The sequence below is a fragment of the Lissotriton helveticus genome, chromosome 7 (assembly GCF_964261635.1).
Source record: "Lissotriton helveticus chromosome 7, aLisHel1.1, whole genome shotgun sequence".
In the NCBI taxonomy this organism is placed as follows: Eukaryota; Metazoa; Chordata; class Amphibia; order Caudata; family Salamandridae; genus Lissotriton; species Lissotriton helveticus.
In genome coordinates this window covers 675,691,915-675,764,003 of record NC_136068.1, presented here as the reverse complement: position 1 = coordinate 675,764,003, position 72,089 = coordinate 675,691,915, and the positions used below count along the sequence as shown (strand labels likewise).

The following is a 72,089-nucleotide window of genomic DNA, read 5'->3' as shown; positions in this document are numbered from 1 at the left end:
CGATCTCTGTTGCAGTTTGGGCAGTTTTTTACAAACATGGTGTAGTGCAGGCTCATGCCTGGCCACCAGTACCGTGATTGTAATTCTTCCAGAGAATCTTTTAATTTAAGGTGTCTGTGACCCTCGCCCATGTGTGCGTCTGCGATTAACAAGTTTCTCCTGTCCATGTTTGGAATCACTCTATCCCCCACTCCAGGGATTCGAGCAAAAGGGACGGAGTTTGCATCGATTATGTATGTATAATTGAGTGGATAGTTGATCTGTAACGCTGAGCAGTCGCCTTTTGATGACGTTTTCACCGCCAGCAATGTTTCACCGTCAATGTATTTTAATGTACGCTATTTCCGATCTACGGGAGCCGATTTAGTGGCTGCCGCTGCGGCTGTCTCAGCCAATGAATTCCCTACAACGTGAACGCCATCACGTTGATGACTCAGTGAGTGAGTCACGTGAGTCTTTGGTAGTTCTTTCTTCAAAAGAGCTACTTGTTCCCAGAGAAGTCTCTGCTTTATTGGTGCATCTGTGTCATCTTTGTAACCGTTCTGAATCCATGTCTGCAAATCCTTGTTATATGCTTTGACGCAGTAATATGAATCTGACACTATAAGTGTCGGGAATTCGCGATCCGCATTATCTAGCGCCATTTTCAAAGCTATTATTTCAGTTTGTAGTTCTGTATTAGTTTCTACTGAGTGTGATTTTGTTAATAGAGGTCTTAGTTTACCTCCGCGCCACACTTCTTTTGTAATCTCACATGTGGGGTTGTATGCTTGTTCTCCCCAAACGGAGGGTTGAGCATGTCCGTCTGTATAGATTACACAGGCGTAATGTCGTAGAGGCAGAATGTCGATTGGCAGAGGATACGTCTTTTCATATTTTAGATTTTTTAATTCTTCTAGTTCTGGATCAAAGTAGTAGTATACTTTGTCCGTTGTGATTGAATTCACCCATTGTATCCATTCCGGATCCAATGTTGTTGTTGGTAAATTACACGGTGTTGTTAATGCCTCAAAGGCTGATTCAGCTGTTCTGACTGTGATATGTCTACCGTCAGCTATGTCTTTTTCTCTAGCTATTGCGGTTTGAACTGCTTGAACAATTTTTCCTTTGTTGCTGAATCTCTGTTCAGCTTTTGTGTACAAGTGTGATTTGAATGCAATTTGTACCTTTTCTCCCTCATTAGAGGTCAGGTATGTGAATCCGCATCTCCCTGGGATGACTCGGATCACAAGGTTGCGTGTATTATCACGGGTTTCTAATTTTGTCTTAATTAGCATGTCTGTTTGTAAGGATCTCAAAATGTCTGTGTGTGTTTGAGTCCAACTGGATCTTTTAAAATCTGGTTTAATTAGATCGTAAAGGGGTTTGACCCTTTCTGCGTAATTTGCAATGTAAGTTCTTCCGAAATTTAGGAAGCCTAGAATTGACTGTAGGTTTTTTAGTGTTTTAGGAGCTTGGATTACGGCACATTTCTCTAGGAAATTGTCTGCCAGGCTTTTGCCTTCACTTGATAACTCATATCCTAAGAATAGGACCGTCAGATGGGCAATTCTGGACTTTTTGAAGTTGAATTTGTAACCCTCTGCAGCGAAACCAAGTATTATGGTGTTCACTCTTTTCAAGTGAGTCTCCAAGTCATCATCTGTTAAGTAAATGTCATCGACATAAGATAATGCTTCATCATCATATAGTTGTAGTAATTCTGTTACTCTTGCTGAGAATACCCCCGGGCTGTTCTTGTACCCCTGGGCTAACCGACAGAATTGTTTTTGAGTGCCATTTACTGAGAAAGCTGTTAAATATCTGCTCTCTGGTGCTATGTTTTGACAAAAGAATCCGTTGGAGATGTCCAAGGTAGTTTTGTATTTTTTGCGCACTATGTTATTCATTAGTGCAGCACTGTGTGAGTTTTGCACTGCAAAAGTTTTGCAACATGTGTTAAGGTGTCGGTAATCCAAAACTAGACGATATGAATTGTCTGGTTTGGAGACCGGAAACAAAGGATTGTTCATTTGTGAGGTGCAAGTTTCAATCACCCCCTGGTATTCTAGCTGATCTAGTATTTCATTTACTTGTTTTTTAGCTTCTTGCTTAATTGGGTACTGCCTTTGTGCAGTTGGTTGTGATTTTAACTGGACTTTGTGAGGAGGAGAATCCTCATCCCATCCTACATGATTTTTATATAAAGCAGGTGCTAAGGCCACTGCCCACTTTCTAGCAAGTGTGTATTTTTTATGAATCGGGATTTGATTCGAGAAGGCAGGCATAATTACTTCTTCGCCATGAGGGCACTCCCTGACAAACTCTGGTGGCCAGTCTTTTTCAGCTAGAAGGATGTCATAGCCTTTTGAGAGGTTATCCCAAAATAGTCCCCTAATTTTCCTAGTCTTATCTCCCTCTATACGTAATGTTATCTCGTATATTTTGTGGGGCTTGCTAACTCTGGTATCTGCAGTTTCCACTTGAAGGTATTCATTCGTGTCCACTGTCTCCAGATGATTCATAAGGACTTTGCGAGCTATGCTCACCTCTGCTGCGCTGTCTAGCATTGTCTGAGCCCACTCTCCGTTTTTCAGTTGTGTTCTCAGTATTCTCGGCATTGTTAACTACCTTGATACTGGCTACCTTCTTTTTTGGAAATTGTGATTTCTTTTTCAGTTGAGCAGGTTCCTTGTCTTTGGACTTGGCGTGCTCTTCTGATCGTCCTCTTCTTTCCGATTTCTGCGAGGAATTCTGAAAAGATTGAGAGGGACGTGTATCAATGTCTTGATATCTATCAGGTTTTTTAATATTATCCCTATTTCTAAGGTTATATCTATTCCCAGAGGGTTCACTCTGGGGTGACCTTTGTCTCGGGTTTGGAGATTTCTCTCTTCGCCTAGGAGACCTTCCTCTGGACTGGAATTTCTTTTCTTTAGGATTGGATTGTTTGTTCCCATCCCAGTTCTTTTTTGGTGAATTATTATTATTATTAAAAAACACTTTTTCTGGACTTGTAGTCAGTTGCGGTTTTACTGGTATTCCACCTAGACTATCTCTGCCTAGTTCTTCATAGGATTTTTCTATGATTCTTGCAATTTCAGCTGGTTGGTCTGCTATATCTGTCTCTTTTAACCTCTGGCGGATCGCCACGTTTGCTGCTTCACCCTTTATGTTGGCTAGTAATATAGCCGAGACCTGCTTGAAGTCTTTTAGTAATTTCATACCAAGAGTTAAAGCAGGTTCTGGACCGTATTCATCTTGAATTTGTTTTAGCACATCTGGTATTACCGAAATGGATGGAACACCGTGCGTTTTTGTGTAGATGGAAGCAAAGACTGTACCCCAAGTGTCACAGTCCTCAATGTGTGGTGCGATTCCCATTGGGAGACATATAGTCAGAATCCTGTGTTTTTCTAATGGGGTGGTGTCAGGAAACACCGCCTCTATTTGGGTAATTTTCTGTGCCATTGGATGTTCTGTGGTGTAATTTTATTTGTGTTCCCCTGGTGAGGGGTCAGCTGTGGAAGTTTAATCGCTGGCTGAATTGTTGAAGTCCGCATTACATACTGAACTAATTGTCTGTGAATTTTTAGTAGTTGTTTTAGCTGTATTAACAGCTCTGCTGCAGACATTCTTTCGATGTCTGGATGTGGTGTTCAGCATCTGCTATTTCAGTAGCTAATCTAGTAACCTCTCGTTCTTCATCGCTGTCCATTTTGCTGACAGGATGGTATTATGTTTATTTGCAGATCAGGTTTCTTTATTGGAAACAGAGATTAGATGCACAATATTTTGGAACACTGTTTATCCTTCAACGTTGACTAGACCAAGAACCATACATAGGAGTTCCCTCCTGCGAGGTTTTGGAGGATATTATAACCTTTCACCCACTCCAGACGTCTTTGGAGTATTTGGAAAAAGGGGTCTGAGTGAGAAAGCACGACTGAGTTACTCTAAATGTCTTACGTTAGTTTTATCGCCCTTTCCAAACGCGTTGGGCGCCATGTAGTGTAGCTTCTATTTTCCCAATAGGCTCTGCGCATTGGAATAGTACCTACAGCAGTAAAGGCCTAGGCCAGACGTTAACTAGGTCTACTACTGTCGATGCTAGACTTAATTTTTGGGTTTGCCAGCTAAGCTCAGAGTTCGCTAGAAACTTTCTCGAATGTTCAAGGAAGGATTAACTCCCCTGATTAGACAAGAAGGGATTTAGTTTCTGACAACCATAGAACATGACAACTTTGCTCTCCCCTAATCAAGAGTCAATCTCGAGAGTCGTGTGAGCACAAGGCAATTATTTTACTCAGTCAGTACGTGCATTCTTAGTCTCATCAGAATGTAGAGAAAAGGAAGAGACGGGCGTGTTCAATAAAAGGTGTTATTTATTGATCAGTCTCTTTTCTCGTACAAGAGAAATGGATCGATATTATTGCAATACTTATAGTTAAGTAAAGTGCATACATTAAAAGCAATAGTATAAAATAATACTGTAAAAACATTGATATGGTTTCTGAGCCATATGATGTTTTGAATGATTAAAATATATTTACATACACATATACATTTGACTAAACGTACTCAACTGGTGTTTCTAAATACGCCTACCCCGTGTACCTGACCTAAGTCTAATGCGTGGGCGGGAATAGAAAGTTACAGTTTAAGTTAAGTTTGTTTTTGCCAAGTGAATAACTAAAGAATTCTCTAGGAGGGGTTATTCAGTTCTGTACCTGGAATTTAGGATGGATGAGGAATGGTATCTCTTTCTCTGCTCTCGATATTCCAGGCTGCCTGCGAGGGCTGCCCAGAAACGCCGGTGCTGGGTCTCTCGGCTTGAGATAGCAGCGCGTCTCTCAGCGCGTCAGGAAGGCGGGGCTGCTGCCTGCGGGGTCTGCTTCTGCTCTCGGCTTCGGCAAGTATGGCTGCTCCGTCTTGTCACCACGCGTGTGTTTTGCATAGGGCAAGGTCGGCAATATTTATACCTTAAAGGTGCCGGGATTGACGTAAGGATGGACATAGGTACGTCAATAAAGATGTCATACGACTTGCTCGTTAGCACATTCTTTACTAAAGTTCTCTGTGAAATCAAAACAATGGCCGCACGGATTATCCAGGTTGTCATAGGTTTGATTTGTTATGAGAACGTCGTATGCCTTATCAGGGGCTGGAGGAATGTCGCTTGTCTAATTAGATCTCAAGCGTTATGACCTAATCAGATAACACGTTCCTGTGCCGTAGTGTGACTGCGTCAGATAACGGTATCTGCATCATGGGGGATTTCTTGCCTCATGGGCTGACTGTTAGTTAACTAGCTAGGTAGTTTAACCAGAATAGGGTCAGGAATAGGGGGATCGATTTAGAACCTATAGAAATACACGACAGGTTAAAAAAAAAATTGACCAGGTACTGCTCTTCCCGGATCTGCGCTTGCTAGCGCGGAAAAAAGAACTGATGTCAGCGCGCGAGGGCGGCGTCTAAGTACTCCGACTACGTCATTCCGGCGATCACAACACAGACGACGGACGCAGAGTCGCAGACACCTACCGACGCGCAAGGGTACTGCTACGCAAAACTTTCCGGATCCAGTCTGACGCCTCAGGATATTCTAAGGTAAGGAATCCAACACTAACCTGTTTCTTTCAGATTCTGTTATATTCTTGCCTTCCTCCACCAGGTGTGACGCTCTTTGTTGGTATTGCTCAGGGAGGTGTTTGAGCAGCTGTCCACCATGACAGCAGCAGAGCATTAGGTATTATCTAACTCTGCTACTGTGCTGTTGAATCCTTTGCGATGCCTAGTTTGTTCAGTCAATGTAAATAAACACACAAGAACTTACATTTCGGTAATTGGGTGGTCTTCAACTGTCATTTCAAAGATTTTTCTTGCTAATCAGCAAACTAAGTTGCTCATGTTTGAAGTGACCAAGTACTGTGTTGACCTTTGGCACCATCCCCAAGCCATCACCAATATTAGTGATGTACAGGTCATCCAAATCACCAGTCTTGTGCATTTTAAAACTATTGCAATTGCATTGATATAGCACTTACTATCCTTCATGAGCCGTTCACACTTTACACAGGGCAGCAAGCAGTTCTGAAACCCAAGGTTACTAGTTAATCCAGTGGTTCCCAGTATATATCTTCCTTAAATTCACTCTGAATTCTTTGTGGTAGATTAAATGTATAGGAATTAGGTACAATCATTAGTGTGGTGGGGGCATGTTCGTTCATGCGGATGACTGATAGGATTAAAGGATGGTAGAGCAGATTTGTTATGGTTAGGTTGCAAGGATATTTTTCGAAGAAAAGATTTTCAAAATTCTTGAACAAAAAAAGGTAATTTGTAGAAATACAATGATAAAGGAACATTTGTGAATTAAAGTAGGTTGTGCTGAGAGATAGAAGGTATGCAGGAGGAGGAAAGTAAGTCGTTTTTGGAAATACAGAGGATCTCTGCGACTGCATTCAATCTAAAGGTGCAAACTAAAAACAAATATTTGCATTTGTGAAAGGCCCATGAACAGGCTAGTGCTGGACCACCACTTCCACAAGGCTAATCAGCTCAGAGGTTGGAAGCTTCAAGTAATAGCTGGACATGCATAAAGGGTAAAATTAATAACATTAGGCTGCGCTAGAGGGAAGCAGTAGCATTCATGATCATAGCAACATGAAAGAATATAACGACTAAATGTATGCAACAAAAAGTGTCTGCAAATGCTGGCACAATCTACTGTTGTTCACCCATACAGTTTGTTTCACAGAATCGAGAGCAGAGTGGGATCCCTTTGAAAGTCCCTGGTTTACCATAAAGTAAGAGTGCATTCCCCACTGGTATTTTGACCTTTTTATTAAAGATGTTTGCATTAAATTTTACAGATGAAATTGAACAAACTGCAGAATATTTTGGTCTTTTGAGCCATGTCTGATCCTAACTATTGCACTCGGGGGCTCAGTTCATACTGTTTTATGCATTTGAACCACTAACTTCTACAGACTTCAAAAACATTAACCACTCTTAAAAACCTACAACAATGGGTTATCATTGCTTTAAGAAATCACCTTCTAAAATTTCAGAAGTAGGGCTCCCTCATTAACCAGGGTACAGGTATGCTCCACCTCTCCCTATTAAAAAAGCTGGCGTGCTGTGGACTGTGCACAACAGTCTATAGAATGGAACGGCTAGTTGCTTTGGGAATTAGACAGCCACACTCCTGTCCAACCGAAAGCTCTGATAGGATAACAGCATCCCTCTTTAGTTCTCCTGTGGAATCCTGGACTCAGCTATATATCTTCTGAGACAATATGAAGTGCATCAGGGGCAGGAAATTCGAAAACTGCAGGACACAAGCAACAGTATTCCTGAATGCCCAAAAACTAATTATGTAGGGCTCTGAGACATCTATTCAGCTATACTTTGAAGACATATCAAGAGCCATTACCCTGCAGCACTCTTCCTTCCCACCCACCCCTCAACACATCCCAGCCTTTGTAGTAATAGGGCATCCCATAGATTCTCTTGCCTCCACGCATATTTGCACAATAATCCTATACACTTCTGAATTCAACTGCATGCAAAAATGTGATCTGCAGGTACTAAATGCTCAGCTAGCAACTCAGCTGAGAAGCTATTAAAATTAGTGAATACCACACTGATGCCTGCAGGGCAGACTCCTTTGCCCAAGTCGCTCCTCTTTCCTGATATTTTTATAATGTGTTGTAAAATTAGGCTCACGGAAATCTAATGGTCATTTTCAACATTAAAAAAGCGTGGAAATCTTAAAACTGTCCAAACCTGCATGGGAAGCAAAATTCAGTTTGAGTTTAGACAATGGGACACATAAGGGCACAACATGAGACTACTTGAAGAGCCATAGTTGTCCCAAACCTCAGCAATGGCAGTTTACTACTACTTGTCCGAGGATGAAAGAACAGTATTTATTCTCATAAAATCTTCAAGGAACGAAGATATTGAGCAGGTTCCCCAAGCATCACATTGTCATCCGAGCACAATCAGGGGCACAGGAGGGGGTTTAGGTTGAATTAAAAACCACACTGGTTAAAACAAAACGTTTGCAAATCTGGAATTTGCTGCCAGCCGTTTGACTATGCCAATACACGTTTTGTCAGTGATTTTCTACAATGTTGTCAGGTGGGCTGATGAGGGCCCCAGCTTATCAGTGACGCAAAGCAAACTGCAACCCATCCTGCAGAATGGGTTGAGGGGTGCCTGAATAGTCCGTATAACACAGATCTGCTCACTGCATCACAGGAGCCTGCATTACACCCCTGCAGCCTTTACAAAAATATTTTATGTGTGGATATGCTCCTTGTGAAAGAGGAGTACAATTAAGTTAATTCAATGGCTGATGTGGGTTTACCAAATTCTGTAGCAGTGGCAAGAAAAATGAAAATGATAGACCAATAAATGAAGAGAAATGGCTGAATACAGTGGAAGCATATTAAAAATACAAATTTTAGAAGAGAAAAAAACTAAATTCCACCTCCTATCGGGAAATGAATTAAATAGCCAGTAAACAGTAAAACAAACTTCCATGAAACATTCAGCATCAAAAGAATATTTCCTATAGTTCAGTGGCTGCTTAAAGGGACATGGTGGGTTTTATTCTCTGTGATGCAGGATACCTGAAAAAATCTACAAATTCGTGTGTGGCAAATTATTTTTCTGTGTATTTGTCCTTCATGAAAATGAATAGGGGACAGAGCAAGTTCTAAATAGTATGAGCTTGAAAACCATTTTAAATACCAGAGTATAATAAATGTTGTATATGCTCTATTCCTTAAGCTAATTCAGGGGTGGAGACGCACCGTTAAAGACAAACGAAAATAGTGTGATTGAGCAATCAAGGATACAACGGAGCTAAACATGTTTCCATCTTACAGTTTTCCTTAACTCACCACCCACCTATCTGTTAGCTTACCATTGTAGTGCAATTGTTTTTTTTGTAAACAGCAGATTGCGTAGTCTGGCTAAGTAGAACTGTGTAAGGCAGTCCCTATGGTGAAATTGTGGAAACTACTATTTTGGAGCAGGGGGAAAAAAAAGTAATTTTGCTATAAAACAGTTACCCACACCATAACATGACACTTTACCTTTGTTTTTCGAAACAAAAAAAACAAAAACAAAACATAAGAGCACCCAGTTACAAAAGATACAAGCATTGGATTATTGGCAGCACATAGCAGGTCATCTTCCCTGCCTATTTTACATGAGCAAATACAGCTTTGTGCAAACCGGCTTGCTGCGTTCAGTATAAACAAAACCTTGCAAGAGATGTACAACAAATGTTTCTAAAATTGCTGTCTATTTACAAACTCCAATCCCACAAACATACAAACACCCTAGTGAACCCAAGAAAGGACAATATTCAGGTAGGCTTATACATTATAGGTAGAGCAATTAAGTCAATAGTTTGTGCGGAACATGCGGAAAGTGCTCAAAGGAATCCTAGTTTCATATGTGAAAAGTGCACAATACTACAAAGCACAAAATGAAGAAATCCATTGAAGACCTCACGTTGATGAATCTCAATTAGTGAATTAAAAACATTTTTGGACCATCACAACTTAAGAAAAACACTGGTGGGGATCAGGAAAAGGTTCTAAATGAAAGTATGGCAGACACTGATCATTAAAATGGAGAGCAAGAAGGGTTTTGTGTAATGCGAAAAACTATCAAGTTTTCCATTTCTGCAGCAAGTTGGATGGGAGAAGCAACAAAAAAAAATAGTGGCAGATTAAGACAACTTAAGGAGGAACGTTGAAAGGGACTAAGCAAGACTACTCATTGGGAAGGGGAGCTAGTAGAAAAATGCAGAAAAGACAGGGTGTAAGAAGGGAGGAGCTCAGGCAACTAGAGTTTCCTCCTGTGAGAGGATGGTTGGTGAAGCAGGGAGCAATAGGAAAACTGGTATAACCTTGGAACAACATATGCAAAAGAGCAGGTTTTGAGTCGGTTGTCTCCAAGACTAGACAGTTGAAGGAAAATATTACTTACCCTTAGTTCGCAACACGTAGTGCTGTAAATTTACATCTGCCATTTAGAAGTGGGGATCATTACAGCTTGTTTTTCCATCGAAGAGGTTTCAAGTCAAGGGAAGTGTGACCTCTCCCTTAATCCACAACACACATGGGAACAGCCTCCATCGTAGACTGTTTTTCACAGCTCGGATGAGTGTAGCACTAAGAGCAATATGACGTGCCTTGTAAGCTGAAAATCTTATGTAATTAAGAAGACACGCAACACTCATTTTCTGTGTATGAGGGCAGGTGCATGTGAATCTACATCACTACAAGCTACAAACATGCTTAGCGAGTAATGTCATTTTGTAGCACGTGTGCCTCTAGATACAAATCCTATGCATAGGCTGTAAAGCAGTTTCCTCCAAGCGATGGCTAGCAGCCAGATGACATTTGAAACTAGGTCTTGAACAGTCTGGCCAACCATAGCTTGGTGATGAGCTAGTATGCCAATAGAGTAATGCTTCATGAATGTGTTGTCTGGACCAGTTAGCAAATCTGTATGCATTTGGCAATTTTCCATGCAATGCCAGTCTTAGGAATAGGCCGACTCTTGCATGGTTTAGCAAAAGCAACACGTTGGTTAGTCTTGTGTGGAACGACTTGTTAATTTAATACATGGGGCCCTTTTAATATCCAAGGTGTGTAACCCTCTTTTGGCTAGGGAAAGAGGTTATGAAAAGAATACAGGCAACTCAATATAGTATGGTTAATGGGGAAAAGGAGAGACTGCATTAAGAACTTATGATTGCTTCAAAGACTACTTGGCCCTTATGTACCTCAATGAAAGGTTCTTGAATAGTAAGACCTTGAAGTCACTGATGTGCCTGAGCAAAGTTATAGGTACAAGAAATGCCCCCTTCCAGAAAAGGATCTGCAAGTAACAGGATTAGAAGGGTTCAAAAAGCATACCAATGAGCCTCGTGAGAACCACATCGGCATCCTAAAGAGGAATGGATGCTCCCAGGTTTGCACACATGCGGCTACAGAGGCTAAAGGGGCATGCCTTCTGAAGGTGTAACAGTAGCAAATTATATCCTGAACCTTGAATGAGACTCGTTGGTTGAAAACACAGTAGAGGACACCATTTTTTTTACACCTGGCTGCACAACATGCATGTTTAGAGGGCCTATTTGCAAGACCATAGGCTCCTTCAATAGGTTTAGTTAGCTAAAGCGACATTAGGCACCAGATGGACAGGTTGAGTTGTTTGGGGTCTGGGTGCCCAAATTGGCAAGACTGCTGCATGAGAAGGTCCAGCCTGATTGGAAGGATCTCGTAGGGCCTGACGACATCCCCTGGTGCACAGAGTACCAGTGCCGTCAAGACCAAGTTTGGAAGTGAGAAAGAAAAAGCGAAAGAAAGGAGAAGGAACGATAGATATCTCCGACCAGTTAATCAAGCATTGCCCATGGACTGTGAAACCTGGAGGCAAAGCTTGGGCATTTTGTATTTTCTGGGGTGGCAAATGGGCCCTTGGCTGGGGTACTCGTCCACTGGAAAGGACTGTGTAGAAGTTGAAGTTCTCACGCATGGACTGGAGGACTCTCACTGCAGTCTGTAGCTTGCTCAGGTACTGACCAGAGGTGAAGGGCACCCATGTCGGCACGCTCAGGGTGAGACTCCCACAAGGGCCTTCTTTTATGGCCCGCTGAGCACACCCTCCCGACCTTCCCCAAGCTGAGCTAGAGGAAAAGTCTAGAGGGCTGCTAGATGGGCCTTCGTGCCTCTTCCTTGATACCAAGCAGTACACTGAAAAGTCTTTTTGCAGTGAAAAATAGGAGAAAGACAGGATTTATTATGCTTGCGGGAGAGGCAGGGGTTGCAAACACCAGGCTGGTCTGCCCAAGAATTCTTAGCGCTACACTGTAGGAACAATTGGGAGCATGCATGTTCCATCACCCACTTCCTGTCAGCATTTTCCAAGGTGAGCTTCCTGGAGACTGAAGACTCAATCTAGGAATCTGACATCATCTGAGCGGCAAGACAATTGGATGCAGTCAGTCAAAAAAACGGTGTACGTGTTCGGAGACCCCAAAACACTGATATTCTCCTGTCTGTCTTGAGGAGTAGAACAGTTAGGCCCCAGAAAGTTAGAAATAATGAGTCAATCTCAGAGCCATTGCCAAGCAGGTCTGAACCCAGTGCCGCAAAATAAAAACAATCCAATATAGACTATGCCTATTTTACATTAAGGGAGTCAGAAGATCCCGCCACTTAAAGAAAAAAAAAGTAACATCATAGCCCAACACTAAAAGGCTGGAGTATGCAAAGCATGTGTATCTATATTCACACGTCACAATCAAAACATTACTGTGGAAAGCAGGGTACTAAGCACCTACAGAACTGTGTCCAATAAAAAGGACGTGTAAAAAGATCCATCTGATTGCTATTTAGAGAGGTAAGACATTTGGTATGGGGTAGGAGACTGGGAAGTTTTTTTTGTTTTGTTTTTTAAACACACTTTACAACAAATGTCCTGATCGAAAATATGCAAAAACCAGTTCCAGAGAGGCCAGAGTATACACTTTCTAAAGTTAGCTATTTTTGTCTGGATCCCAGACAGAATGAAAGGAGCAGTTAACATATGTACTGGTTTTTGATTATAGAGGTGAAAGCTGTACAACACAAAGTGCTCTATGTACTCAGAATCCTCTAAGAAGCAAACAAATCAACACTGGAGGCACTCCTAATGTGGGAGGTGAAGTGTCAGGGAACTTACAGGATAAGAGAAAGAAATTAACTAATAGCATACAATAACAGGTGAACCAGAATTCGGGTGGCGTTTGACAAATTTTATTCTGACATGCTAAAAAGGAATAAATTACATTGTTAAAGAATGACCGGCAATAAAACGGTTTTGCTTTCAGCTGTGCCAAAGTAGCAAATGTACACAGCCTTAGACAATTTTGGTGCAAACATTGTCAAGTAAGACTACCCACGTAGCAAATATTCTGCACATCAGAACTGGGTAGGCTAGCCTCTTTGAAAACCTTTCAACAAATCCATTAATATGAAAACTGGCAAATCTATTCAACCAGTACCCTCAGACAATGTTGTCATCCGTATGAACTACCCACAAGGCGAGAGAGTGGGGAAATACCTGCTGAAAGATTTACTGCACCTGAAAGAAAAACTTGATGGGGAAGAAATTAAGCCAAATAAGCCATTCCCCAAGAAAACATACAAACATTTATTCAAATAAAAAAAATGAAGGTAAAATGGGCATTAAATGAAAATAGTTTGCAAAGTAAAAAGACTTCAAGTGGCCTTGAGAAAGTTTAAGAGGGTGGAGATTTGTCAAAGTGAAATTAACAAGACATACATTTCCTTACAGAAACAGGTGTCTAGCTTTTAATGAACTTGTAAACAAATGAAAGTTTTAAAAAAAATCCCAGATCATAGATGTGTACAGTGCCTACATATCCAAGCAACTTACATATAAGGTTCAGTTGTAAGGTATTAACTAGAATTTGAGACAAGAGTGCTATATTTTTCTTCCATATAAAGAACATTACAGCGTTAATGCAGTCCTAAATAGTCCAGTAGTCTGTTTCTCTCAAGTCTTTACTGTCAAGGCTGACATTTCTGAACACAGAAGAGTAGCCAGTGTTTCTTCGTACGCCTTAAAAACTGGAATCTTTGGTTGCTAACCATACCAGCTGGCTAAAGTATGTGACAAAGAAGCCAACCTCGTTAAGAATGTTTTAAGTGTACTCTGCAAAAAGAAAAAAACCCCATTGGGGGTAACCAGAAAACGAGTATAACTGAGCGTTACCAACTGTTGCTGAAGACTGTTCATGCCATTCCTCCAAAATAATGACGTTTCTTAAGCAGTGTATAGTTCAAAAGGTTAACAAAAAAAATTGGCAAATGCACAATTTTCTCCACCACTGTGTCAACCATTTAGTAACTTTTTTCACTTGAAAAAAGAAAAATGTAATAGAAAACTGGACACCATGTTTCACTATCTCAGTAATATTCACAATTATTAACAGCGGCTACAAGTTGGGGCATGGCATCACCGGACACCACTTCCAGCCAGTTTATATCGAAATTAAGTTCTTTACACCAAGTAATGGTTGCCCATATCAACTGGCAAGTGTACATATGAACTAAAATTTCTAGGTTTGGGGAGTGAACGAGTCCTTCTCCAATATTCTCTGCTTTATTGGTTCCTTAAGTGATCAGAACCCTACAAGAAAAAAAAGGAAGGCATTATTGACAGATTAAGGAAAATTTTATCAGAAAATTTAAAAGGCATTTAATCTTAGAATTTAGAACACCCATGCAAACACTTGAGCAGAAACCAATGGCCCAACTGAAATCATAGATTTTAGAAAGCGCTGAATTACAACTACAATAGTGGAGTGCTCTGAAATAAATGCATGTATTGACGAAGAGTGAGCTCGACCAGGAATTAGAATCTGCATCAGCGCATACCGAGATAGAAAGCTGAAATTATCGATTGATGGAAGGAGCCTGAATTAAAGTCAATAGTCTCAAAACGGAGCAAAATATACTCGGGGTATGTATCAGCTAAGCTCCAATGTTAATGGCACATCAATCGCTAGCCAGTATTTTGATGGGACATCCCATAAGGCCATGTGGACATATAGCACAAAGGGCTGTATTTGTACCCTGTACACTAAAATGGTCACATGACCTTGCTCATTCACACTATGCAAAAGATGTATTGCATAACCTCTAGATGTGAAGCACTGGGGTTGTCAAAAAAAAGACTTTTAAACATTCAAATAACCTGAAGATTTTTTCCACAAAAATGTGCTTTAGTTTTTGGCTTGTAGGGTTTTGCTTAAAACTGCATGGGAAAAATGTAGGTCTTATAAAAAATAAAAAAACCAAAAAAAACAGGAGGGCAGCGGGTAAGCAGTCAGCACTGCCTCAAATCCACGTTGTTTCCCCATTGTGGATTTATCCTTTTCTGATCTTTCTGAAAATGTTCACAATTAGTAAGCAGTGACCAGAATCCTGGTATTTTTTATAACATCGATTCCATTAGTTCAGCATCAGAACACTTAACTCTCGATCACTTTACATGCTGTTGAAGGCTTTTGATAGTTCAGCTGTCTATGGGTAGGAAACAGGTTACGTTTCGAAATTGGTAAATGCTGAAACAGCTTTTTTGGAAACTGGCTGTTTAAGAGCTTAAAATATTAAATTCGAACGTTCGATCTGTATACATGCGTAGTAGCTGCAGCCTAAAGAAGCTTGCGGATGTTGGGCAAGGTATTTATTAATTCAGTTAAGGTTTCCATGAAGGACAGCTAGGATAAAAAAAAAAAAAAAAAAAAAAAAATAACTGGTCCGCTAGATTAGCACCTTTACAAATTTTTAGGGGCCCTGACGAGACACTAGCCCAAAAACAGACTATGGTAAAAAAAAAAAAAAAAAAAAAAGTCAATGATTGATTGGCTTGTAGAACCATTCATTGGCTTATTCGCTGGTGGAAAAGACTGAGCCTCGCCATTTTGGTTGACATGATGTACGAAGGCAGTCTTCCATGTAACAGTTTATTATGCCTATTTTGTTGCTGAAAATTACAAGTAGAGAGCATGGACAATCCATGTCCTTTGTGATGCACCTGCCAACATCATGCTGTACAGCATGGTTAAAACTACTGGCAAATCTAATAGGCCTCAACAGTGAGACCTATTACATTCACCAATGCTTGGTAAAATCTGAATAAAAATAGGAGGATTCATTTAGAAATCACAGTACTAAAAAGATTTAGCACATGTTAATGGTCATTTCTTTTTGGGATGGCCTTCAAACCAAGAGTCAGAAGTCACTGGTCCACCAGGAGTAAACAACTGGGGGGAAAACAATGGTACATGCTGACACTCCAGATGTTGGTTTTCCTTACAATTTGTCTAAACTGGGACACTAGCATCCTACTGCATAAGAACCATGCAAGTCCTGTATACATTTTGGTACTTTTTTTTCACACCGGCACTTGGCAAAAGTTGTCCTACAGCTACAAAGAAACTGAAAGCACAAAAGATGCCTTGCAGTATTGCTACACCAATCGGATTGTAGTTAGTAATGTTATCAAATTCAGGGTTTTTCTATGCCAGTCATTGGATCTGGAAAAGTTGGCCAATACTATTGAGGATGTTCCTCTGGGGAAAAGAGTGGTGCGATTTCATGGCAAGACTAGTACGAACTGAAGAAAGCACAACTCAGCTAGAATTCAGTCTTTTATTCTCGTAGTCCTTATTGTGCTTCTGCCTCAGTAAGAAGACACTATTCATTTGAGGACTAAAACCTGGCAGCAGAGTTTTTGAACTTCCAAAGGGAACCACTATTGTTTGATAGGGAGGGTGTGCATAAAAATGTAGTACACTGAGTCCGTATGGCCATGTTGGGCATGTTGAAGACCATCAAAGAATGTGGCAACTTGAGATGCCCGAATTGACTCGTAAAGCAAATCTCATTGAGCTTCATAACTGAAGAGCAAAAGGATGCAACAAATCACCAATTTAAGAAAAATAGCGCACAGCATATTTTATCAATTCCATTAGCAGCAGCATTTACAAAGCACCCAAATCACCAGAATCAGAATCCAAGAGGAAAAAAAAAAACAGATTAAAATTGAAAGCCTGAAAAAGAAAACCAGTTCCATTAGAGTGAAAGCAGTTCCCACGTTTTCAGACCAAAACAAAGGCTTGATGAAATTAGATGGTTAATGCAAGCAAGCAATGAAGTTGTTATGCCAGTCCCAGAAGAAATAAATATGAAAATGATAACATGGTTCGAAAGTTAGTAGTCATTTTCCAAGGACGTTTCTGCTTTTAACCCTCTGAAGCCAAATTGGGTCTAAAAACCACCCTTCATTTAGGGCCATGGTCAAAATTTGGTTGTTCGTTGTGCTTTGCTTTTTTTGCCACGTCTCTTGGTTCTTGGCTACTAACCTTTCACGTTACTCTTGGATTTGTCAATTTGCTTGCCTGTGGGGGTTTGGGCTGGCTGGCCCTGCCCACTGGAAGATGCGGCCTGCTGTGCTGCCTTCTGCTTCAACATTGTCCAGTCAAAAGTGTAGTCGTACTGGTGATTCAGAGTTCTTGAATGAAAAATATATATATTAAGACATTTTCTGCACAGATAAAACGTTTTACTGTAAACTAATTTAACTAGGGACTAAACTTTGTGAGCTATAAAGGGCACTTTCATAAATGCAAGCATCACAATGAGCTCCCACAAACATGCTTTACTTGTTGGATTACACAACAAACTACCGATTGTGAAGCATGAGATAGGACAGGATTTGACCAATATCCATAACCTACATTTATAACGAAGATTTAGAATATATCAGTGAATGGCTAGACTGAAATGCCTTGACCAAAATGACCTTCACGTGTAAATCCTTTGACTTCATCTGTGCATTCATAACTCCATGTTACTCAACCTACTAAATTTTGCATTTAAAAAAGTGAATCACCACTGCATACGTACCTGAATAAAATACGGAATAGTTGCCGGAGGTACATGTAGTCTGGAGCCTCCTCAAATCTTAACCCCCGACAGTAATTCAGGTACATAGCAAACTCTGCAGGAAATCCCTGTGAAGTAAAAAAGGTGAAACCACCATTATAGAAAACATAGAAGAAATATACTACGAACCTAATGAAGCATTTGGAAATGCATTCAGTGAGGTCACTGGACTTGTATAGTCTGTCAAGTTGCACAACCTTTAATGAAGACACAAGCAAGACAATTTCTTATCCTGAATATGGTGCATACATTTCTGAAACTGTTTGACGAGTCCCTTACATTTCAGACAAACTGGAGCCAACTACCCATTACCAACTTTGCCATGGAATTTCCTAACATCTTACTTTGGAGCAGAAGAGAAAGCTCATCACTAAGGCAATGTATTATTGCTGAACTGCTTTCACGAGCCTAGCTTAAGAAAATCTGAACAAATTAAATATTGAGAATTAAAGACCCACAAGTTTGAACTCTGTGGGCCTTCCACTTTTTTGCTCATAAGTGTGCTTTAATTGCGATTATCCTGAGTTTTGCAAAATAATAAGAAACTCCTTTCCAGAAATGTTATCATGCATACACAGTTTCGACAAGCGACACCAAACTTCATATAAGTGTGTCCTCAATTTGCCTAAGACACCATGACTTTATTTAGAGCAAGACGTTTTCCAGGAGTAATAAGACGTATGAACAGATATGTAACAATAGTTTAGCAGCCTTTACATACTTTGCAGATACATATGGTATGCACTCCTTCAGTCCTGCTTCAATCTTTTTAAAATTAAAAACAGGACAGAAGCTTGGACCTACAGAATAGGAATCAAATGGGACACCAAAATTAGAATGCAACTTGCTCGAGTAGTTTTATTCGCAAAGGACATCAAAACTTGTAAACCACTAACAGATTAGTGCTAAACGGGTATCCTATGACACAAAAACAGAGGCGAATCTAAGCACACTACATGCTTTTACACGTGGGGCATTTGAGTAAGTAGTGGACAGCTTTGCTTATACCTTAAGACAATTAAAAAGTGATTAGTGAATGCCTGCTTTGTAGCGCGTGTCAAACATTCTAAACGAATTGAAAAAACAAATCGGATATCAGTTAATATAAAAGTAGTACAGCTTTTATGTTCAGGTACTGAGCCCCCATCCAACCCCGGTTCTTGCCGCAGTTGGCTAGAATTTCACCTTCTTTCCTCAACACAGCTCAACTTAGGCAGAGGAACTGTCGAGGGAAGATTATAGTTAAGAAAGGAAATGATCTTACCTTGCATAAAACCTCAACAGGAGTAGACATCTTCTTTTCACTAATCTTTTCATATTTTTGTTTCTTTGTTGCAGCCTGTGGAACATGTGGAACACAATATAAAAATGTTGTGCAATACCGGATATATAAGGAGGACAAACAAACAAGTTTGTGATGTGACTGGGCTTTATTGCTGATAAAAATATATCACCATTTACCTTTTACAGATGCCATGATAAAGCACAAATTTAAAAGTACCATCTGAATACCGGTGAAACATGGCACCTGAGAGACAGGCACCAAACTAAAATCTGTGGTGCATAGAGTGTGGCACACACAAATGCTTGGACAACGTTCCTTAGGGGAGTCCAACATTAAATGGTAACAAACCTGTTCATGGATATTGGCCGCAAAGTAGTGTGTGAAAAGAAAATCTCACCGTCACTTCCCAAGACACTGAATTTTCCTAGACAGCATGGTACAAGCAAGTCTTATTTTCTCCTGGCGAGCATGTTAATAGCTTTAATTTCAATTTATTTTATTGGTTTAAGGCGCTAATTAGAACTTGCCGCGTTGCCACCTTGAAGGTTAGGCAGATCTCTTGTGAAACTTTAAAACTAAGGTCTGCATTTGACAGGGAGGGAGGAAAAAGGCTCAGCCCTGCAAGGCACAGTGGACCGTTCAGAACTGGAAAAGCCTTTTGTGGAAGAAAAACCCAGTAAAATACCAAGTTAGAGCATATTACATTAGAGAAGAGGTATCGAGGCATCTAGGCAGTTAGGCAATCTGAACAACAACGGTTTAAGGCAATAGGAAGGTACCAAGAACAACAGCAATCAAAACTATACACTGGATGTACAATAAGTATAGTACTTATGAACAAGTTATCTGGGGCGGAAGTAAATGCTGTGGTACCGCGGTATACGAGGCATTACTGTGTGGCCTGTGCTGTATGTAGCATATGCAATGAAAACTCAATTCTGAAAAAGGTGACGCTCTTACATAAAAGGACAGCTTAAAAAATAAAATAAAAAAAAAACATACTTGCAGACTCCAATTCTGATAGGTCACACAAAACCAATACGTATCACTAGTGCATGCAAACAGAGCAAAACACCACTACACAGTTTGCTTTTGCAGCTGTGACTTCTTGGTCCACAAAGCGGTCTGCTACAAAGGCAAATGCAACTAGTCTGAAAATGGAATATGGGTGTTCACAAAATGTAATATCTAACTATTTCGAAACCATGGCAACTCTACGCTGCATGCACTATTAACCAATTAGCCCAGTCACATTCAACATTTTTTGTTTAACAGTACGAATGCATGACCTACCTTCAATCCTTGCCAAGGTAAGCTGGTTCTGTTGAAGTACATTAGCACGTATCCCAGTGACTCCATGTCGTCTCGCCGGCTGCACAAATCAATATTGGAAGAAAGTAATCATTGGGGGTCTATGGGCCATTCCTTGGTGTGTTAGAAATATGCAGTTTAATTATAACATACTATTTTTACACAGGCTACATTTAAAAATCTTGAGTAGGAAGTTGAGTCAAGTGTGGAATTGCTAGAAGACCTGGTCATCTGGCCAGCTTTGTTTAAGGTTAAATACAAACTGCCTCATTCCCAGAAAGGTAGCTACTAAATTCCTAATCACACAATTTTACCACTTCAGAAGTCAAACCTCCGTCTGAGAAGTACCACAAGCTATACAAAAGGTGAAACCAATGAGGCGGACTGTAAGGAAACAAGTTACTTACCTGTAACTTTAGTTCTCCAGTATTGGAAGCTTTCATAGATTCACATGCCTGAATCATTCCCCGTTGTCGAGACGGGAGTCTCCGGTATATAAAAAAGCAGTGCTTAGTAGTAAAGCAAACTGAAAAGAGGCCTAGGCCCATTTCCCTTTTGCAACCCATAGCCTTTATGTAAACAAGCATTTACAATGCAACGGTCTCGCCTTTGCAAAAGTTAGAGCTATTGGCGCTACTCTTCTCCTGTACATCGCAAGTGTGCCAAACCTGGCGCGGATAGTAGCCCTTCCAGATGGTGTATGATTTTGTAAACTGCCACCACAAGCTCTTCAGAGTAAATCTGACAATTTCACTCAGCGCATGTTGTTAAATTGCCTCAGTCTACTATCAAAGGGAGGGGGCAACTGCCATGCCACAGGGTGGAAGGGCTATGATCATAGAAAATGCGTTGATATAACGGTCCTGTCTTAGGTGGACTACCATGTTAATTAAATAGGGCCACACCTACCAAAAAGTAACCAATCAGACTAGTGCAAGACGGACGATTAAAAGTATGTTTTCCTTCCCTATCGGATGTGGTTCTGCCATTACAGACTCGTTGCAAAATCATCCAACTGGTACCTGGCCATTAATTTGCAATACGCTCCTTGCAGACAGAGTGTAAACAAGGTTCAGTTGTACATTCAACCCAACATTAAATGAGTGCATCTTCTAGCTGAAAAATATTCTGTTTAGTTTAGGTGTAAGATCATGCCACAGAACATTTTGTGAATCGACCTCTGACGTTTTCATGGATTATTTTCAGTGGTCACACACTTCAGGAGTATTGGGTCTTAATTGTATTTGTCTGATCTCTTACAGGCAACATAGTCATTTGCTGTCAGTCTTTAGTGCCTCCTTTACTTGTAATGTGCTCTGCTTTACTAGAAACCCATACCTCATTTTCCGAATCGCATGCGTTGCATAATCAGTTGAACAGATTTTAGCCATTACGCCTCACTTTGGAGGTCTATTCCCTTAACATACAAACTCCATGAACAACCTAGTTGTAGGTTGCAGTTGCACTTCGCTAATGACTGGTGGAGCTCAGATATTAGAATTAAATTTTTGGTTTTTAGGTTGATGTGTCAACATTGAGAAATTCCGAGTGAAGACGGGAAGCAGAAAATTGTATTGTAAATAGTTGCCAATGCCTAATGTGTCAACTGTGATGTATAAATCTCCCAGAGCACATGATCGTGGTATTGCAATTAGTTTTTGGGGATAAAGGCAGGATGACTTGTTTTAATTTTACAAAAAACATATAACCATTGTGAAGCCTGGCAGCACATAAGCAAGTTAAATATACATAGCTACATTTAAGTGCTATGACGGTCTGGAAACTCATCAATTTACCACAATATAAATCAATTATCCTGTAATGGCATAGCAAGCCCACAGTCCGCCCCCGGACATTCCTGTGAGAAGACTACATTTAACCTGTAATGGCATAGCAAGCCCACAGTCCGCCCCCGGACATTCCTGTGAGAAGACTACATTTAACCTGTAATGGCATAGCAAGCCCACAGTCCGCCCCCGGACATTCCTGTGAGAAGACTACATTTTGAAAAAATCCCCGCCGCGCTGCCTGTGACGACCCGGAAGCGGTTCGGCCAATCACATCGCGGACCCGACCGGCATAGCAAGCCCACAGTCCGGACCCGGACATTCCTGTGAGAAGACTACATTTAACCTGTAATGGCATAGCAAGCCCACAGTCCGCCCCCGGACATTCCTGTGAGAAGACTACATTTTGAAAAAATCCCCGCCGCGCTGCCTGTGACGACCCGGAAGCGGTTCGGCCAATCACATCGCGGACCCGACCGGCATAGCAAGCCCACAGTCCGCCCCCGGACATTCCTGTGAGAAGACTACATTTAACCTGTAATGGCATAGCAAGCCCACAGTCCGCCCCCGGACATTCCTGTGAGAAGACTACATTTAACCTGTAATGGCATAGCAAGCCCACAGTCCGCCCCCGGACATTCCTGTGAGAAGACTACATTTTGAAAAAATCCCCGCCGCGCTGCCTGTGACGACCCGGAAGCGGTTCGGCCAATCACATCGCGGACCCGACCGGCATAGCAAGCCCACAGTCCGCCCCCGGACATTCCTGTGAGAAGACTACATTTAACCTGTAATGGCATAGCAAGCCCACAGTCCGCCCCCGGACATTCCTGTGAGAAGACTACATTTAACCTGTAATGGCATAGCAAGCCCACAGTCCGCCCCCGGACATTCCTGTGAGAAGACTACATTTAACCTGTAATGGCATAGCAAGCCCACAGTCCGCCCCCGGACATTCCTGTGAGAAGACTACATTTAACCTGTAATGGCATAGCAAGCCCACAGTCCGCCCCCGGACATTCCTGTGAGAAGACTACATTTTGAAAAAATCCCCGCCGCGCTGCCTGTGACGACCCGGAAGCGGTTCGGCCAATCACATCGCGGACCCGACCGGAAGTCCCGCCCCATCGCGTCGAGAGCGAGCTGCCCGAGGAGCCACGAAGGCTCCTGATTGAGTCCCGGTCCCGAGATGGGGGACCGGGTGAAGAGCGGCCGGGCGCATGGGGAAGGCAGGGCTCTCATGTGGTGAGAGAGCCCCGCAAAGCGCTACCGCCGCCCGAGAGCCAGAACCGCCGCCGAGCACCGCCAGAACAGGTGAGTGTGTTGAGGGAGAGGAGAGGTGTGTGTCTGAGTGTGTGTGTGTGTGTGTGTGTGTGTGCGTGTGTCTGTCTGTGTGCGCGTGTGTCTGTTTAAGGGGGGGTGCGTGTGTGTATGGCTGTGTATGTGCGCATGCGTGAGTGAGGCTTTATGAGGCACGGCGACGTGCGTGCTCCCGAGGTTCAATCTCGGCAAGGGAAAGCACGTAGAACTCTGCTGTCCACATTCCCCGAAAAGTAACTACATAAGTTGTCTCGCCAGACAGCAAAGCTTCGCTTTCGTCTAGGCGAGACCTAAAAAGGCCCAAACTTTTCCCTGAACCAATCAAAGCTCCTCACCCTCTAGAACCCTCCTGCGAGAACCTTCTGCCCCTCAGATTTTTCGCGCACTCATGCATATAACACTCCTTGTCCTAAATCAGAGGTGAGCCTCTCAGGGGAGGAGGGTGGGTGCATGTGAATCTATGAAAGCTTCCAATACTGGAGAACTAAAGTTACAGGTAAGTAACTTGTTTTCTTACTCCAGTATTGGAACTTTCATAGATTCACATGCCTGAATCAGAATAACGAGCAGTGAAAAACAAAGCACATTTCTCAGATACATTTCATAATCATGCAATACAATTTGAAAATGAAGCATAACCTCATATGTATATACGTATAGAAAATGTGACTTTGCAAACAAGAACAATTACGGATAGAGGGATGTAAAAAAGGATGATACTTCGCAGTACCGCCTCTCCCAACCCCGCATCCGATTCTGCGGCTGCCTCCAAGCAGTAGTGCCTGGTGAAGGTGTGCGTAGATGCCCAGGTCGCTGCTCTGTAGATATCCTGGATTGGCACTCCTCCAAACAGTGCAGTGTATGTGGCCACCGCCCTCGTGGAATGGGCACGAACTCGTGCATTTAAAGGCTTTCTAGCAGCTTGATGACAGTAGACAATCGCACTGGAAATCCATTTGGCAATTCCCCTCTTTGACAGCGGGAAACCTTTCCTGGGTGCGCTGAAAACGACTAATAACTGAGAAGACTTGCGAAACGCCTTAGTTTCTTTCAAGTAAAATTTCATACATCTCTGAACGTCCAGTGAATGCAATACTCATTTCGCTGCTGTTTACGGATGAGGAAAGAAACGTTTCAACACCAAGGGTTCGTTCAAATGAAAATCAGTTGGCACCTTCGGAATGAACTTCGGGTTTGTCCTGAGAATCATTCTATACTGAAACTAAGAAAGGCTCCTGAATCGTGAGCGCTTGTAGTTCACCTACTCTTCTCGCTGAAGTCAATGCAATGAGAAGAGCCACCTTCCAGGACAAGAACTTCAGATCTGCCCTATGTATCGGTTCAAACGGTGGTTTCATCAATTGAGAGAGTACAATATTCAGATTCCATAGTGGTGGTGGAGGCTTTACTGGAGGAAAGACCCTGAATATCCCCTTCATAAATTGCTTGTTAATCCTTGAGGACCATAAGGATGGGCCTGACGATGACCTCCTGTAGCGGGATAACGCAGCCAAATGCACCTTGATGGAAGCGTGTGCTAATCCTGACTTTGCCAATAGCAGAACGTAAGGTATAACTTGATGAGGTGCAGCAATAAGAGGGTGAACGTTATGCCTCTTACACCAGACAAAACCTCTTCCATTTCATCCTGTAGGTTTTGTTGGTACTCTCCGCTCTGGCCTTGGACAGGATCTCTACATTTGTGTGAGATGTTCAGATGGCTAAACTCAGTGTTCAGGAGAAAGGCTGCTAATCGCAAGCATTTCGGATCCGGATGGAGCACCTGCCCCTTGGACATTGTCAGAAGCGATGGAATTGGACGCAACCGAATTGGACGGTCCTCCGACAGCAGCAGCAGTTCCGTGAACCAGTGTTGTCTGGGCCACCACGGGGCTACCAGGATCAGTCTGCATGGCTCTTTCTTGATCTTCACCAGTACGCGGGGGAGAAGAGGAATTGGAGGAAAACCGTAGGCAAAGATGCCAGACCATGCCATGGAAAACGCATTCCTCCAAGATCCCTTCTGGAGAAGCCAGCTTGCGAAGTACTGGCATTTTCTGTTTTCCCTTGTAGCGAAGAAGTCCACTATTGGTGTTCCCCATCTTTGAAAGACGCTGTCCAGGATCCCCTGGTCTAGCTCCCATTCGTGGCAGGACGATTTGAGCCTGCTGAGAGTATCCGCCTTGACGTTTTGATCCCCCGGGAGGTGTTCTGCTGACAATGATATCCCTTGCTGAAGAGCCCATTCCCATATCTCCTGGGCTTCTTGAGTCAGGGAGAGAGAGATCTCGTTCCCCCTTACTTGTTCACATAATGCATCATCGTAGGGTTGTCTGTTCTTACCAACACCGGCGAACCTCTTATCCTTGGTAGAAAAGCCAGCAATGCCAAGCGAATCGCTCTGAGCTCCAGCAGATTTATGTGTAATTGCTGCTCGTGCACCTTCCAAGGACTGCGGACCTGAAGGTCCTGAAGGAAAGCTCCCCATCCTTCTAAGGATGCATCCGTCATTACCACTAGAGGAGCCGCTTTTGCCAGAAACGTCAGTCCTTGAGACACATTTCCTTTGTGTCCACCACTTTGCTGTCTGTACCATCACTGGTGTCACCCATATTGTATCTTCGAAAGATCCCTTCGCTTGACGCCATTGGAGATCGATCTGCTCTTGCCATGGTCTCATCCTTAGCCTGCAGCAAGGTACCAGGGGAATACAAGATGACATCGTGCCCAGCAAGGATTTGTACCTGCGGACTGAAAGACTTTCTTTTTACAAAGTCTTGGAAGAGGGACACAATCCTCAATTGCCTTTCTTCGGAGGGAAACGCTTTGTTGCATTCCGTGTCCAATATTGCCCCCAGAAATGTGATCACTTTTGCTGGGTGGAGGTTTGACTTTCCCTCGTGGAGAGTCAATCCTAGATTGGCGAACAAGTCTATGCAGGCCTGTGTTGACGCTCTGGCCTGTACCTTTGATGGTGCTTTGACTAACCAGTCATCGAGGTAAGGAAATATTTGATGTTTTTGCTTCCTAATCACAGCCGCCACTGGAGCCAGGCATTTCGTGAAAACTCTCGGCGCTGTCTTCAAGCCGAATGGCAGTACCCTGAATTGGTAATGTCTTCCGGCTACTAAGAACCGAAGGTACTGTCTGTGTGCAGGATGGATCGGGACGTGGAAATACGCGTCTTGTAGGTCCAATGTGGTCATATGATCTCCTGCGTTTAATAACGGAAGGATGTCATGCAGCGACACCATCCTGAAAGATGGTTTCTTGAGATAGGTGTTTAAGGATCTGAGATCCAGAATGGGGCACCACTGGAGCTTGTTTTTCTTGACAAGAAAAAACCAGGAGTAAAACCCCTTGTTTTCCTGGGCTTTCGGTACCGGTTCTATTGCTCCCTTTCGGAGCATTGTCCGAATCTCCTGCCGGAGTTGATGCAGATGGTTGGCTCTCTGGTGCATCGGTGGCGTACAAGGGGGCGTTTGAAGAAATTCTAGGGTATGACCAAATTGAATTATTTTGAGGACCCATTGATCCGTTGTTATTTCCCGCCAATTGTGAAGATAGTGAGCAATCTTTCCACCCAGGGGAGGATCTGACAGAGCCGGAAGATGGAGGTTGTCATTGTCGACGGGTGATGTCCTTTCCTCGGCCACCCCGTCCTCTTGGGAGTTGATTTTGTTTATCCTCCTGATTGACGCTGGCTGTACTGTTGACGGTAAGGCTGCGATGAGGACGGATAAGAAGAATATCTCCCCTGTTGGTATCCTCCTCTATACGAGGACTGCCCTCTACCCCTGGAGCCATGAAAAGGGGTTTTTCTGTATTGCAGTGTCCCCAGAGCCTTTGCCGTATCCTTCTTGATACTCTGCAGAGTATCATCAACATACTTCTCAAATAACTCTTCTCCATTGAAAGGGAGGTCTAAAATCTTGTTTTGCACCTCTGGCCTAAACGCTGTTGCTCGCAGCAATCCTTGCCTGCGCAGGACCGCCGCTCCTCCCAAGGATCTAAATGCCGTGGTCGCTATACCCATAGCGCAGTCTATGACTTCGGCCGAAGTCTTCTCTCCTTCCATGAGAATCTTCTTCGCCTCCTGCTTCTCTGGTTCCGGCACCTGGTTAATGTATGGAGACAGGTCACACCACATCTGCCTGTCGTACCTTCCCAAGAGAGCTAGGGCATTAGCTGCTCTCACTAGCAGAGCCGACATTATGGAAAACCTTTTTCCCGCATTGTCCTACCTTCTGCCCTCTTTGTCCGGAGGTGTTGCAATCGGAGCAGATGGGTTCCTGGATTTCTGTTGTGCCGCCCGAGTAATAACAGAATCCGGTTTGGGATGACCCAAAAGGCAAGCTGGAGCATCCATACGTGCCTTATACTTTTTATCTAGTCTGGCCAGAACCGGCGTTACCGTAGCTGGCGTCTCCATGACCTTTAATCCTTCCTTCCAAATAGGAGACACTATAGGCAGGGATTGCACAGATCTCCGATAAGAGTCCTTGAAGTCGTATAAAAAACACTCCATCTTCTCTTCTGTCATGGTCAGTGCAAATCTTAGTGGCTCTTTCCATCAAATTATGAAATCCACCAATGTCCTCCGGTGGAGAATCTACTGGTCTCGGCGTAGGAGTTGAAGGTGAGGGGGTGATATAGTCATGCCATTCTGCACTTGTGTCCGCAATTTCCCCATCCTCATGATTGTCATCCGAGGTATTGGGATATGACGTCGGCAGTGGAGACCTAGCAGTAGGCTCTGGCAAAATCTCTCTCCTACGAACCGGTGTCCCTGGCACAGACTGTGGACGTGGAATAACCTCTGGGGCCTGTTGAGCGACTGGAGTAGCTGGGTAGCTCTTCTATAATCTTCGAGCATGCCCTGGAGGTCCCTCAACAAAGAGGATGGCACACTTGTCATCTCCTCACGTTGCTGTTGGCGATATTGGTGCTGTTCCTGGGTTGTTCCTGATAACCCCCATATTCTTCCTCAGAATCCTCCTCCTGGTACTTGACCTGCAGTTGCGAAGGGCTACTTGCAATTCCATACTCCTCATCTTACTCTTCCGAATCTTCCTCTTTCAGCAGGTGAGATGGCAGCAACGGAGAGACCTTGCTCGGAGATGTAACCTCTGGTGTTATAGGTTTTTTTCAAGGCACCAACCTTTTTTCGGGTGTTTTTTCCACTTGTCGACGAGATTCCCATCGCCGTCGTCTACCAAGTCATCGTCGTCGACGTTGTAGTCACCATCTACGCAGTCCTCGTCGACGGTTAAAACAGTAGACGATATCGCAGTCGACGGTGAAATAGTCGACGCGGTTTTCTCACCAGCTTTAACACCATCTTTCTTAGTCGACGACGGAGGTGTTTTTGTCGTCGATGATCCTTTTTTCGTCGACAGTCCCGTCGACGGTGCTGAAACATTATCTTTCTCCTCAGAAGGCGTAGACGAAGTCCGTTTGATGGTAATCTTGATTTTCTGAGGTGATTGTGGTGGATCTGAGGCGGCTTTCACTGATATCACCTCACCAGCAGAACCCTTCTTCCCCTTAGCTGTAACTGAAGGGGATTTTGAGGGACTGCACCCTGAAGTTCCTGGAGTGGTCTTTTTAGGGGCCTTCTCAGGTCTTTCTCCTGAGGAATGTGTCTGAGGAGATCTACTTCTCTTCTGAGATCTTAGACACCACAGATTCCTCTTCACTCACTTGAGGGGATCTCCTTCCTGGCTTTAACCTTCTGAAGCCAGATCAGCAGCCTTCCCTCAGGATCTCTCAAGGTTTTATTAGAAAAGGTACGACATACCTTACAATCTGCTGCCTTATGGTCTGGATAGAGGCAGTAGATGCAGTCTTTGTAAGCGTCATCTGTATAAAGCCTCTTTTTAGAGCCGGTGGAACAAGCTCTAAATAATCCTTTCTTCTCAGACATGGTAGATGAAAAACCTCAAATCTAAGTCAAAATACTGTAAAAGTAAAGATTGAGCAGAGCTCAAAGGAGACTCCCTAGCACAACGTGCGGTAGAAAAATCTGAGGGGCAGAAGGTTCTCTCAGGAGGGTTCTAGAGGGTGAGGAGCTCCGATTGGTTCAGGGAAAAGTTTGGGCCTTTTTTACATAACAAAGGCTATGGGTTGCAAAAGGGAAATGGGCCTAGGCCTTTTTTCAGTTTGCTTTACTACTAAGCACTGCTTTTTTTATATACCGGAGACTCCCGTCTTGACGACGGGGAATGATTCAGGCATGTGAATCTATGAAAGTTCCAATACTGGAGTAAAATGTATAATTCCTTACAACATACTTTCAGAAAGGTACATAAAATTCAAAAACAAACCAATTAAGATCTGATCATATCAAAGGATGACATATGGGATCATTTTTTCAGCTTAAGTTACAGTGGACTATATTTAATAGCTGGTTTAAGAAAAGCTCATCTTTAGAAGTTCATATTCCCAATTTGAATGCCTACTGTCCGGCTAAAGATCGATAACTCAAGCTGGGGCTTTTTACTAACTGGTTTAGACAATCCCTGTTTAACTGCTTTGGTTGGGAATTTAGAGTTTGGATATTTAAGCATAGTTCTTATATCACTGTAGATATTTGGTTGATGGAATTTGTAGTTTTTGTTTTTAAACTATATGGTGAAGGAGGGAATGCGTTAACTGCTTCTCTGGATAGTTTGTTAGTTGTCCACTTGGGCTGTTAAGGTGCAATTTGAGGATGTTGAATTGTACAACTAATTAATAGTTGTAATGTACCATTTATTGGGCTTGGAGAATTACTTAATGTTAGATGGTCATCAGTGATTATCCTTTAATGCATCTTTGTGGGCCTTTCATACATAAATCTGTGTTTAAGTAACCGCATAAAACAAATCCTTATGTAAACATTCTCTTTATATCTAAAACAAGATGTGAAATCTGCAGTGCAAAGAATGCAAAAACGTATGATATAATCTTGATCTTTGCTTCAGACCGTTCTAAAAAAGCACCCCATTCTAACAGAAGTAACAGGAAGGGTACACACACATTGGCACTTTTAAAACCTATGTTAATCAGCTGACTTCAATTACTAAAAAAATTAAGTGAACCCCAGCAAGAACCTCTACAGATAAATTGATGGTATAGGCGTCACGTAAGGAACACCTAGATCATTAATGGCAATGTGGTGATGTGACTGCTACAGAGATTCAGCGAACAGTCATTATTTGGGGCAAATTAATCGTTGAATTGAAAGTGATAAGTACATGTTAATTTAAGTACATTTTTAAAGGTTGTATAGTAAAATTAGGTTAGTTGTAATTAAATTCAAAATTGGCTTAGGGTCAGCATATGATATTCTTTCGAATTAAAATGTGTAAAATAAACTAATCATGGTTTAAAGCTTGATTTAAGATAATGCATGCAATTTTAGTCAAGGATTAAGGCAAGTATTAGTAAAAAGGGAAGATTCATTTAACCCAACTAATGGCTAGAGTTAGAATTATTATTATGGAGAGGTTATGGACTATAAATTGAGGGCTGCCGCTATAGTAATGTACACAGCTCTTACCACCCCCGACATGGCACTTAAGTGTTATGGTTAACGATAAATCAATTACCAATGTCAAAATGGTACGATGTACTTCTAGTTGATAGGGTACAAACTATCACTTGCAGAGACCTAGGTGAGTTTTCTTGAAAATCAAAACCCTTTCGTACTACCTTTCCACTAGTCTTCACACCAAAAAAAAGTGACATAGTTTCTCTACAAAATACGTTTTTTCATATCTGGAAAGTTACATTTGAGTATGAAAAAACAGGCAGGGACAGACACTGACTTAGCAGATAAAGGATTCAATATGGAAATGAATACTCCAAGGAATGGATGTGTCAAGCAAAGACAAAACTGGTCAAAGAAAAACTGCTCAGATGCTTCAATATACATGGAAACAAACCAAATTATCAGAACTTGCTCCAGACTGTTGGTGCGCACGGTAACCCAAGATGGATTCAGATCTACTGGGAAAGCATGCCTAGTGAGCACACTGGATCAAACAGATTACAGTAACAGGAAAGATGTGTGTTGCAGAAGGCAGGCACAACAACTCAGACTTCAGCTCGATCTCCGCCCATTCAAGAGCCTTCCCCCTACCTCCATTCATTTCTGTGCATTTAAATTCACAATGGCTCTTAATACTCTGGCCAGCAAATCACGTTAAGAAAATTACAAAGGACAAGAAAGCGCTTGCTTGGGGCACATAGTCAATGCTGAGATTTGCCAACTTAGTAAAATGCGATGCATGATTAACAGCAACAGCACTGAAAGAACACAAAGTTGTTGAGCAGAACGCAGCGCATCTGAGAGACCAAGACCAGATTTGGTGTGATCCACAAATATAGTGTAAAATGCGACATACAAATGTTAAGAATGCACTGTACAAATTCCAATAACTTACCAAAATGCTAAATAAACTGACAGACTAGATGCTCATTACGATAAAGGACATTGCATTATAAAGACAACAAAAAAAAGCAAAGCAAATTCACTTTCAAATTTGAACTATCTCCAGTGTTTAAATGGTTAAACACTTTCTTTTGGAGAAGGTACTCTGAGAGGCTTATATTCAATTTAGTGTTGGACACTCACCTGGCAGCAATCACAATGCATGAATACTGTAAAGCTTTTGCAAACTGGGGGGAATTTTTTATGGGGAAATAAAACAAAAGTAATATTTAAAAAGGCCTGCGAATTAAAACGGTCATGGCTTTCCAAGTGTGGAAAATCTTTGTGAGGAAACAAAAAAGGGGCGAGTGCCTTTAATGCAGTGATATATATTTCTTCAAAACAGAGTTGCCCCCAAAGGACAAGCCACCTCTCAGGTAGGTTTCATTCACAGTTTAATCAGGAAGCTGCAACAGGGTTAGCAGAATGTCACGTTTTCATAAAGCCGGACGCATTTCGTGCAAGAATGCACTTCAAAGGCAAAGTTCATGAAGCACCGCAAAGCAGGTCAGGCACTGTTTTAAACCAAAGGTACCCGCCCAGTGGCTGCTGGCAATGCCTTCTGGTACCTGTAGTGCCCGTCAGTATTCCTTTAGTAAGGTGCTTCGCGCTGCGTCTTATTTGCAAGATAAAACCCCAGTGGGTATTCGTGAATGAAACCACTGTGCACTGCTGCCTTGTATAACTCCCAAAACCACCTCCTGTTCCACTGGTGATAACCATCTGGCATCATCAAAGGACCGCTTTCATGCGGCGGGGCTCCGTCCACGGCTGGGCCAGCCGTAACATTTCTTCAACAGGAGCGGAACAGGAGGTCGTTTTGAGAGTTATACGAGGGCTTTGATGAAGTGCATCCTTGCACGAAACGAGGCAGGCTTTATGAAAACGTGACATTCTGCTAACCCTGTTGCAGCTTCCTGATTAAACGGTGAATGAAACCTACCTGAGAGGTGGCTCTCCCTTTCGGGGCAACTCTGTTTTGAAGATATATATCCAAAAAACTCCTGCAGACTGCAGAGGCCACACGGGGGGAAATTCTGTTGGAAGCTCTTTACTGGATTAACAGGGCATAATGCATTTCGGCCATCGCCAGAAGCCACTCATTCAAGATACTGGCCCAACCTAGTCTTTAGAATGTCCAGCAGCTTTCCCATTGGTGGGAACACACTCCACAAAAGCCATCTATACACAAACACACATTTAACATCTTACATGCGTCGGACTGCCCCTGGACGTCCGACGTCACAGTGGGTGTAGGAGGACGGCGTCCGTCGCAAGTGTAGATCTATATATATTTTCTTTCCAAATATACCTCCCATACCAGGAAGTAAACCAGGACACCCAGAGCTTCTTGCAGAGAAAGTTTATTTTGCAAGTGAAAAAAATACGACGCGTTTCACCATTACGGCTTGATCACGCAATGGTGAAACGAGTCGTTGTTTATTCACTTGCAAAATAAACTTTCTCTGCAAGAAGCTCTGGGTGTCCTGGTTTACTTGCTGGAAAGGGAGGTATATTTGGAAAGAATATTGAGGTCTGCCAGTGACCTTACTGGGACCGCTTGTGACAGCTGAACAATCTCTTACCGGTACTGGTGAAGAGTGAGGGTGTGTGTATATATATATATATATATATATATATATATATATATATACACATACACATATACACATATACACACACATACAAATGCATTCAAACCGCTTTCAATAGATTAGGTATACATGTGAGCACGAATTTACATTAGAGGAAAGATAATTCTGCCACTCAAACACACTTTCTGCAGACACAAATTTGCCAAACACCCACTGTTGCAAGAAGCCAGACTAATGTTTCTATAGGAAACTACTGATACCCCTTGGAAGTGGCAGTAGTGGGCAGCAATTCTGAGCTCACCTCTGTTCGATGCCAAGATGTGCGTTGATGCTGGCATATCTGGCAGTGCCAGTGAGGTTTTTGTCTTCTCGGTAAGGTATGTGTTGCCTCGTCCTGTTGTCTCTGTATTTTTTGGCCAGACCAAAGTCGATGAGGAATAACTTCAAAAGAAAGGGAAATACATGTTTTGTATAAAACGTGGAATAATAAAAACTTCAAACAGAAAATGCCTCAGCACTCAACTAACCCAAGTTTGACAGTACAATTACACTTTGTATACAAATTTCAGAGAAAAATTAAAACATTCCTGACATCAACCACAACGCACTCATTACCATGCACATTTCTTTTCAGTCCCCATTGCGTCTACCACTCAACAGGCAAGCAGAACATCTCAGAGTTGCCTCAGTGGTATGGTCTTACTACTTCAGCATTAAGGGTAGTAAACCCTTTAGCCTCCAAGAACGGCAACGGTAGATTTGCAAACATACAGCACCATTTGTATGAGCAGGTAGTGACAGGGATCGATAGACTCTGAAGTGGGTGGGGCAAATAGGAGTACTAGATTAGAAGTAGAGTTGTTTGAAGTCTCGACAGAAGCTCAGTGTCAGTCTGAAAGGCACAGATATGTTTGGTTATATTCAGTCATCTGGACTTGAGACACCCCAAAAAGGTACACCGGAGGAATAAAATAGACTTCAATATATTAACTAAGATTATTTAGGAAACTGTCAAATCACTACTTTTGCAGAACTAGACAGAGGAGAACAGTAAAGTCTTTATGGTGCCGGTCATATATATTTGTGGAACCATTCAGTACTACAGAGAGCCCGAAGAAAGATTACGGCACATTGTAAACGAAATTTAAACCAGCTTTCAGCTATTATAAAGAATGGTCATCATGACTAGACCTTCTAAATATAGGTGGGCACGACGATAACTGTATACGTTTTAAAAGGACTTTAATTCCAGTAGAATTTGTGATGGGATACAGCAGACACCTTTGTCTGCAATTTAAATTTTGAAGTCACTACATAAACTTGGCAGCACATTTCCTACAAAAACCACTGCATGCGCGAACGATTGTGTTGCAATAAGACTTGCTTCAAAGGTATACCATACACCACATCAAAAAAAAAAAAAAAAAATTCATTAAAAAAAAATCGCTGGCAAGATAATGTGTTCTAGATAGTTCTGATAGTATAGATCGTTCTGTGAACTTTACTAGACAGAGGGTATTTTCAGATAACTTCCCACCATGTTCTAAACCTGAAAGAATCAGGATTTTGGGTTCAGGCAGTTTATAAGCGAAACTTGATTTATAAGGAAAAATGAAGTCGCTTTCCAGATATGGTAAACTAGAGGCTGAGAAGACTAACAATTTTATAGATCTGAGCTATACACTCGAGTGGTCTAAAAATCTCAAAATAAAGTGTTAAGTTTCCTACCAAACAAGGATGAGGCTCCTTGGGATTCTTGACATAGGGTTACCACAGATCATAAAAGTTGTTATACAATTTCAATCACATCCCTTGAACGACCAATACACTAAGTTTTCTTAAAAACACAATCAATGTTAATTCAAGTGTGCAAAGCAGGTCTTTTGTTCAACAGTAGTCACACCCCAAAGCTCCAGTCATGCAATATAAACAGCATCTAAGAAATAATTTTAGTACCTGCACCATTAAAAAACGGATACATAGCTATTAATGTAGCTATCTTGTGAGGCATGCATGTCACCAGTTCATGACAAGGTCTACTGCCCCCCCCCCCCCACCCCCACCCCGAAGACTGAAAGGACAGCCACTTAATTTACATTTCAAACTCACCTGAAACTGGTTAACGATTTGCCTTGTGACTCAGTCATGCATTTTAAAACAGATCTACAAAGAACTAGGGTGCAAACATTCAAAATTCACTAAGCAAAAGCAACCGGGAAATTCTTAGTAATGATACATGTTTGCCAAGTATGTCTGAATAATGCCAACATAAGAGGTGCTTGAGCAAGCCTATCTCCTGAGGTGACAAAAATAAAATAAAGCACATGAATTTGGGGTTGAGGTTTGAATAGGAGAGTTTCAGACCTGATTTAGTCCTGAGAAAGATGGGTCCTGAGAAGTACTAACAGTCATGCTTCTTTTCCTCTTCCCCACTGGAGATTCTAAACACTGAATAAACAGAGGGTGGCAGTGCATCAAACAGTATTGCTTACATTGCAACAATGGCCGGCGCAGACAGGCAACACCGAGGCATTAGAGAAAGAACAGGGTAGCCAAATGCCATCCTTCTTCCACCAAGCGCTAAGTTTAATTTCACCTTTTTGTTAAGACTACTTTCCAATGAAAATTGACAAGTTAAAGTTAATTTATACAAATTGGTTTCCAACAGCCAGCAGAATGGCACTGCCTTAAACGAGGATGGCGGCAAACGTTGGGAGTCAAGAGAAGTAACCGCTTATAGCAGTTACAACCTTTGGTATGACTAGCTGCCAGTCTTTCCCCTTCAACCCACCAAAACAAAGGATAAGCAATAAAATCTTCAGTAAGGAAGAGGTAGAAGGCATTTAGTCCCCTTTAAGTTTACTTTCATAAGCATGCAGGGCTTATAACTAACAGGGCCGAAAGTAGACTTCCAACCAGCAGCAAAATGCTCCGATAATGAATTAGGAATAATTCACATTTCCATTTACTCTACTGGAACAAGATTACCACAGAAATCTAGAATTTTGAAAAAGAGGGAAGACTGCAAAAGAATGCAGACAGTATGAACCTACAATGGAATAAAGTCTGCAACAAATCATTTAAACATGTTCTTGCAGGCATTAACTAAGATCAAAACCCACTTAATTTGCCCCAGGGTCTTCCACTTAAACGTAAATTTATATTGCCGAGGAGTCTTAAAATGGCCTGCAATGTTTACATTTATAAGCATTCGGCTTGCATAAGATCCAACTTAAAACAGCACATTGTCAAGCCATTTCTACAACTTGACAAAGCCGTCGGCCAGCCTATATTGAAGCAAGAAACTGGCCACACAACACCGAGAAAGATTAGAATTGACCAACACCCACAACCCAGTTACACGTCCACATTTTCTAGTATAATTGAAGCATTTTCTGTTTCCCAGCACTAGAACAGTTAAGTGTGGAACCTGGGAAAGCATTACATCAAATTGCAAGGTGACTGGATTTACCCTATAGTGTGAGTGAACGAGATGAGCGTACCAACAAAAAAGGGTTCTAAAACTTCAGTGCGCACCATTTAACACTGAGCATCGATTTGTGTTATTGGACCCACGTTGGCATTCATACAGGCAAACAAAGGTAAACATTTTATTTTAGCTAACAGTTCCTATAATCAATTTAAACATTATCCAAGGCATATACTCAATAAGGAAAAAAATAGCAGTCTTGCTTCCAATATAAAGGTCTACATTTGTCCCCAAATGAAAAGGTCTATGAAAATTAAATGCACAGCATGCTCGTATTTGCTTTGCCAATTGCTGCCTGTCTGCCCAAGCTCAACATCCTGAAACTTAAGGAAGCAGGTCATTCAGATTACAATTATATTGAAGAAAAAAACAGCAATTTATTCCGACTGAAATCATGCACTTCCAGCCCATTCATAAACAGTTAATTGAAATTTCAGTTTAACACACACTAGTCGGAATTAGTTCCTAAACTGTCTTAACTAAATATTGCAGGATGCTTAAAAAAATTAATACATATTTGTTCCTATTGCGCAGTGCCAAACTCCACTAAGTACATACAGTAAATAGCTTCATCAAAAGAGTACATTTTAGTTCCACAGCCTGTAGATGAAACCCACAACACAAAACTAGCACAATGAGTAACAGAAATACATAACCAGCCTACCTGACTGTTCGAGGAACTGGTACATTTATGAACACCATTTCACATGATTTATTCCTGTATGTTCCAATGGACCGCCAGCGTCCTAGCCATATTGCAGACGCAGACACAGCAATAAACACTAACCTTATTACAATGACGCCCGATACCCATTAGGAAGTTATCTGGTTTAATGTCTCTGTGTATAAAATTCTTTGTATGCACATATTCAATTCTGCTGATCATCTGCAAAACAAAGTGGAAATAGCATTCTTTAGAGTAATATTTTTTTAGTAAATTACAATGCAAGCCCATGGTGAAGAATAACGTGAAAGCCATTGTCTAACCCTCATTATCAGCAATCTCATACATCAATGTAGAACCAACCTGGTCAGCTAACATAAGGACAGTTTTCATTGTGAACCTCCGGGAACAAAAGTTAAACAGGTCCTCGAGGCTTGGGCCGAGCAGATCCATGACGAGAACATTGTAGTCTTTTTCTTGGCCGTACCACCTGCAAGGAACAGCATAATGCACGGGTATGATTTTCAATGTAAGGCACAGTCATATTTAAAGTACTTTATTAGATGTCAGTCAAGTACTCTTTATTCGATTGTTAAAATCATAAAATGTATAACATTCAATGTACATACATTCCAAATGCAAGATAACACATCGTTAAAACAAATTAGCAGCAGGAATTATAAAAGGTACAATTGATTATAAAGATTTCTTCGAGGAATGTAAACAGTTCGAATAATAAATTCATGATGAAAAATACCAAATCATTAAGTTACATACTATATTGTTTTAATAAACACAAAAGGAGTTTACTGATGCACTTTTATTCATAGACTACAAGGAGTGCTCATCAAAAGACTACACAAAGATCAAATAAGCATGGTAGTATACCTAGATCTTGTCAGTGTTAAACAGATGTTGCTTTACGATGAAAATAAATCACACCCACTCAAAAAATAAAACAAGCAGTTTAAAAAGGCTGCAAATTCACCCCTGCTGCATGTTGCCTCGATCTACCCACATTCAATTCCCCTTTTTTTAAAAAAAATATTTTTATTCAAAATGTTGTATTCCCTCCCTCCGGCACAGGACAACTTAACAAATGACAATATGATACATGGGCAAAAAAGAATTCAGAAAAGAAAGAAGCCCCAAAAGTGGACAGACTACAAGTGGAAAAAAACAAACAAAAGAACACACCGCAGATGGGGATGGTCAATTTTGCGGCTTCCGTTATACCTCTGCTCTCTTGATTCTGCATTTCCAATCTGCGATCGGTTTCCATATACGTAGCCCTAATAATCTTCCCTTTTTCCCTTTTCTAGCATATATCTCTTTTTCCAAATTGTGAATATGTAGTAATCTTGCCATCCACTGCTGCATAGTGGGTGGAGATCTAGCACGCCACGCAGAGGATATACACAATCGTAGCACCGCCATGGCCACGAACAGGAAGTATTCATATTGCGGTTGTATTGTGCCCCACCCTACTCCTAATAAAATCACATCTGCTGTTCGTTTTACTCTGCATTTTAGTGACCTATCCAGAAAGACTTCAATAGCTCCCAACAAGGGACTCAGGTTAGGACATTCTGCAAAAATATGTGTCATATCCCCATCTGTACTATCACAACGTGGACATGTAATCCCATGCGTACCCCCCCCCCCACTGTGCAATTCTGGCTGGCGTATAGTACAACCTATACAGTGTTTTATAATGTTGAGCTTGTAAGGCTGCCGAGCATAATATCTCTTGTCCTAGCCGTAGTGATTTTTCGAAAGACCCCTGTAATATCCCTACCTTATTCATCCATTTCAGTTCGAATTTTACCATGTCATCCTCTCTATTTGCTATAAGTTCCGCATATATCCTTTTAATCGTACAGCCCTGCTCAATAATTCTCAGAATTGCGTTATCCTCAAAACCTAGCAATCCTCAAAACCTAGCAATCCTCCTGGTTTACTAGCTAGAAAACTTCTGGCCTGCAAGTACTTGAAAAAGCTCCTTGAGCCAATACCAAATTCCTGTTGTATTTTGGAAAACTGGTGCACCCCCGTTGGTCCTAACAGGTCTCCCACTTTTTTCACTCCCAGCCGGTTCCAATCCTTGATGGTGGAGTCCGCAAAGATCTCTTGTGGTAATGTAGGGTTATTATCTAATCTTGTGTACCGATTAAACCTCCCGAGTCTGGCACTTTTTTTTTATTTTTTTAAAAAAAGCCTTCCTTACCCGGAATGCCGCGTTTACTGTCTTGAATCTCGTTCACTTAAAATAGCTTGGTTCCGTATACTTCAAGAGAAAATTCTGAACCACTTCCCCCGAAGACCAAACCCGCATTCAATTCCTTCTGCACGTTTGATTTCAATTAAAGCACCAACAAATATTTTTTAGATAAATTTCGAAATAAGGACTATTGGACTACTTACTGCAAGGGGGAATTTCTAAAACTATCCCTCACTGAAGTTTGGGGTTATTAAAGCATTAGAATGTTGCAATAAATTGGTAAAGAGGCAGACTCATCCAGTACAACAGAATTCTGTCATACTCAAAGGAGTATCAAGGGTTTAAGCAAGCCGTGCTCTGTAGGAGACTCGTGGGGAAAAGTGGCAGGTTGAGAAACTCACAGAAACAAGCCAAACAATAAAATTCTACATTTCGATTGAAGATTTCTTCAGATCCCATTTGGTACCATTGCACGTTACGTACAAAATACACACCCAGTGACACCATCTATTTGCTTTATCTATTTTGGTATGTCAATACTAAACTAGGTCAGTTGGTTTATCATACCCCTTGCCTGGTCTGGAGTGCAAGGGAAGAAGCGACCAGTAAACAGCAGCTCTTGCATACTTGTGTAGTACACAAAGGTAGAATTGATACGATACTTCAGATACACTTCTTGTAGAAAATACAATAACCCAGCTGTAGTTTCAACTGCCACTATACTGTAGTTTGTGGCACTCGTTAAATCCTACAGTATTCTCTGCAACTAAAAGACCTGTCACACGATAATCTGAAACCTGGCATTTTAATGTCGACAAAAGCTAGCAACTGTAAAAACTGTAAACATTCCTAAAATGGATATAGCAGTGAAATTGTGCAACACAACAAACAAGTATGCTATTTGAAATACAATAGCATCTTTAGTCTAATAATTTTTAGACAAAATATGAATCAAGTCAAAAATGAAAAAATATAAAACTAGCAGAAGTCAGATTGGCTGTGCTGGTAAGGAATACCAGATACTGGACTAAGGACTAATTTACAAATACAGATGGAACTTTTTTTTAGTCTAATACTTAACTAGAAACCCTTTTTTCCTAGTATCAAATAGAAATGACTCATTCAAAAATAGTTCCACGGTTCCAGTCGGGTGATGCTCGGGTTTCTTATTTATTATGGGTTCAATCATTAAGGGTGTCTTTAAGTGACAACCCAGAATCAGTCCGATTAATCAGGCTAAACTATGTTCTTCCAATAATCTTTTGTACAGGGGCGAAGTTGATGATATTCAGATATTCAAAGGAAATCAACTTCATAGTTCAAGATGTGTCCTTGCTTCATTTTTGGCCCAAAGACAAATTAAACAAAATTACCACAAACATCTGCCATCTCGGTTGTTCCTGGGTGTTCGTGACAAATTACTACTGCAAAGGGCGCACAATTACACAAAATGTTGAGATTTTAGGAAATTGGTATAGCAAGGTTAGTTTAAACTTCTTACGTAATAAAGGGGGCGGGGGGGTTTCCAAGGAGGGAACCCTTTAGACTAGGAACGTGCATTTGTTCTTGCAAATGGCACCAGCCAGACCAATGTAAAATTTCAATTTGTCTTGCAAAAACTGTGTTCCCCATTTATCAAGCAGAAGGCAAATGTGTGTGTGTGGGGTGGGGGGTGGGTGACGTGTTGGAGCACCCTTCTGCCAAAGAGGCATGTGTTCGGCCCCAATTTGAGTAAATACTACACCTATCTGACTGGGTAGGGGGACAAAACAAAGGTGGAGGATGAGAGGGAGGTGGGAGAGGAGATGGGCAGGGTTGTATGCTTGTGAGGACTGTCCAGGTGGGGGGTCTCTGCTTGCTCGACTACATTCAAATCAGACCCCACAATCTAACTCCGGAATGTATGTAGCACAGTGAGTGGGCGGGGAGGGGGGATTTGAGGTTCAGTGACAGTATGAACTCTGTTATCATTGTGTAGCTGGTAGGTCAGAGGCCCATGAGGGATCACCGGAAAGACAAGTCTCAAGGGCAGATTTAACCAAAGTCCCCCATCCCAAAAAGACTCCTGTTCTCTCCTGTGAGGACATTCAGCTTTAATTCCACCAGCCACACTTCCGTTCCCAGACCCCACAGCACACTGCGAGGCCTGTCAAGCGTCTTAATGGAAAACACTTACTATCTGAACAAAAGACATTATATTTCCTGCGCCTTAAACATTTGTTGCATTCACACACTGCCTGGCTATAACCTCGAACGCCACTGAAACAACCTTAACGACGACCACTTCCAGTTCACAAAAAACAGCTCGGACATTTTTTACAGTGGACCCATAAAAGTAAAGCTACAAAAAAACTGAGGTTTAACCCCTTGGGCGCGGCCGCGATTCTGCGCGGCACTTTTAAACAGTGGGTGGGTTCATGACGCCCCCAGCCGTCATCAGCACACGCCCACCGTGATGCATGACAGCCGGGGGCAGTCATCAGCATGGAAGGGGTTAAAAAAAAGTAACGCTAAAGTTCAACAAGGATAGCAATCTTAACTATGTCGTTTTCATTGCAGTGCAACAAATTGCCACCTTCAGGACAGGCAGATGTTTGCAAGAATTAAACCGGTGTTCATTTCAAAGCAGGACTTCCTGGCCCTAGGACTAATCTGCTTGAAAGAGACAGCTAGTGCCCATAAAACAAACTAAAAATAAATGCTGCATGTTTAATTAGCAGGTCTTCCACGCTGCACTCCGCAACAGAGCGAGAGGGGCTGCAATCTTCTGCTCAGAAGAAACAAACCCCGATTCTTTTACAAATTAAGACGTAAAAACGCCCATGGGGCAACCAACTTCCGGAGGATTAAACGGTCCCCAGACGCTAACAAGATCCGAGAAGATTTTTTTCTACTCCGCGTGGCATGTTTGTTCTGCAGGGAGTAGTAAAGCACAGTTATTTGGAAAGTAACAGAAAGTAAAGCTTAGGAAATGCCCTTCGCCCGCTCAGGCAATTGGTATCCACTACAGGTGAAGGGGACATGCTGAACCCTTTAACACATTTTCGAGCGGGGGTAATGGCAGAGAAAAAACAAGCGCGGAGGGACAGAAGATGGGCACGCGGGGACTGCCTTTACTGGCGGCGAGAAAAAAGTCCCCAGTGTATCATGCCGCCAATAAAGCATCCAATCGCCGCGTGCCCATCTTTTGTCTCCCCACATGCACGCTGGAATCGTATCGATTCCAAAAGTCCTCTGCATGGCAGGGCAGCACATGCGCTGCTTTTCGCCTGGCCGAGACCTAAAAATCTACTAGGAATCGATGTACAACTACAAAAAAGTGCTTATGTGCATGGCTCCAAGTTAGATCAGTAGGTGACGCAGGACAATCAAAAACTCAAGGATATAATATTGAGCAGCACAGATCAACCAACGTGAAAGTCAACACACTGAAAAACCTGCAACTACACTGCATGACGTTAACACCTGCATAAATAAATTTAGACACATTGGTATTTTGACACACTGCCAGTAGTTCAAGACTTTGCTATTACAGTTTAACACTTTCACATCAACCACACCATTTTCAATACATAGTATAGCCAGGGCCAATGGAATTATACGATTGTGCAGTCACAGCGTTTTTATCTTCCCAATTATGAATTTGCCACAGAATACACCATCTGGTGCATAATCTTAAAATCTGCAGGAAAAAAAATTCCACCTCAATCAGTTCAAAAGTTAATAAAACGCAGCAACAAGTGTTGCTAAGCAGTGGAACGGCCTTTGCAAAGGTTGAGTGGTCACCTTTCTGCTGCTTATTGCTATATACAAACCTTTTCCCCCCCTCTATACTCCACTATCCTTCTGAAGTCAAATAACTGACTAACCTATCCACCACCCAAATTACTTTCATATGTCACGATACTAAATCTGCACTAATCCTTTATGGTTTCAGGAGTAGCGTGCTCCTCACCGAAAACGCTCTTAGACGCCTCGTCATGGGTAGTAAGCGCTATATAAATGTAATTCGAATACAATATCTTAGCTTTAAACCAGTATTGAGGTGCAACCTAGTTAGTGTTGTGTAAAAAAATAATAAAATAATTAATATTGTAACAAAACGTTCTGCATTTGGCCTTCCCATGCTGCATTATTCCAGTGCTCCTGAATATAGCTTACAGACGTGCATCATTTGTTACTGTGACTGGAGAAGACTAGGTGTGACGAACAACCTACTCATCTTCAGTAACGCTCTATCTGGTAGAGGATCTTTCTGCAGATGTCATACCTTTTAAATCTTCCATATCGAGAAACTTTTCAGCAGCACCTCTGCACTCTGGAAGGGGGTGCTCTGTCAGGACACCATTAGCCTGTGGAATGGAGGTGTGATGCCTATATAGGCACCACTCCAGTGCATCAACATCAGTAGATTACAACACAGCCAGTGACTTTAACGAGGGCTGATCTGGCAACTGTACAAAAGGAAAAATAGGATGAAATCTACCCCATAACAGTGCCCAAAGCAAACCCATGCCAACAAACAAGGGGTCAATCTGGCATCTGCAGAACCAACTCAAATATGTCTCAACAGGCATATACAGTTTGTCGAAGGATGCCTGGCTGCCAAGAGGACATCAAGCATCTGCAGAGTAAGGTTGAAGGTGTTCAGCTATCACCGCCCAAACTCCAAGCATTAAGGTGGAGATTGCAAAGTTCTGGGTCCAGAACCCTGCAACGTTTCTGCAACAGCAGTTCCTCCCAGAAGGAGAGCCTGATCAGAGGACAAAGAGGGCATATGCTCAAGCTTTCTGGATACCATACTTTCTGTTCCCAATCCGAAACCACTAGAATGACTTCAGCCCGATCATCTTCAGAACTCTGGCCAGGAGTGGTATCAGCAGTAAGGCATACAGGAATCCCTCTCAAGGCAGAATGTATCTTCAAAGAAGAGATGCCCTGGAAACTCCAACATGCAGAAGTGCTGACATTGCACCTTCTCAGCATGGCAAGAGACATTGTGCCACTTCTAGGCACAACTGTTATTCATGATCCACTAGGCACCCATGACAGCTTGGCAATCCTTGCATTCAATGATACTGCCAGGTGGTTCACCACCAGAAAAAATCCATTGTGTTACACCAGCACAAGAGCTCCTGGCACAGGATCCATAACCACACTTTAGCCAGTCTGATGCAGTACCACATAGCCGTGACAACGTCTGCGGGCACCTGTAACAGCCTCCCTTTGGTAGATGGAAGCCAGGAGGATGGCCCTTTGCTTCAGAAGGGTGGTGACGAGCCTGGACTCTGCCGGAGACCACAGGCCTCTAACCTCCACCTCTCCAGATGCCCACCCAAACGCAGAAGCAATGAATTGGTCACCACCATAGTCTCCGGATGAGGAACGGAGGGAGGTCTACTGCTGACCCCATCAAGGCCCAGTAACCACCTCTGCAGATCTTTCAATCTCCTCCAAAATCTTAACAGTCTGTAAGGTCTCCTTGATACGGACCAATGAGACTTCAGATCCCAATGCAGATCCCACATATGCCAAGTGGTATGCTTGACCAGCAGGATTCAGGAGGCCATCAGTCCCAGCAGCCACATAGTTAACCATACTGAAACCCAGGACAGGCACATTGAAAGCCAACCATAAAGATGACAGGTGGCTTGCTGTAATCTGTAGGTCGACAACTGCTTGGCGGCAAGCCCTCCATGAACAGGGAGTCTTCAAGGTAGGGGAAGACAGGAACCCTTGACATCATCAGAAGCACTGCCATCCCAGACATCAATTTTGTTAACACCAGAGGGGCACTGGTGAGACCAAACAGGTGCACACCAAACTGAAAATGCTCTGGTCCCTCAACAAACAGCATGCAACCCTAGATGGCCAGCAGGACAGGTATATGGAAATAGATATCCTACAGGTCCAACGCTATTGTCCAGAGTCAAGGGCAACAATACCTCGGCCAATGTGAGGTATAATAGGGTGAAGAGATCCATCCTGTTTGGGCACCAGGAATAGCAATCATGTCGTAGTTCTAGCACGCTTTCAAAATTTCATTTGGTCAAAAGGGACTGCACTGCCGGCCACAAAATAGAATGATGGTACTGTTCCAGTAAGTGTGTAGAAGGCGGAAGGTGTGGAGAGCATGGAGAGGACAGCCCTTCTGAGCAATCTGCAGGACCCACCTGCCTACCCGGCAAGAATGGTTGGATCCTTCCTCCCACCGAGTGGCTGCACTCTACTAAGGGCTACAGGGTTTAGAATATGGGGGTTGCAGGTATTTGGGGGGGGGGTGAGTTGTTTGGTGGTGGGTTGAAGAATCTGGATTGGGCAGTCCGTTGACTTTGGCTCCAGGGCAGTGAGCACCACAGGGGCAAAACTGTTGGGTTTGCATTGGCTGGCAGTGCAGGGCACCTCTGCCAAAACTGAAAGGAGCAATAGGGCTGAAGCAGTTGGCAAGGCCGGGCAGATAAGCCCAAGGAGTTTGCGGTAGCCCTGCTCTTCTTGAACCGCTCGAGAGTGGAGTCTGCCTTTTTCCCCCCAATCAGGAGAGACCCATCACACAGCATGACCATATGAGACCACTGGACCATGCCTGAACAGGTGAACCGCATCCGTGAATGACAACGCTGCAATTGGTAGCAACGCTGCAATTGGTAGCAACGCTGCAATTGGTAGTAACCCGATGTCTTTGTGGTGTCCAAGCCACAACAAGTTGTGAACTCTGCAGCATCCTGGCCATTCGTATTGGCATGGGCAAGGACAGATGAGACCTTGGAGGACATCTGAGAGGATTTGAGCCATCCAGTTCCAAGGAATACGAGTAGAGACTGAGCAGGCAACTGGCAGTCACAGACCTCAGCACCAGACTGGTAGAGGAAAATACCAGCTTGCCAAGTTTTGTCACGATCAGACTGACTGTCAGGGATAGGGTTAGTTCTAAAGGAAGATGCCTGCACCACCACTCATTAAGGAGGGGGAGCTAAGCTAGGAAAGCAGGATCGCCTAGGGCAGGACGATGGTGTTGCACAATTTGGTATTAAATGGCGGGCGAGAACTGGGTTTGGCCAACAGACGCAATAAGGTGTCAATCAAGGCCTCTTTAAATGGTAGAAGGGGCTCAGAAGACGTTTGCGCTGGATGCAAAACTTCTGTTATGACACTAACCTGGACCTCCAAGGAGAGGAGCTAGAGTATATTGCTTCTGTAAATCGCCCAAGTTACAGATGAAATGTAGTCACAAGCGACGAATTTTTAAAAATTTATTGCAACAGTTACTTTGAGGAATCAATACGAAGTACCTTGAATTCATAATTTTGTCTACTTTTCACAAATGTTTAGCTTTCTAGGATCACACATGGGTTTCACGCCCTTTTGCACCACAAACTGGAAGTTGAAAGCACAACAATTAAGAAAATGGGCTACTTTTGGCAAGTAATCAGTAAACTGTAAGACCTTTCTAGAAAGCACAGATCCTGCAGAGACAGAACATGTGCGGTCTCAGGAGAGACCTAAAAAGCGGATCCTTAAATGTAAGCAGGATACAAGTCAGCCAGTCATCAGAGGAAGCAAAGCCATCAAGCAGTTGAGTGTCATTAGAGCCAACGATAAGCAATGGCTGGGGTTTAAGCCCACTGTAAGTTTAGTCTAGTCCAAAAGGTCTTGCCCACCAGACTACTTTTAGTACTCTAGTTGTTAAATAATTAACGACTGCGTAAGGAATGTTTGACACTAATCTTGCAGTTCAACAAAACGCTCAATTAGGAGCATCTGCATAAAATCTCATTGCAATGTAATACAATAGGCAACAAAATGGAATTTTACACATGCCCAAGAAGACCAACTACATGATTAAGTCAGTTATAAAGCAGCAACACTTGTTGTTCCACAATCAGACCTTGGAGAATATTTGACTGTTTTGTTAAGAACTGAATTGTCAGTAAAATTCTTGTTTGTTTCCTCATGTGTGTGTCACCATTTACATTACTTCTACATTATCAGCATGATTTTTTTCTATGCTCGTTTAGAGTCACATTGTTGGGTATATCCCTCAGAACAGCTTTATCAATTACATGGAGAGAATGGTCTTGATAGTGTCTTAGAAGCAGATCTGCTAGCTCACTAGTCATCAGTTCTCCAATGTAGTTCCAAACAAACATTTGGAAACACAATTAGAGGGGTTGGGCAATTAAGGTACTCCTGGGTGAGGAATCACATGATCAAGGTAATAAAATGTGCCTAAATATAGGAATGGCAACGCTAGAAAAGTGCTCTTAAATTCCGTGTTAATTAAACTGCAGCACATCCATCAGTAATTGAAATGCATTTTTTATAAACACAATGGAAGAGACAAGGGAAGCTGGAGGTGGGGGGTGTGAAGGGAAAACAAGCATTGGCATAGCCAATAGATCTCTCGCCTTTGGGACCTTATAAGTGTTGTGGTGTCAGTGAAGACGGCGCTGCACTCATTAAAGTGAAAAAAAAAAAGTGTGGTGTCCCTGAAGCGAGCACTGTTTTAGCTTTTGGTTGGATGACAGATCAACTCCTGCAGGGCAGCTCCTCCTAAAAGGTGCTAGGTACTGCTCGTTTAAAGGTATCTAGGAACTCCCGCTGGGCTGCTTCTGTGTCGTGGTGACAGATGTACCTGCCAGAGTTAGGGGTTGGGTGGCTGTATGAATGGATGGATGCATGCATGCATAGATGATAGATGGGTAGATGGAATAGCCAGTGGTTGGAAGGAATGATGAAAGACAATGATGGATGAAATAATGCATGGGTGATTGAAAGGGTAGTGGAACATTCTATCATTTTTTACGATCTTGAAAACATGAATAGTCCAAAATGGTGAGGGGGAAGTGAGGAAATGCTGACTGGGGACTTATAACAAAAAGGTATCGGATAATGCATACGGGAGCATTATTTTCTATCTTGTTGGGGACACCAAATAAAAACTTTAGAGGTTACCGACAGAAGAACGATAGTTTAGAATGGTCTCGGTCAATCAATGGGATTTCAGGTGTGAGGAAGGTAGTGTCTGAACGCGACCAGTCTGATGCCTCTTATCTTGTGGTGTTGTCTATCAAGGGGAACACAACTGTTATCATGATTGTCCCTTTATCACAAATATGCTTCAGCCAAGAATTGAATGCATCAGCCAATAATGAGGTCAACGTCACTAACTCAGATACTAAGGAGTCAAAACACCAAGGCAGTTCAGATATTTTCAAGCAACCCATATTTAAACACTACTGGCCACCCTGAAAAAAAAAAAGCGAGCTACTCAACATTTATTTATTTAGTTACACTAAGTGTTGTGTTAAGCAGAAACATGCATTTCTTCACTGTATCCTGTAAGTGGAAAATTACAGTAACGGGAGTTGCAATGAAATGGGCGGCACGAGGCAATGACTTGCGCTTGTAGCATGGAACACCCCGTGAGCAAGCACTGACTCAGCAATGTGGGCGTTGAACTGAACACCTCAGATATCTCAAAGTACAGCCCGGCCCCAGTCTGTTGCAAGCGTCTTGTGGAGGTAAGGCGGTGGACATAAAAAAAAAAAAACTGAAGAAATGAACGGAAGCGGAAAGAAACTGCATGAATGTAAGAGCGCGAAAGCCAGGAGAGAGAGAGAGAGAGAGAGAGAGAGAGAGAGAGAGAGAGAGAGAGAGAGAGAGAGAGAGAGAGAGAGAGAGAGAGAGAAAAAAGCCAGGAACACACGAGAGAGAGAGAAAGCCAGGAACACACGAGAGAGAGCGAAAGCCAGGAACACACGAGAGAGAGCGAAAGCCAGGAACACACGAGAGAGAGCGAAAGCCAGGAACACACGAGAGAGCGAAAGCCAGGAACACACGAGAGAGCGAAAGCCAGGAACACACGAGAGAGCGAAAGCCAGGAACACACGAGAGAGAGAGAGAGAGAGAAAGCCAGGAACACACGAGAGAGCGAAAGCCAGGAACACACGAGAGAGCGAAAGCCAGGAACACACGAGAGAGCGAAAGCCAGGAACACACGAGAGAGAGAAAGCCAGGAACACACGAGAGAGAGAGAGAGAGAGCCAGGAACACACGAGAGAGAGAGAGAGAGAGAGCCAGGAACACACGAGAGAGAGAGAGAGAGAGAGCCAGGAACACACACGAGAGAGAGAGAGAGAGCCAGGAACACACACGAGAGAGAGAGAGAGAGAGAGCCAGGAACACACACGAGAGAGAGAGAGAGAGAGAGCCAGGAACACACACGAGAGAGAGAGAGAGAGAGAGAGAGAGAGAGAGAGAGAGAGAGAGAGAGAGAGAGAGAGAGAGAGAGAGAGAGAGAGAGAGAGAGAGAAAGCCAGGAACACGAGAGAGAGAGAGAGCGAAAGCCAGGAACACGAGAGAGAGAGAGAGCGAAAGCCAGGAACACGAGAGAGAGAGAGAGCGAAAGCCAGGAACACGAGAGAGAGCGAAAGCCAGGAACACGAGAGAGAGAGAGAGAGAGAGAGCGAAAGCCAGGAACACGAGAGAGAGAGAGAACGAAAGCCAGGAACACGAGAGAGAGAGAGAACGAAAGCCAGGAACACGAGAGAGAGAGAGAGCGAAAGCCAGGAACACGAGAGAGAGAGAGAGCGAAAGCCAGGAACACGAGAGAGAGAGAGAACGAAAGCCAGGAACACGAGAGAGAGAGAGAGCGAAAGCCAGGAACACGAGAGAGAGAGAGAGCGAAAGCCAGGAACACGAGAGAGAGCGAAAGCCAGGAACACGAGAGAGAGAGAGAGAGAGAGAGCGAAAGCCAGGAACACGAGAGAGAGAGAGAACGAAAGCCAGGAACACGAGAGAGAGAGAGAACGAAAGCCAGGAACACGAGAGAGAGAGAGAGCGAAAGCCAGGAACACGAGAGAGAGAGCGAAAGCCAGGAACACGAGAGTGAGAGAGAGCGAGAGCAGAAAGAAGCAAGAGCAGAAGCACGTGGAAGAAAAAGTTGTGAGAACATAGGGGAAAGCAGGCCAGCAAAACAGAATACAAAGCGGAGATAGTGGGGTAGCAAGAAGCAAGTATTGGGGCTGCGAAAGAAAACGAGGGCATGAAAGAGAAAGAAGGAGCGCGGAGAGTAGACAGAGTAAGACATTCGGGAGGTAGACAAGCCAGAATCTGGTGGGAGGGGAGGCAATGTTGGAAGTCTGAGCCAGACGGGGGAGGCGACAGAGTAACCCGAGACGGCAAGCTGGCTAGAGGGGAGCAAAGGGAGAGGAAGCCTAGAGAACGAAAACAGACTGAGAAGCAGGGAACAGAAACATGAGAGCGGCAAGAGAGTCTAGGGATAAAGGAGTGTCAAAGTGGAAGATACGGAGAGGAGTGTGAGAGAAGGAAGCACGAACAGAAAGGAGAACCGTGAGATAGCATGCATTCGCCTGCCAAGAAACTTTTCCAATGTAAACAAAAACTTTTGACTTAATTAACTCTTTGAAAAGGCCTTCTTCCCGCGCCTTCATGCCCTCCTGAGGACGTTTAAACTGATGAACCAGTTAGTCTGTGCCAAAAGCGGTGCACGCATGGCGCAAGCTCATTTGGTAAGCGGCAGAATGCAATGCAACATAAGAAAACAAGCCTGTGTGTGCGCAGTCTGCTGTTTTTCTAAGCACATGCTCGTGATTGTGCACGCCCCTGAAAGGTGTATGCCACCACAAGCACGAGTATGTGCTTAGAAAACCAGCTGAACTACGGCTAAAGGTCTCCTATGCAGCACATGAGCATTGCGTAGGCGAGACCTAAAAAACAGGAGTTGGGAAGCAATGAAGGGAGTAACACGGGAGAAGGTTTTGGAGGGGAAGGAACAACGGAGGGAAGAAAAAAGCACGCACTCCCATGGAGTGTTGAAACGGAAAGAAAAAAAGTTTCTGAATGCGATCAAAATACGGACATAAATCATCGGATCCAAGGGATTACAGAAAGAAGCTATGCAGCCGAGAAGGCCCAGAGGTTAAATTAGTCTAATTAAAAAATAAAAGTTAATTCATTCATTTTGCCAAAGCCATACTGCATAAATCTATTGTGTCATGAACGTGATTACCCAAGACAAAGGCACAGGACATTGAAATAATGACCAGTCTCTTGTCACTCTGGATGATGACAAAGTAAGAGAAAAACATTGGAACTGACCTTACACATACTATGCAGTCAAAATAATGACCAGTCTCTTGTCACTCTGGATGATGACAAAGTAAGAGAAAAACATTGGAACTGACCTTACACATACTATGCAGTCAAAATAAAAACATTTACTAATTTTAACTGTTCAGAAAAAAATGTGTAAGCCAAAACAGATTTTTATATCAATAAATTAGCAACTGTAAAGTACTACAAATAAAATGTGTTACAAATGCATGCATTCAGAGGCAATGGTAGCACGGCCCATTTAACAAAACCTCCAAAGTCAATTCAGAGAACAGCTAAAGGAGGAGCGGGGACCATTTTCCAAGACAATTGTATTAAATTACAACAGCTATGGTGCAGTAAGGTAATATCACTTGATGAACAGTTAAAATGGAAACCTAATCCACTTGCTACTAATAAATATGACTGAAAGTAGCTCTCTGGGGTGGAGAATGAGGACCTCTGCTTGGACCCCTCATTCAGGCGATCTGCCAGTTCTATGACATCAAGTCAAAGATACTGAGGAACTTGGCAGCCCCCAACCGTTCAATGAACTCATCAGCCATGGGGATAGGGTGATTGACTTGTCCTGTCCATCATGTTTTTAACCCCATCGGTGCACATGACTGCCCCCGGCCGTCATGAATCACAGTGGGCGTGTGCGGAGGACGGCCGGGGGCCGCCAGAATCACGCCTACTATTTAAATAGCCCGCACAGGGCAAAACGTGTGCAGCGCCGAAGGGGTTAAAGTACCTCCGGTGTGGAAAAACATACCAGGTAGGAAAGAGATCTAAACGGGATCAAGAGGGCATTGTTGAACTCACTAGGCAATACTGTGGAGTTAACTACAATTCAAACAAGTCACAGACCATTGCTAAGCAAGGTATTACCTTTGTTACCAAAGATTATGCAGTTACGGCATTTTGTGTCCAAGCAGAGACTAAGCACAGTGAAACAGATGGGTAGTAATCAAACTAGACACTTTGGCAATCGAAATACGATCTTTGCAAATTAAGTTTTTATGAGGGCGCTAGAATCGCCAAGCTGTATGCCCAACTTCATCTACAGTGAACTACAAATATCCAGATTTGGTGATCGTGAAAGACGCCTCTCTCTCTCTCCAGAAAACCATAACCTCGTCGCCCCTTTTTTACCGATACAAAGGATGCAGGTCATCCATCAAAATGTCATCTATCCACGGGTAAGACTTCCTACTCTAAGCTTAACAAACCTTTCAATGTTGCTTTAAATCCAAAATTACAGCAGTTGCATGATTTTACAGCTAGAGGAATTGCATCTGAAAATTGCCAAACTGTCAGGATCTTTTTAATCACCAATTCAGAACCAACATTTACCTTCAGATGAGATTGTTTAGTCTTCATCCAATGCAGTTGATACAGCCGACATTGTAGTTATTTAGTTACAGGCAGGCGTATTTCAGGAGAAGGAAGGACTCTAATCACTTGCTAGTGTCTCCCGTGCCTCGACACTACTTCCACATGCCTTCCTTCGAAAGGGCTACATTTGTGGTCCACTGTATGTTGTGCTGAGGATGCATGGGGCATAGTTGATTGCAAGTCTCCTCTAAAGGTCATTCTCCTTCATACAGCCACTCATCCACAAAATTGCCTCTTAAATGCAGTGCACTAATGGACTTTGCTGGACTTTGCTGTACCGTTATCCTTTGAAGTGACTTGTCTACTGCAGTTACTAAGAGAGTCTCATGAAAGGCTTGTGCACCACTGCGGCTTACACCTCCTGCTTAAACCAAAACACCTGTAGGAAAGCGTGCCTCCTAAGAACGGTTCCGGGGCAGAGTCGTCTACTGGCAGTCTGTTGCTTAAAGCCAGGGCTACTGGAATTGTGCTTCTGTGATTGTTTTCGCATACTTATGGATTTTGCGCAGTTAGCACATAATCCACCACCAGCCGCATAATCTGTAGATTTTAAACAGCAAAAAAAAAAAGCTATTTGTAGCTCAAACAGATCAAAAGTTACTAAAACGTTGCAACATATGTTCATGCGGAGTAGAAGTCCTTTCACAAAAATCAACAGGCCATATTTCACTAGCTCATTTCTGTATTTGGTTATTAAACTGGTACTGCTGTGACTAGGTAGTACTACCATGTGCCAAAATGACAAAACAATCATGTAATGCTATCATGTATGCTGCATAATTTGCCATTTAAATTTAGGCAACCATGATGCATAATTCCTGTGGCCCTGCTTAAATAGCAGATTTCAGGTAGCTTTTGCTATGGGTTTTCACCTCCTGAACGATAGCCATATCCCTCTTCTGATATTGTTCTGGGATGTGTAGCAAGGACTCCATCTCCTCACACGGATTGTAGACAGAATTAAGGGGAGGTGGTTAAGTTTGTGATCCCCTTTGGACCACTGCTGAGCGTTTCACCGTCCTGCCCACCATAATCACCTGCTAACCCTCCTCATTGGGTGGCTGGCCTGCTGAAGCTGGAGAAACTCCTCATTTTCAAGCTGTGTTTTGAAGGGAAAACCTGCTTCCCCTCGTTCCTCTTTCTTTTTGATGACATAGTTGACAGCTGCCCGCTTGACCATCACATTATATGCTCGAATTCCAGGTGGGGAGAGCCTCGAGGGATAGGAGAGTGTGTTGCTATTCGGCTAGTCTTCTGCAGTATTGCCCTTAAACATCCACTGCTGGTAGGTGCTTACTTTGCAGGCATCCATGAACATTTCTTCCTCCTCCTCAGCCAGCCATCATGCTGCTGGCATCTCCATCTCTGGTTTTCCACTCTAGCCTAGAGGGCTAGAGTGGAACTCTATAGGTCCATAAGAAGTTGAAATCCTTCCTCCTTTTGATTGAGGACTTCATCTTGGCCTCGAAAAGTATTTTCTTCCCATCAACATAGGACACTGTTTGTGCATGCCTTTTCCATGGCATGTGCCCACCTCGATTTTTCCTCTGGCCTGGAAGATCGTTGGCTGAGACTACGCAGGCATCGCAGCCCTCTGATCTGTGGTCTAGAGATAAACAAGTTGCAGTCTTGGTGACTATTCTGTTGCAAGAACTTATGGTGACATTTAGAACAGAATGGTAAGTGCCCCATACACCAAATATATTCTTCAAACCACGAGGTTGATGTCCTTGTCTACCAGAGTTGGAAGAAAACAAAAACAAGCATTTGCAATGCAATAGGTCTCGCATTAGGAAAGTTTGAGCTATTGGTATTGTAAATGACACATTTTTTATTTATGTGTTGGTTTTGAAAATAGCGAATTTAATACCTTTGTCATTTACAATGCCAATAGTTTTAACTTTTGTAAATGTGACACCTATAGCATTTGTAACGCAATATGTGTTTTATTTAGGACCCATCTAGTTCTGGAGTCATCCAAAGTCCAAAGACCGTAGTCCAACTTTGCATGGGCATCAGGTGGCTTTTTATCCCAGCAAGGAATCCTTTCCTCTTATGTGGTCTCACAATTCTAGGGTCTTCCCAGCTGTCTCTCCCTTATGCAGGGGTTTTCAGTTAGGGGTGGAAAGTTTTATGGGCCAGGCATCCCTGGCCGATCCTAAGATGCCACATCATCCATCCACCCATGAAATGAAAAGGTGCATTTGTGGAGCACAACACTTGACCACAAAAGAGCATCCCAACGCTACGAAATACCACTTTCAGACACCAGCACAAAAACAAACCGAAATTGGGATATAACAAAAGGAAATATTCCAGAGGGGAGAGAGACTAAAATTATGTGTAAAGCGCTAAAGTTTCAGCTGTTTCTGCAAAAGAGCATGATTAGAAGAGGCTTGCAGAGAAAGAGGCAAGTTGTTCCAAAGCTTGGCCCCTATAACCGCTGCTGAAGAACCGCCACGTTTCTTAAGACAAAACCTTGAAGCTTGTACATCCCTGCCAAGTACCAGGCGTTAGACTAGCGCATTCTAGTGCATTGTCACGCATTACAGGTGCTTTGAGAATGTGTAAATATTAAATATAAGGTGCTGCAGGATTGAAGAATGAAAGCAGCACAGGTGTGCTGTTCTGCTGCTTTCTATGGAATGAATGTCATTACATCATGTAATAGCAACGCATAATAAAAGTTGCGTTGTAATGCCTGTTCAGCCTTTCTATGCTGCCTGCCCCAATCAATGTATTCACTTGACCTCTCTCGGCGTGTACTTGTTACTATGGCAACCACGCTATGTGTTTAATTAAAGATAAATTGTGCTGTGGTGGCGCAAGGCTTTATTAAACTAATCTGCTCCCCATGGATTGGTTGGATGGTGCCTTGTCATTGAGTTGTCCGGAACATCTCACTGCTTGCTTGTAATTGGCTGTTTGGATACTTTACTGTGGCTGGAGACTGGCTGAGGGAAAGTTTGCAAGTTGTTTATTGGCTGGCCTGCTATATCACTGAGCGAATGTACATCTTTTGGCAGTTGGCGGGGCTATGTTGATCCTGCTTATGCAGTTGGAGGCCTGGCCTGTGCACTAGAAGACCCCGATCATCTTCGATATGAGGCCATATCATGGGCGGTGAGTTTATAGGCTTTACTGTGACCCTCTGCCCCTAGCGCTGCAGGACGGAGCTACTTCTCAGTATTCACCAAAAGCCTTGGGTTAAAACACCTTCCGAAATAGTCTTTGCACAACCTTGCTTGTGGGGCTCCTGTAAACAGCCCTTTGCAAGTGTACACGAGGGGGCATGCTCAACATATATTTGGGACAGTTACCGATTTCATAATTCTAGTGTTCTTAATGAATTCGCTCACCCTCCTCTCCGTCCTGGAGAAAGTAACATCCATCCTTATTTTAATAAAAAGAAAAAAAGAAAAAAAGAAAAAAAAAGTTAGTTGTGTCCCCTGCGATTGTAGTGTTATACATATTTATTTGGAATGAAAAATGCTGGAAGTGTTTTAAGTTCTACACGAGGGATGGCATTTTTTGCTGACGGGTAGCCGGCTCTGGGATTATTAGATAGGCCGTGCATTGTGATGAAGTTCCTTAGTTGCAGAGAACTGTACCCCTTCACAGATCTCTTGCCTCCATCGTGGCTGCTGCTCATGCACTCACTGCCTCCCCTGCCATGGCCGATATTACTTACCTTGCGTCCTTTCTTCAGTGGAGGGTCTCCTGCTAGGGAGCAGGGTGACTAGGTCACCGTGTCAGGCTGATCTACAGCATGGCAAAGGCACAGACCAAAACTCTGACGCAGGGATGCACAGACCGGGAAACGTTTCACCCAGCTGCAGAGTATTACTCTCCCCACACTGCACTCATTATCCATGCAGCAGGGTTCATTTGTATGAACTCTAAGCTGGAGTCTTATTTAAAGAAGTACGTAAATGAAATAAATAAAACTGGAGCACGCAGTTGAGGTTCTGTTTTCCTGTATTTGGCGCACGTCGGCCTGGAGCGCAGAAGAGACACGAGAGGGCAGGAGCGTGACGCCGTGAGCGTGCACGCTGGCGTTCCCTGCGGCTCGTGACAGTGGCGGCGCCTGCAGTCTTCGCCCACTGTACTTGAGTGCTGTGAGGCTGTGGGACGGGGAAGAGTATAGCAGTCCCGGTGAGGGGGGGCCTCGGGGCACATTTGACGGTGCCCCCCCAGTGATGGAAGCCCTGCGTGTGCCCGGTGAGCGGGGTTGGGAGTGTGTGTGTGTGTGCGCGTTTGTATGTAAGCGGGGGCGGCGGGGGGCAGGTGCGCTTGTATGTGCCTGCGTGTGTTGTACCTGTGTGTGCCTGCCTGTGTGTACGTGTGCCTGTGTGCAGGGGTGTGGGGGCTGGCTTTGTGCGCACGGGAATGTAAGGCACGAGAGGGGCACGGCGCCGTGCGCGCTCACGAGGTCAAATCTGAGCAAATCTGCGCTCGTGCACCCTCTCGTGTCCACATTCCCAAATACGGGTAACATTAGTTGTCTTGCTGACAGCATTCAATGCTTTCGCATTGAATGCTAGGTCAGCTCGACCTAAACACAGAGGACTACGGTTTAAGCAGATGATCTTTGGTCTCCTTTTTCAGTGGTCCGAATTTCCTGAAAAGAAAAAAAAAAAAACACAAACACACACAAGCCCCCTCTTCTTCTGGCTGGGTGTGCTACCTCCACTCCCAAGTCCAGACTCAACGGTGTATTAAAGAATCTGAAGATGGTGACCAATGCACTGGAGCTTATGGGTGTCAGAGGGGAGAGACAGCACAAAAGCGTAGACAAAGCTCACAAAAATAAACAAAGGAAACAGGTACTTCTGGACTCAACCAATAGGTGGCACGTGAATCTGGAAAAATTCATGCTGCAAAACTGTCTAAGTATGACCTGTGCACCCGAGTACTAGTGCTGTGGCAGTCAGATGCCAATACAGGATAAAGACACAATTGATGGACGGAATGCAGAACATATTAAAACATTCACCCCCCAGTTAAGGGATCTGGGTTAAATCCATCATTCTTTTGCTCATACCACCCCAGTTTGGGCCTGGTCATATGCACATCAGTCCAGGGAGGACCTGGCTTGGAAGTTCGGGCTGGACTGTTCCAATGAGACCCAGGGTCAAGACTGATTTGCATATGGCCAGGTCTAAACTGGGGTGGCATGGTGAGCAAAAGAATGATGGATTTAACCCAGATATCTTGACTCGGGGTGAATGTGTTCATTTGTTCTGCATTCCGTCCATCAATTGTGTCTTTTGCAATACAAAATTACCTGTTTTCTGGTGGGTTCTCAAATTGTTTCCTTCACCTGAAGAGAGAGTGGAATGGAGTGTCACTGGATGAAAATCCTATCCATCCTACCCATCCACCCCACCTACCAATTGAATTCAAGGCCAGGGGCTAACCACACTGGTCCTTCATCTTGGTTATTTTCTGTACCTTCCAACTGAGTTAATACAACTTACAGTTACCTCCTTAGGGGGTTTGGGTAAAAGGCAGAAATAATATGAAAGACTTCTGTTTAGGACTGTTAACAGCTGAGGAACAGAATCCCTGCCTTTATCCCTTTCCTATGCTTTCTCAAGGCTCCCCTATTCATCTACTTCAATAGAATAAATATTCAACTAACAGGATCATGGACTGCCATTTGTAGGTGGCCGAGAACAATATACTGTAATCAAGTACCTTGCACATCCTTATTGGTTAGCCCTCTTAGATATCCGGGTGGACCCCTAATAGTGATGTACACTAGCATGATAGGCACAGAACGTTAAAAGATAAGCATCATTTGTGAAATCCTCACTGTATACTATGGCTTATGAGCAGCAACGTTATTGACTGCATGCGAATACCATTTATTGAAACTTCACAAATCCAATACAGGCCAAACTACAAACAACCCCCTTTCAATTGAACCTTCGTAGAGTGCCATGGAACAAACTGCACATTGAAACGATTCACGACCTCACGAGTATGAATTGCTATATAAATGTTACCGACTGAATAGTTAACTATCAAGAAAGCGAACATGACCTCACAATGGCCAGCATAGCACTAGACGGATGCCAATAATTCATGGGTAAAATACAATACCGGAGACTGTTGGCAGGCCCAGACTGTCAACGAGGAGCATGTAGAAGGTGCAGCAACTGTCCAACAGCTGAAAAGTAAGTGAGTTTGTAGAAGAACTCTAAAGTGCACCCTCAGAATCTTATCTGCATAAGGCACTGCAGAAGTTAGAATACATCCGAGGTTATAGAAGGATATACTAATTTATGAAGTATTAGCAACGCAAAAAGCTTTGTCAATTGTTTGGACAGTAACAGTTTTTGTTTGGAGGATGGTTGTTTACAAATTTGCCGTTTAACAGTCTTTGAATGAGGTAAAACGGAAAAGGAGGTTGAAATATCCGACAAGCTGTGGCAGTAAATAGTGTAAGAAATGGGAAGGGGCTGCTGCAGTCAAGACTGGACCAGTAGGGGTACCAAGACATTAGTACGCATTTAAATTGACACATCTGTGCCACTGCATTGGCAGTGCAAGGCACAAATGACAATCTAGAGGATTGTGATGCAGAGATTTCATAACAAAGACTGTCGTGACAAGTAGCCAGAACAGGCCCATCATACTTTCTGAAGCATTGCTCAAAATCCTAAACCCCTTCAGAAAGATTTATCCTAAGTAACAATATAAATCAACATGAAGCACTCAGTCTTCAATGCTATGCATTTGTGATTCTGGGTCAGATCACAACCCCTACCTATTGTAGGACGGTGCTGTTCCGCGCTACCTCGAACTTCCAAGCAATAGATCACATTTGGTTTAAAACTACGTGAAACGCTCCATGTGCATTGAACGGTACACCTGCTTGGACCGCCAATAATCAATCCTGGCGTACTTATACAAACAATATGTTTTAAGAGCTTTGCGAAACTGTTATTACACTGGCAGCTGTGGCGCCTGTTCATACAGAAGGGAGGGTGTTATGGGGGTTAGCAGAATATTCAACCCTAAGTTTTGAAATGGCTTCCGTAAGAGCGAAAACTAAACTAATTTGAGCTATTAAAGTAAGGTTGAAAATGTGTATAAATCAATGAGGAATAACTAGGTTTCAGGGCCAACCTGCTGGATAGAGATCTTCTAGCTTCCTGACATCCTCAAGTCCTCGATAACCATGCTGGTCGCTTTGTTTAAAGAAAAGAGCACCTTGCAATTGAAATCCCTGACCGCGTCTATAATCCATCTTGCACACCATTTTGTATTTGATACAAACTACCCGAACAAGTAATGAGTCATAATCGGATTCCATCATTAGCAGGCACCACACACACCTTGATCAAGATCCCTGAGCAACATGTAAAAATACTGGTGATATCCTAACCTAATCACCCATGCGGTAATCTACAAGGCTAATAAACTTGAGATGCTCTCCTTATAGAGATCACTTAGCAATTCTTCTCACAACAGACCTCTACAGATAGCACCCATGCTGTGTTCACAAAAGTAGACAGAAACCTTGTGGGCTGAGTCTCTTGAATTCCTCAACACATGTATTCTGACCAACTACATTCTCTAGTCAAGAACTATGCAGTAGGTATAGAGAATAATTGAATTAAAGTAAAAACATCAACCAAAGTCTCAGAGAAAATGTAAAACAAAGTAAAATATAGTTTAAGCATTTCAACTAGACTCACTCATGCCCCTGGACTCGATCCCTGTCCCCACAGCCCTACCTAGTGCCACAAATAATAATTAGAACGTTGAGATCCTCTTTAAACCAAGCCTCTTTAATTCCAAATATAAAATGTGTGAGAACAGTCTGAATTACTGAACAAGTGAAACCTATTGGTCAAATTCCTTAGACCAAAAAAAAACCTAAGAAAAATCCCTACAACACTAGATGCACAAGACCCATACCACTACAGAATCAACCCAACACATCTATCCCAGGTAAACTCCTTGAATTCTTGGTCTACAAACAATCGGCTCCACAACCACTGGGAAAATACTCACAGCTAGAGCCCAATGTTAATCAAAGTCCAGTTTCCCCATTACTACATACCAAGGACTTTACCAAAAAAGCCCTTGGTACATGTCCTGTTTCTGGCCTAGAAAAAGTGGCAGTCATTTTTCAACAAAGGATTGGCATAGCCAATAGGTCTCGCCTTTGGGATCTTATAAGTATTTAGCCATGTAGCACATTATGCTGGGTGCTACATCATCTACTGTTGTTTAATGTGGAAGCTTTGACACTGCTAGGAACAATATAGCACCAAATTGAGAAGAAATTATTCAAAGTATTATACGCTTTTGCTTCAGTTCAATAGACAGCAAACAGCTGGCACCAGAGAAGCACGTGTAAGATGTCACTTCCAGAAACAAAATCCAAGTGTAATAAAGAAGTGTGTAAATCATGGGCATAGAAAAGGGACTGCCTGCCAAGCGCAACACCCAGCGGGAAAAGTAAATAGCAATGATGCTTTGTAATGTGCAGCGCTGAGGCAAACAAGCACTTTAGCTTCTAGGGGCTTTTGGAGTTTGTAAAGATCGGTTATCAGTTTAAGGCACCTGTGCTCATCAATATAAGTGATATCTGGGAATAGTTGTACTACAAATTCCTCTGACCTTATACTGACATTTGCCGCTCTCGCCACGGCCATGACTGAGCCACAGGACCAGCGCCACCAGCTGCTGAAGGAAAATTTGTAGAGGCCCACTAATCCCTCTGTAGTGAAAGCGAAGCAATACTGGCTGGCGTGGGAGTTAATTGAGAAGACACTTTGGAGCGAAGTCAGCGTAATGTAAACAGATCGAAAAGTTCAATCTTTCATCAAATCTTACTTTATTTTGACTCAAACAAACACTGCTTTAAACATGTATCGGGACTGTTTGGGTTAATTTTGTACAAAGATTACTTTCAAATAATTCATAGTCACTGACATAATAAAATTCTTTACAATATGACATTGGCTTACTTGGAGTTGCTTTTCTTTTATGTGCTGTCACTTTGAGAGTCTTTACTACAATAGGATTGCAAAAAAAGTCTTACAATGGCAGTCAGGAGTACAAGGGGGAATCCTATATCACCCGGAGTCTGGCCTCACAAGCTCCAGCCTGTGCCTGTCGCTGGACTGCATGGAATACAGGAGATGGCAGTGGTGCAACAGGCCATGGGCAGTTGGACCTGCATTGAAAGCAGTAGGCGGACGGCACCTGGGATGGAGGTACTACTGGAACCCACCACCGACTCCTAGCGTGTAGAAATGGATGGACAAGCACGTTGAAAGGCTCTGCACCTGGTGTTATGTGCTCATCCCTGCACGTGCTGGAGTTTGCTACATCTGAGCGCCACTCGCTGTGTTTTGCAGAAGAAATGAAAAAGGAGTTTTATTAACCACTACGGCGCTGATGACGAGCTCAGCTCGTCGTCATCAGTTGCGCCGCTCGCACGCTGATGACAAGCTGAGCTTGTCATGTAACGCGCGTTTTTAAAAAACGCCGCGTACCGCGGGAAAAGCCGCAGCGCGCATGCGGTTAAGCGCGACTGCTGCCCTGGGGCGTCCAAGCGCTAAGATCCAGGTTAGTACCGCCCAGTGTGGTCAGCCCAGAGGCTAGTCTGATTTATTAAAAAAAGAAGGTTTTAGGCTGTTAGCGGAAGGCCATCAAATTAGGATTAGATCTTAGGTAAAGAGAGTGAGCTCCATAACTTGGCTGCGTTATAGGAGAAAGACGGGCCTCCAGCTCTAGATCTCATGACACAGGGGACTACTGCCAAAAAGGCATAGGTGGAGCGAAGCTGTTTTTTGGAATGGTGAGGGGTAATCAAGGAGTGGCTAATTTCTGGGCCACATTTCCAGTATGCTTGAAGAAGAGACACCAATCTGCAAGTAGATCAACTACTGGATGGCCCAACTTCCTGCATATCCCCTGAACAATTTGTGTTGCAATCACCGAGAGACTCATGTACTAAAAAGGTAAAAGTGGTTGCAGTGTGTGCTTCAATGTTTACCGAATGCGCTCCTATTTTGTGAACCGGGGTACGGAGAACGGGAAGGGGTGGGAGCATTGTGAAGATGGACAGCGGGATGGACCCTGCGCACTGAAATCTTTTCAAGCGCACGCATCCACCTTCCGAGAGCGAGCAGCGGCACGCAGGCCATCTGTTTTCAATTAACGTGGATGCCAGCACAAATGTTTGAAAAGAGCTGACCAATTTCTAAAGGTCAACTCCTAGAGCAGCGGAATAAAATGTAGAAAAAGTCTGTTACAACTGTGCGATGTCAGTAAATACATTTTTGCTTAACACCATTTCAAAAGGCTTTCCATTTGATTTACCCTTTCATTGTGGTGCTGATTACATGACTACATCCAAGCTCAAATTCTATTCACAATACAGTGAAGAATAAGTATACTGAAAGCGATTAGCCACTAGGTAGCCTCAAAAATTAACCCCATCTTGCTCAGACCAAAAATATTTCCATAGCACCCCATATGCCACTGAAATAGGTTAAATCGTGTGGTGCAGAGGATGGCTCCCGACCGCCCTACCACCAGTCAGGAAATCCCTCTAGTGTGAGCACCCGAGGGATTTCCTTAAAATTATTTTTAGCCTATTTTTTCTCTCCCCAAAAAGTCTGCCCACCCGGGGCATATTGAAGGCTCTTACCCTCCTCAGATCCCTGAAAGGGGGGTGGGGTCCAGAATTACCACTAGATACCAGTGATTCATTCATGGCAGAATGGGAGGGGGCGGCAATCCCAGCCACATGGCCTAACCCCCACACATCTCCCAGCAGTCTTCCTGTCCCTTTTTGGGAGACAATAGCCTACTAGACAACCAGGGATTATATATGGAGGGGAGCCCAGCCAAATTGCCAAATCAATCATTTTAGTGACAGGAAATGTTGAGGTCTCCACATTGTATTTTAGGGGCTTTCCTGCTGTAGGCACTAGGCCTGCCCACATAAGTGAGGGACCATTTTTAATCAGAAGGCTTAGTGTAATGCTGGGTGGTAGGACATGTATGGCTCCACGTAGATACCAGAACTTTTCATCCTAGAAATGCAAGGAAATGCTTTTTGGTCAAAGTTAGAGGTTTGCAGGGGATTCTGGGTAAAACACCCTGGTGAAACAAAAGTCAATACATCCTGATTCCCTTAGGTGTCTAGTTTTCAAATATGAACAAGTTTGCTAGGTGCCAGCTGAGCTAGGGTCCAAAATCCAGCTTCCAACTATGCAAAAAAAGGGTTACAGCCTAGCATCGAAAGGGTCAAGAGTAAGGCTGCTAGATTTCGTTTTTACAGATAAATACAGACATAAAATGTGTTCCTGTGTATTTTAAAACATAACAGATTTGTAGTATAAAGTTAATATGCACCTGTGTGTAGTGTTATACGTGGTTGCTTAATTTGCTAAAACATGACTCGCATCCATGTACGAGTGCACATCTAAGAATTAAATGAGGAAACATTGCATTCTACAGATTCATTTAATTTAAAAAAACACGAATTAATAATAAATACCAATAAGATGCCCCCCCCCAAAAAAAAATATAGACAAATACAGACAGATATTAAAAATAAAAGTCATAACCCCTGGAGACCAGGTTAATAACTGAACTGAAGGCCTGCTCACACAAATATATAAAAAAAACATTTACATGTTAAGAATGCAGCATTTGACAAAGAACGCCTAAACCACAAACCAGCACATAAACTTTAAACAAACAATGAGAAGAACAGCATCTAAGCACTGTTTTACAAAAGTTAAGTTTCAGAACCCGTCTAAAAAATGGACTAGAATAAGAAGTCACTGTAAAAGCACAAATCATTGGAGGCCTTTGTCTACTGATAGATCTGTATTTTCGGACATCGGATGGTGCCACATGTGACATTAACTCGGAGGGGATGTTCCGAGCAAAGAATGCCATAACTCCCATCTTGGACAGGAACTTAAAATGCATAATCATTCGATGGTCCCCATGACTGGGGCAAATTTCTCCTAGATTTAAAGGACATTCCTCCATTTCGAGTAAATTGGTGTGCCACGCTTGTTTAATTATGTAGAATATGCTACTCCTTCATTCTGGGTCGTCGCTGACGTCCATAAACATGGTTTATACGGCGTTTGAAATGTGTTTTACTTGAGCAACAGTCATGAAACTTCTTAGGTGACACGCAGTCTTGCTGCAACAGCGTTGCGACACCACTTTGCGGTACTCGTTTTGGAAGCTATTCAAGTCACTGAAAAGCAGCGTCAAGGTAAATTAAGACCATTGTTTGTACATTACGATGACCAACAAGACTGCTGATGTTCTGTGACATCCCAGAGTACTTCAAACAGGCATTGTGTCACGCCTTTTCAGTAAAATATATTTGTCTTACACATAAATTGCACGGATAAGTCTACCTGCCGACGGAAAGGTCAAATGTTGGTGGAGATACAAGCTGGCAGGTGGCTATCACCGAAATGCACAGTGAGCCACAAGCAATATGAGCAAGTGAATAAGTGTTTTTTTAAGCAAGACGCCACTTTGTTTCACCCAACAGAATTAAGTCGATTGACCAAATGCCAGTAAAATCGACAGTATTTGCAAACTTTGGAAATCCGCTTTTCAGTACAGTAGTTTACATTATAATATATACGACCCACGATTATAGAAATGTATATTATTCCAACAATTAGGCTTAATGGTTAAATCTGTTTTAGGGCAACTGCTTTTCGTCGCCGATATTATTTACACGGGGGTGGCCACCTGCAAGGCTTATTATTGGAGAGCAGCGTATAATGTATGTAGGGAAAAAAATACAATTTACAACTCGCGCTGTACAACTGAACGCACTAGGCGCATTCAAAATACTTCACGACCAGATCTGAAATTAGCACGCATCCTTTAGTTTGAGGAATAAGATCTTTGAGGCATGCTGACAAGTATACCATTTGGAAGACTATCTCCACAAGAGCGAACTCGTAAAAAAATGTGTTCTTGAACATACACGGAAATGAACTAAACCGTCACTCCAGAACAGCAAAAAAAGGCGACAAGCAACCTGCGCAACGTTGTGGTGCTTGACAGCTACAGGCGCCTGGCACTACCAATACATTCATCAACATTATTTGACACAGTAAGTCTGACGACACATTTAATACAGCTCTCTGCAATTAAATAACATAAAAAAACAATGGAACACATTGCTCTAAAATGCCACTGGCGAGTTTCGATGTGGTTTCAATTCGATTGCTCAACGGAAATAGTTAAAAGCGGCTGGCTTCACGTACTTTAATGCTGCAACAAAAATGTATATTAATCGAACAATGTACTACGCGGTCTGTACAAATCGGGGATTCTCAGTCTTCTTTTAGTCCTGGTAACGAACTGACAGTACTGTGACAGTGGCCCCTCCCTCCACCCCCAAACGGTCATCTACTGCAGATTAATCCAGCTCGGATCCCCAAGTGGTGCGACTGAAGCAATAGACCCAGGGGAGGTGGACGTTACGAGCTGCTCGTCGAACAGGAAGGTCTCGGCAGCCATTTTCAGAGGTAAGCAGGAAAGACACGCTGGGAATGTTATAAAAAAAGCCCATAATGTAAGCAGCCATTTCACAAAGAGCAGAGTTCTGTGAACGGTTCTTATCAACCACCAAAACACAGCAGGGAGATTTTATTCTACACAGGTGAGGCCAGCCACCAATTGTCTTGTAGGGCAGGGGACTCCACAGACACCGGGCACTACTAGTTTATGAAGATGTCAATCTAACTAGAAATGCGTCAGGTGGGCACTGAGTCAAGGACGTTAGACACCACATGCGACCACGCATCGACAGGATACGACAAGTCATGCAGGGTGCCCTTGCAGCTTCCAGATTCGCGAATTCTGAAGCAATCACTGGGGTGACCCGACTTACGTGAATGTGAAACCACATGACCACAGGATAGTAGATACTGTGTGCGAAAAGGGTTATCATACAAAGGTAAAGAGGCCCAAACGTTCCGAGGATTAGTACACACCATAAGAAAGACAGTAGATGGGTGCGTTAATACAGGTTCGCGCACTGTTAAAAGACAAAGAACTGCAGGTTCGCGCACTGTTAACACACAAAGGACTATGTCGAGGAAGGATATACGTTAGGCTTCAATATTTCACAGTCATGTCAGTGTTCGGGGAAACCAACGGAGCGAAATACACAAGGACGCCAAGTCCCTACAAAGATTAGGCACTGGAGGGAGCTCTTACCGGATATGAGGAATGCCGACCCCTCCCTGCAGGATCTTGTACAGTTTGCTTTCATACAGCAATTGTGGGTGGCGAGCTTTCTGGGATTCCAGCTTCACAGCGACCTCCTGTAGGAGAAATACGGAATGGGGTCAGAGAGGGGGTGGGGTGTCACTGGTATTCCTAAAGCAGGGCATTAGGGTGGCGGGCAAAACTGGGCAGTCAGTCGAACGCTAGGTACTGACTTACCCCACAGGAAAGCGAGTCTAGCTTCCTACACTTACCTCTCCATTCGTAATGTTGATGGCTAGGTAAATGTCACCAAAAGAGCCAGAGCCAATCTTCCGCACTAACTTGTACTTCCCGCCGACGATGAATTCGGCCTTCGAACCGCTGCTGCTGGCCATGGCGGCAGAAGTAAATAAAGCAGAGTCTTTTAAAAATTACAAGAGCCAGAAGGGGCCCGGGGGCATTGGGTACCCCCGGAGACACCAAAGGAGGCCTCCCCCGAGCCCGCTGTGAGGGCGCGGTGGGCCCTCGCAGGCCGGACGAGGTCACCCTGCGCCCTGTAGAGCCACCGGAACGCGTATCCCGCTGCCGTAGTCTGCGTTCTCAGGGCAGCAGAGTGGCCTCGTTCTGCCTCGGCCCTGTGCGGCGTCCCTTCACTGGGAAGCCGCCGCCATCTTGTTTCTGGCTCCCTCTCTCGCTCTTTTCTCTTCGGCAGCAACACAAAATGCCTCCCACAGATTCAATAGGACCTTCTCTGCCCGCGCTTGGCACTATGGGAAAGACTGGCGCGCGCGCGCACACCAACCGGGCCCCTCCCAAATCCTGTCTTCCACAACAGGGAGGGGTGGGGCCTCGGGTTCGCGTGTGCGCGCGCTGGCTCACCCAGCATCCCCGCCCCCCTTATGCGTCAAGACCCATAATACTGGGTATGCGCAAGCACGCGGGTTACGTCATAGCTGCGGGCCATCATAAAGTCAGGCGCAACAGTTCGTAAACATTTTGAGACGTCAACATTCCTCTAACTGTACAAAAATATTGTACTGTTCGTCTCATCTTTTAATATGGTCGCCGTTGTAAGTCAAAGTGCATGTGTTTTTTATTCGGTTAAAAAATGACATGAATGTTGGTGATCTTTTTATGTGATCAATAGGGCAGCTGTTTTGGAACAGGAGCGACTATTCGTATATTAGCATTACGTCGTCGAAGAAAATAGAACGAACTTGACATAAGCATGAAGTTGTACGGTGGTTTGTAAACTGTACTTAATCAAATCCGGAGGCACTTTAGGATTTATAAACTCGCTCTTTACAATATGCACACTGTTTACAAGTTAGGGCTTACTTATTGTGCAGTCAATATTTGCTTCCATTTAACTAACACTCCTACTGTAGGGTGACCAGATTTTGAGAAGGAAGACCTGGACAGGTCAGGAGTAAAGATCGGGCTAACGTTTTTTTCGTTACTTTTATGCCTGGCCTTTCCCGGTTTGTGCGTAGCCATGTAAATGAGTGCATTATATACACATTCAATGGAACAAAACTAAGGTTACAGAGCCGTTCTATTTAATTTAGGTTCTGAATTTAGTCTTACTAAACCATCGAAATTCTAGTTCTAGTTATACTTCTAGTAAGAAGCTTGGACTCATTGCGTTGTTACTTATTGGCATGCGTTAGTTTCTTCAGATAAGTCTAATTATAACTATAACTGCTGAACTTCTACGGTTTTGTGCGACTACGTTTTGAACCTAACTATAACGTCCCTGTAATCTTTGTGTTTTTTCACCAAATTTCTATGTTTTAGCATGCCTGTTAATATAACCAGCACCGGTGGGGCTTTGGGCGCAGGGCTTGCGCTGCAGTCAACCCTTAAAAAAATTCTGCAAAACCTCTAAGCTGATTTTACACAGGGTGTCGCAAATCCACAGATTGGTCATAAAAAAAGTGGGCATTGTTTTTCCCAATAATGATCCCTAAGGGGTCAGGATACATGTATCCTGACCCTGTATCTGTTTCTGCACTCTTCTTGTCCCACTCCCCAGCCGATGCGACAAAATGTCGGCCGCAACTTTTCTGTGAAGGTGTTGCCAGCCTATCAAGACCTTACTTTCGCACGGGGTTTGCGGATCCTCCGTGGGTGGGTCAGGGGAGGATCAGCGTCCCTATATATACAAATTTGGTTCTCACTTAATAGCTCAAAAACTGATGAACGGATTTACACCAAATCACAACAAGCATTGGCATAGCCAATAGGTCTCGCATTTGGGACCTTATAAGTGCTTAGCCATGCAACAGTTGATGTTGTTGCACCAAGGATATTGTGCTGCATAACTAAACACTTATAAGGTCCCAGAGGCAAGACATATTGGCTTTACCAATGCTTGTTCTGGATGTCTGGGGTTCCAGATATAATTTCTTTAAAACGTGCATTATTCTTGAACTTTTTAAAATCATCATTTATATTTCGAGAATGCCCGAACACTCCCTTCTCAAGTTGAGCTTTTAGGTTTTAATCTTCTATCTTGTTAATTTTCTGGCAGCAAACAAATAATTAAATCCCAGGGGAACATTGTGAAAGAACTGGTTTGTACAGTAATATGACTCCTTTCATCGCTGACGAGCATGGTCAGCTTTATGTCTTGTTCTGGGCGGCATGTCTACAGACTATGATTGCATAAAAAAGCCCCCCGTGTTCATTTTCGCTCCAGGCAACAGCATGTGCTGTGCCAGAGTCTAAGTGTTGTTTGCGAGACAGGCATTGATATGGCTTTCTGGGACAGTCTCGTGTCAGTCTGGCTCTCCGTGCGTGTGTCCGTGCGCAGGAGCCAGCATAATAAAGCCGTCCGTGAAGGCTCCCAGTGTTAATAATTTGCAGAACTCCCTTTTGGTGTCAACTCTAACCTGAGTTTTCTGAAACTGGAAACTTCGAGCTCAGTTAACAATTTAAATATAAATGACACAATCTAATCCAAAAACCTTTCTACCTACGCTGGTTTTGCCCTTCTTCAAAGAACTTAGATAGTTGGTTTTATCTTTGGAAATAACAAAGCATATTGCATGCTGAACATTCTACTCATATACTAATAACGCAAATGTATTAGTCGTGTAGCACGGATATTATGGGCCCCAACTCAAGCATGTGTAGTGTGCCACAGTGCCACCCAGATGGGTAGCAAAAATATTCATAATTGGAGTGGAGTGCGCCCCTACGATCCCTTGGCCCCTGTGCCATTGCACCCCATGCACTAATGATGCCCAAAGTACCGAAACTGGTGAGTTTTAACACTCAGAATGTAAATGCTGTTGGATAGGAAAGCCTGGGGTGGCTGGGTGTACTGTACAACACATCTGCTCACTAAATAGGTACACTTCCGAAACAATTGACGAAGAGGACACAGAAACAATTTTAACAGCATCCTAAGCCAAGACTGGAGATTGTCGTCCGTCCAGCTAACTGCTAGTAAAATAAAAGTTCCAAATGTCAAAATTGTGATAGAACAAGGAGTTACTCTAGTTAAAACGTTTTATATAATTGTGGTTGTAATGCAGTTTACTTTAAGTTTGATTAAATTAACACACCTGATAAAAACAAAAAAATCAGTGACTTGAAAGACAAGGTTTTGTCACAATTACGCTTAATTATTTGTATTCACTCCGCATTTTGGCACCTTCATTCACCTCCCCGGGGAGACTGTGGTGGAGTGGGGAGTCTGTGGAGGGAGCAGGGCATGACGCCCTATGAGAAGCTCATAAGCACAGAGCACTTTAACATGACAATGGCGGCCGCTGAAAGGCTCCCCTGGAAGTGCTGGGACACAACGTCATCACCACCTTCAGTGAGGCGACAGTCCGTGCCGGTAAGAGCCGTCTCTCATCGCCCTAGACTGGGCGCGCAGACAGAGGGAGAGTGTGGTATTCTGTCTGCTATGCCTTTAATTGTATTTATGTATTCCTAAGCCTTGTGTAGATCTAGAATTAGAATGTATTGGGAGCCTAGCTACAGAGTTCTTCAGTGAGCAGTTGCTGTTGGATTGCTTGTGAATAGGACGCTTATCCTATTACTCTTGAAATAAAGAAGAGTATATAATTTCATCATCAATGTCTCATGGTACTTCATTACACTGGCGACGATGACCGGGATGTGGAAAGTCTTCATGAAGACACCTCTGTAAGCAGTAGAGAATCTGATGACATCTCTGTGAGCTGTGGAGAATCTTGAAGAATCCTTTAAACCTTCATTTACTCTTCACTTCTACATGGTGAAATGTATCTTTTCAAGGGTCCTAACACAATTACAGCTGTGGAAAAGCCTTACGAAGAAATAAGGTACTGTGCCGTGTACTTTTAATTTTAAGAAGACTTTCACTACGAACTACATACTTCCTGCCAATTCTCCCAGCAGCTTAAAATTGCTCTGCTGTTATTCCTCATATGAACTTTCTTCAGCGCTTTTCTACACTCGTAGCAAAATATTTGTCATATCTCTTATGATTTAAAACAACTTTTAAACGCATGCTCACCTTGCATCCTTTGAATTTTTCACGCGCTGCACTCGTGCTGAGCTTCTCCGAGTTTCTTTACTTCACGTCGCATCAACGCGTCTACACGTCATACTGGTCTCCTTGGCAACGCTCAGATGCTTCCTCTTTGACGCCAGCGC

General features: G+C 43.2%; 1 protein-coding gene across 5 annotated transcripts; it reads right to left on the bottom strand.

Moving 5' to 3' along the window:
* Positions 1–12,796: 12,796 nt before the first annotated feature.
* Positions 12,797–68,334, bottom strand: CSNK1A1 (casein kinase 1 alpha 1). 5 transcript variants are annotated; one of them, XM_078652975.1, is made up of 11 exons: positions 67,709–68,213; positions 67,446–67,552; positions 37,826–37,952; positions 37,586–37,684; positions 35,673–35,756; positions 33,610–33,749; positions 20,113–20,191; positions 18,799–18,873; positions 17,496–17,602; positions 16,988–17,100; positions 12,797–14,211 (listed from the first exon to the last, which is right to left on the bottom strand). In XM_078652975.1, exons 1-11 carry the CDS (start codon positions 67,829–67,831, stop codon positions 14,204–14,206), a joined length of 1,062 nt encoding a protein of 353 aa, XP_078509101.1. In that variant the 5' UTR covers positions 67,832–68,213; the 3' UTR covers positions 12,797–14,203. The 5 variants fall into 5 exon arrangements, with proteins under 5 accessions (XP_078509101.1, XP_078509099.1, XP_078509103.1 ...); XM_078652973.1 differs by having other exon boundaries at positions 16,952–17,100; positions 67,709–68,207; XM_078652977.1 differs by lacking the exon at positions 35,673–35,756 and having other exon boundaries at positions 16,952–17,100; positions 67,709–68,334.
* Between the last annotated feature and the right edge of the window lie 3,755 nt (positions 68,335–72,089).

Bases quoted from the DNA above. Each gene is read 5' to 3' on its own strand.
- CSNK1A1 (XM_078652973.1), bottom strand. From the start codon at position 67,831: ATGGCCAGCAGCAGCGGTTCGAAGGCCGAATTCATCGTCGGCGGGAAG. The intron at 33,750-35,672 runs GTCTGAAACTCT...TTTCTTTTGAAG, and splicing joins CTTTCTCAGGACTAAATCAG to TTATTCCTCATCGACTTTGG. The intron at 20,192-33,609 runs GTGAGCTCAGAA...TGATTTGTGCAG, and splicing joins CATCTTGGCATCGAACAGAG to CCGGCGAGACGACATGGAGT.